The sequence below is a fragment of the Nicotiana sylvestris genome, chromosome 5, assembly GCF_000393655.2.
Source record: "Nicotiana sylvestris chromosome 5, ASM39365v2, whole genome shotgun sequence".
Taxonomy (NCBI): domain Eukaryota; kingdom Viridiplantae; phylum Streptophyta; class Magnoliopsida; order Solanales; family Solanaceae; genus Nicotiana; species Nicotiana sylvestris.
Window position 1 is genome coordinate 156,342,098 of NC_091061.1, and position 72,089 is coordinate 156,414,186.

General features: G+C 35.9%; 4 protein-coding genes across 5 annotated transcripts; all 4 read left to right on the top strand.

Annotated features, from left to right (window-relative positions):
- The first annotated feature begins 7,454 nt into the window (after positions 1-7,454).
- LOC104210402 (phosphoribosylaminoimidazole carboxylase, chloroplastic) lies at positions 7,455-15,181 on the top strand. 2 transcript variants are annotated; one of them, XM_009759299.2, is made up of 16 exons: positions 7,455-7,799; positions 8,269-8,478; positions 8,551-8,662; positions 8,793-8,855; positions 8,953-9,091; positions 9,448-9,503; positions 9,969-10,042; positions 10,163-10,310; positions 10,441-10,614; positions 11,202-11,289; positions 11,398-11,514; positions 12,173-12,270; positions 12,381-12,498; positions 12,945-13,039; positions 13,951-14,057; positions 14,689-15,181. In XM_009759299.2, exons 1-16 carry the CDS (start codon positions 7,585-7,587, stop codon positions 14,780-14,782), a joined length of 1,908 nt encoding a protein of 635 aa, XP_009757601.1. In that variant the 5' UTR covers positions 7,455-7,584; the 3' UTR covers positions 14,783-15,181. The 2 variants fall into 2 exon arrangements, with proteins under 2 accessions (XP_009757601.1, XP_009757602.1); XM_009759300.2 differs by lacking the exons at positions 7,455-7,799; positions 8,269-8,478; positions 8,551-8,662; ... (2 more) ...; positions 9,448-9,503; positions 9,969-10,042 and having other exon boundaries at positions 10,190-10,310; positions 10,431-10,614.
- Positions 15,182-26,854: 11,673 nt separating this feature from the next.
- Positions 26,855-33,792, top strand: LOC104210403 (calcium-dependent protein kinase 1-like). The gene is made up of 8 exons (XM_009759302.2): positions 26,855-27,018; positions 27,419-28,512; positions 29,093-29,236; positions 30,386-30,538; positions 31,352-31,467; positions 31,585-31,752; positions 32,254-32,478; positions 33,494-33,792. Exons 2-8 carry the CDS (start codon positions 27,708-27,710, stop codon positions 33,617-33,619), a joined length of 1,737 nt encoding a protein of 578 aa, XP_009757604.1. The 5' UTR covers positions 26,855-27,018; positions 27,419-27,707; the 3' UTR covers positions 33,620-33,792.
- A 2,061-nt stretch (positions 33,793-35,853) lies between these two features.
- LOC104210406 (nuclear pore complex protein NUP1) lies at positions 35,854-45,949 on the top strand. Its single transcript, XM_009759306.2, has 10 exons — positions 35,854-36,229; positions 37,508-37,554; positions 38,449-38,564; positions 39,290-39,482; positions 39,603-39,905; positions 39,992-40,078; positions 40,212-40,850; positions 41,307-41,668; positions 43,671-43,906; positions 43,994-45,949. The coding sequence occupies exons 1-10, from the start codon at positions 35,956-35,958 to the stop codon at positions 45,568-45,570; spliced, it is 3,834 nt and encodes a 1,277-aa protein (XP_009757608.1). The 5' UTR covers positions 35,854-35,955; the 3' UTR covers positions 45,571-45,949.
- Positions 45,950-46,907: 958 nt separating this feature from the next.
- On the top strand, positions 46,908-54,269 carry LOC104210407 (uncharacterized protein At2g39795, mitochondrial). The gene is made up of 3 exons (XM_009759307.2): positions 46,908-47,188; positions 50,629-50,963; positions 53,779-54,269. The coding sequence occupies exons 1-3, from the start codon at positions 47,021-47,023 to the stop codon at positions 53,960-53,962; spliced, it is 687 nt and encodes a 228-aa protein (XP_009757609.1). The 5' UTR covers positions 46,908-47,020; the 3' UTR covers positions 53,963-54,269.
- Positions 54,270-72,089: the final 17,820 nt, after the last annotated feature.

Here is a 72,089-nt window from a genome sequence, read left to right on the forward strand (position 1 = left end):
CACCCTATCGGGTGCGGAAAAAGGAGGTGTGACAACGATCTTGTGAGTTTACATTGATTAGTTCCTATCTCATTTAACTAGTTTTGGATCGTTCGACTTCAAATTGAGGGTTTGAGCTCGTTCTTGGCATTGGAAGTATACTTTGGAGCAAGGTAAGTCATCTTTCTAACCTTGTAAGAGGGAATTGTCCCCATAGGTGTAATAATTGATTAATTTGCTACTAAATGCGGGGACTACGTACGCACAAGGTGACGAGAGTCCGTACGTAACTACTATTATGTTAATTGTCCGGGTAGCGTAGGACCCACATCATGCTATATTTGTAAATGTCTCTATATTTTCTTGCTAATACGATCACCTAGGATATGCTAGAGGCTTGGAAAGGGATATAAGTGAGCATATATACTTGTTGAACCCTTGTATAAATTTATTTGAATATAAATGCGTCTTCATGTGTTTCCTTGGTATTATTTGATATTTGTAGATCAGGCCGAGCGCCTTGGTATAAATAGATGCATCTATGGTTCGCGCCATTCGACCCTCTGGCAGTGCACAATTTATTTTCTGTTGGATCGAGTCGTCGACCTCGGCATAGTGTGCGCATGATATCTATGTGAAATCTTATCCATGACTTGACCGGCTAAATTTTTGAAATGTAAATGGCTAATTGTAAAACTGTTAAGAACATGACATATTACCTCTTGCTACAAACTGTTGATTATTTGTGATTTCCATGTTTAGTGTAACACTTCATTATATTATTTGACCTTAGTAAGTATCAAGTCGACCTCTCGTCTCTACTTCTTCGAGATTAGACGGGATACTTACGGGGTACATATTTTTTATGTACTCATACTATATTTCTGTACTTAATTGTACAGGATCTGAGGCAGGTATATCTGGCTATCAGACTGGTGTGCGCCCCTGATTCATAAACCGAGACTTCCACGGTGAGCTGCTCCCTTCCGGTGTCGTTCAACAGCTTAATGAGGTGTTTCTTTACTTTTGTTGTCTATTCTATCCCGGATAGTAGGATAGTATTATTCTTTTGTACATTCTACTAGTTGCCCACTACTTTTAACACCAGGTCTTGGCATACACATTAGTAGACAGTTCTTTTGGGTTGTGTAATTATTATTAAATATTGCTTATCATCACCTGTTTTAATTGCAAATTAAGAAATGTTGTAATCGATTTGGGTAAGTAAAATAAGAATTTACTAATACTTCTACGTTGGCTGGCCTGACAACGGTGTTGCGCGCCATCACGACCCTTAGTGAATTTTGGGTCATAACATGGGTGGCCTCACATTAAAATCGTTGTTGGTACACTGCTTCATATTATTGTTAACAATGTCATGCCTCTTGATATGATATTTGCAAGTAATGCATGACATGAAAATATTATTTCGATTCTGCCGGAGGCATCTATAAAGAATAATCACTTTATAGCAGAGTTCACTATTTATAATATAGTCTTGAAAACTTGTCTTGTTTATGATTTAGTTTTGATTGTGCTTCCCCAGACACTTGCATAACATTTTGATTCTTAATAATATACTAACCTTTTTATTTTGTGTTCTAACGCTCTTTTATGGAATAAATTTATGTACCCTAAGATTTTTTTATAACTTGAATAATAATTTTACTCATATGATGAATTTAAAAAATAATTTAATTGGATTCTCTTGCTAAATAATTAATTAAAAGATTTAATTATTTATTTTTAACATGAAAAATAAATTTATTCTATGTTGATTCAAATCTTAATATTAGTTCTATCTCTTGTTTTGATTATTTAATCTTAATTATAATTTTATCCACCATAAAATTTATTTTCAAAGAGTAAAAGATTGATATGACTTTTAGATCTTTATGTTTGTAGAATCATTAGTGGTATTGAGTCTTACCAACTATTTTTTTTTTCTTTCTCACACATTTATATTCTTAAATATTTTTTTTTTGTTGTTTAATAATTGGGTATTTTTCAATATTACACAAAAATTAATAAAAAAATATTATATGAGTAAAAAATAGTTCAAATATATTATCGTGGGGGTATTTGTTTTCTCAATTTCAACCCTTTGTGGAGTCCATTTAATATTGCTTTTTATTTTTTGTAATATTAAATAGTATGGAATGGTAATGTATTGCCAATACGGAGGATTTTTTATGAAATTGATTTTATTAAACCTTCCTACATATTTTTAATAATAATTTAATAGATAAAATTTTATTAATTTTAAAATTTTAAATATTAAAAATTAGCATAGAAGGTATTGTAGTTCAAAAAATAGGTTATTGCAGTTATGTCCTCTTCATATGAGTTCTTCCATTTAATAATTTAGGGCTATTTTGGTATATTAATATTGTATTTATGATTTTTATAATAATAATAATAATAATATAGGCTCTCGTTTTTCTAAATGAATTTTGATAATATAATACATCCTCAAGTTAAATTAGTAATAGGACATTATAGTGCTTTTTCAAATTAAATTAGTAATAGAAATTTTAAGTATATCCTAAAACTAATAGGATTACATGACTAAAGATATTTACTTATTCAATTTTATATGAATTAGACATCTCAGAAGTAATTATACTAATAGGATTCCTAAAGATAATCATGTAGGATTCCTAACATATAGTATTATGTCCTAAAACTAATAGGATTATAAGACTAATATCTAGAATTTCGGTTATGTCATTTTATTATGAGTTATTATGCTTAATATTATAAGGTTATTTTTGTAAACCGATATTTTGTTCGTGCTTTTATAATAACTAGTATCTATAATCGTGTGTTGCACGTTACTAATGGCACATGATGATTAAAATATTTATTTATATGAAGGAATAATAAAATTTAATTAGTGAGAAATTTTTTATATTTAATACAATAAAAATAATCTAAATGCCAAAAAATATTATTACACTAACATATACGCGAATTCAAAATGAAAGGATATCATCAGAACTTACATAAATGATCAATTTTAATCGTGTTAAATCGATAATTATGTATTGTAGTTTAAAAGTATCTAATGTGATGGTATCTTACCGAACACTTATTTATAGACGATATTTTTTTTGTATATGTTTGCTTCTTATGCTTTGGTTACTCTGCCATAATCAGGACTCTTGTTGTTGATATTGATCTCTCTCTTTGAAAGTGCAACATATAGTTGCTCGTGTAAGAAAATATATTGTGGTAAATATAGTTCAATATTTACGATATTTGTCATTGTACTTTATTTATTATAACTACAAAACATAAATATACTAAAAATTATTTTTACACTAATTTAAGAAGATATTCTTTAGTTTCGGAAGATAAAAGTTAAATTCGGGGATAAATATATACTTAGAAGCACATTGACCAGTATCATAAATTCTGCATATATGACGTTATTGTCAAAACTTCTATATATCATATGTGTACTATTACATAAGATATTCAGCGGATCTAAATTTTCAGTAGCATGACGAGCATATTTTTCTTCAAAATAAATCTATATGCAATGGAAGATCAATTTTAACTTAGTCTATTATATATACGGTGACACTAATATACGTAAGAAATGATGAACTTGACAACAATCATGTACAGTAAAAGACCATTTGATATTAAAGTATTTATATTCTTCTTGGTAATTATTGTTGGTATCATCTTCTGCTCAGTCAAAACTGAAAATATTTTGTTTTTACCATGAAACTTAGCAATCACCCTTTTATTTAGTTGATCAACATATTCAATTCTGCTAGCTAAGATAACTCTTTGATTCTATCATGTAATTTGCACAAATTACGTTTTAATCTAATGATGAAAATATTTTCCTTATTAATGCACTACTATTACCATAAGGGTTGATAACCAAGTGTTCTAGAAGAATTAAATCATCTTTTGTTGGATGCTTTTCTTCATTTCCGACACGAAACGAGAAGTCACTAAATAATGGATATTTTCTTAATTTTATATTTCTTGTCATTTGAATATTTTTTTTATTTGAGGTTATAGATATAATTTTGGCAAGCTAGCTTTTACAGTTTCTGCTTTGGTCAACTTTGAAACAATTAATCGTACTTGATAAAAATCGCCCCCAAACTATTATTTTTCCACCAAACGGTTCATCGATATCTAATATATCTCTAAAACTCTAAGCGATTGTTTTGATCGTTTGACGCTTAGCCAAAAACGCTTCATCCCATATTATCACTTTTGTTTCCTTATAAATTTAGCACTATTGCTCTGATTTGATATATTCGTGATTGTTATTTCAGTTATTTGAAGAGGTATATCGGATTTAAAGTGAGTTGTACGACCTTATAATAAAATCGTTGCTGGTACACTATTTATTCTTATTGCTAACAATATCATGCCTCTTGATTTGACATTTGCAAGTGATGCATGACATAGGAATATTATTTCGATTCCGCCGGAGGCATCTATAAAGGATAACCCCGCTATACCAGAGTCATTTTTTTATAATATAGTCTTGAAAGCTTATTCTTGTTTAGGATTTAGCATTGATTGTGCTTTCTCAAACACTTTTATGGCTTTATTAATATTATATACTAATCTTTTTTACTTTGTATTTTTTTTTAAATCTCTAACACTCTTTTTATAAAATAAATTTATGTACCCTAACTTGAAAAATAATTTTACTCATATAAGGAATTTTAAATAATTTAATTGGATTATCTTGCTAAATAATTAATTGAAAGTTTTAATTATTTGGTTTAACATAAAATAAATTTATTTTAGGTCGATTTAGATTCTTAATATTGGTTCATCTCATGATTGAATATTTAACCGTGATTATAATTTTATCCACCAAAAACTATATATTCAAAGAGTAAAAAGATCGATGATATTCCACTTTTAGATCTTTATGTTTACAAAATCATTAGTGGTATTAGCTCTTACCAACCTTTTTCTTTCTTTTCTCACACATTTATATTCTTAATTTTTTTTAATTGTTCTTTAATAATTTGGTATATTTTTCTATATTACACGAAAAATTAATAATAAAAAATATTATTTGATCGTAGCAAAGCTGTTCAGATATAACATAATAATATATTATCGTGAGAATTCTTTTTTATCAATTTCAACGCTTTATTGAGTCCGTTTAGCATTACTTTTATTTTTTTGGTATTGAATAATATAGAGTGGTAATGCATTACCAATATGGAGGATTTTTATGAAATTAATTTTATTAAACCTTCCTATATATTTTTCATAAGAATTCAATAGACAAGATTGTATTAATTTTAAAATCTTAAATATCAAAAAATTAACATAAAAGTTATTGTAGTCCAAAAAAAAGTTATTACAGCTATGTGCTTTCCATATGAGTTCTTTTGTTTAATATTTTAGGGCTATTTTGATATATCAATATTATATTCGTGCTTTTATAATAATATATGCTCTTTTGTTTTTAAATGAATTTGGACAATATAATATGTTTTCAAATTAAATTAGTAATAGAAATTTTTAAGAAGTATATCCTAAAAACAATAGGATTAAAAGGCTAATATTTATGCCCAAAATAATTCTACTAATAGGATTCCTAAAGGAAATCATGTAGGATTCATAACGTGTAGTATTATGTTCCAAAACTAATAGGATTATAAGACTAATGTCTAGAATTCCGATTATATCCTTTTATTGTGAGTTATTATGCTTAATATTAAAAGGTTATTTTTGTAATCCAACATTTTATTCATGCTTTTATAATAATACTAGTATCTATGAACGTGCATTGCATATATATATATATATATATATATATATAGCATGAGAGAGAGAGGGGGAGGGAGGGAGAGATAGATAGATAGATAGAGATATAGTATATAAAATATAGATAGATAGATATAGATATAGATGGATAATAATGAAATAATTTTGCTTGCCCACTCACATTAATAAAACTTCTATTATTTTATTTAGAGAAATTTTCATAAAGCACTATCTTTTAGTGGCAATTAGCTATCTATAGATAACATTTGCTATATTACAGATTGTAGATACGTTTTCTGTTGTTATAAGAAGTATTAGATGTATTTAAGCTACTTTATTCATGAATACAGTAGCAAAAATAGGTGTGAATCAGGGAAGTCCAGCTAATCAGTTGTTGTATTTGAGTGTATTCGACTGTATTCATGGCGTAAAACATGAAATTACAGCTGGACAGATTATTGTATTCGACCGTATTCGACTGTATTCACGGCGTGAAACAGGGGATTACACTGTTGTTTAAATGGAAAGTGAATCAATTAACATAATAGACTCCTAATATAACTCAACAAACTCAATTATAACACACAAAATTTTGTATTTCCAATTATAAAAAAGATTCTCAACCGAAAAGTACCCCAAAAATATAGCATTCTTCAGAGAAATTATATAATACATCTGAATACATAAATTATATTAATTAAAAAACATATGAATACATTAATGGCATATAGCGAGATAGTGAATACAATAAAATACATAGAATACAACGGGATACATTGAAATACAATGGAAAAAAGACAGTGAATACAATGAAATACATGGAATACAACGAGATACATTGAATTACAATGAAAAAAAAGACAATGAAATATATGAAAATACAGCGTGATATGTTGAATATACATTGAAATACATGAAAATGCCGAAGGGGAGATTTTTCTGTGAATTGATAAAACTGTGTCGGTGGAATGGGCGTGAAGGACTAGGGTTTTGTTGACGCCGGAAAATAAACGGATGGAGAATTGTATGTGAGTTGATGGAGGAGAGGAGGAAGGGAGAGTTTTGTCTTTCCGCATCCTGACGGCGGGAGGTACAACGTCGTCGTCGACGACATCGGCATGATCATCAAACTGGCGTTTGAACTGAATGTGATACGTCATTGATAGTTCTACTGTATCATAAGCAGGAAGAGAATGCTTGCCTCATATCTGAAAATGGGAGATATTTATTCTGGGAAAGTTAATGCTTCCCCTTGTAGATTAACCTTTGATCGATTCCTGGTACTCCGAAGGACTTCGTCATTGTTCGGATTCCGGTGATCGACTCGATTTTTCTGTGGGGAAGAGAATGACATGTATTAAAGTAAAGAGAGAAAGAAAATTGTATAATTGAATAGCGTATTTAGTGGCTTAGGGGTAGGAGGTAACCAAAATTAGATATTTTGCTATAAACAATAAAAGGTATCTATAGAATATAATTTTTTTAAATGATATTTATTTAAAATAAATAAGGTGTTAACCTTTGCTATAGGAGGTAAAAATTCCTTTTATTTATATATTTTCCTATATTATTTTTTATTTATTTTATATGAAAAAGGTCATATAATTAAAATATCATTCATCAGATAACGTGCACCAAATTAATTATAACTTTAAAAGCATATGATATGCTATAAATTTTTATCTTCAATTTCTAACATTTTCAAAAGAAAAAACCCACCCCTAAAAGAAACCTAGTTTTAACTTTCGACTGAAAACAGTTGTTTTCTGCTACGGATTCCTTTGCTCTGTGCGCCTATTGTCTTTCTTGCTACCTTATACTTGTCAGTTGGTCGAGGGAATGCTGAGCCTAAGCAACACTCTTCCAACAGTTTCTGGTCCTCAGAGAAGCAGTTTTGCCTCTCCAATTTTAGCTGTCAATCCTCAAAAAAGTATCAGCTTCCTTAAAAATCACAGCTTTGTGTTTTCATCATCTTTAATGAGACAACAGTCTGAACACACCCCAACTATGTTATCTTGCAAAGCTTCTTTGGAAGTTGTAACGGACTCACCCGGGTACTTCACCACCACCCTCTTGATTTTTAAATTTTTTTAATTTGTTTTTAGTATGTAAAGAATAGATCCTTTCTTTCTTAATTTAATATGGGTTTGCTCAAGTCTTTAATATATTAGTGGTTAGTTCTTTGTGCAAATTGCAGATAATCGCTTGCTGCTCATTGGGTTTTATGCGTTTACTTTATGGTGGGGTGGCGTTAATTGAAATTTGGCACTTTTCTTGCTCAGCTTTTCTTGGAAATTTATTGAAATTGATGCGTTTCCTTTTCTTTTTGAGATTTTATACTTCTTGCATTTGGAAGTTTATTTGTTATTGTGCTCTTTATGAACATTAGTAAGAATATTGCTTTAGATAGTTTATACCTTTTTAATGGTTGTTTAAAATTCTGCTGCTAATTTTTAGCTTTCTTTTTTTTCTTTTAATAATGTAAATGATGTTCTAGAATGTGTCAACTGTCAAATAATGCAGCGGTTTAGAAGTCCATGGAATATCGGAAATGGTTGTGGGTGTTTTGGGAGGAGGGCAGCTGGGTCGTATGCTGTGTGAAGCGGCATCCCAGATGGCGATCAAAGTGATTGTCTTGGACCCAATGAATAATTGTCCTGCTAGTGCACTGGCACATCAACATGTGGTAGGAAGCTATGATGACAGTGCCACTGTTGAAGAATTTGGGAAAAGGTTTGGTATTTTCTTATCATATGTTTATGGATTTTGTTTTTCTCTACAAGCTAATTTGGTTTGTGAAAGCAGGTGTGGAGTACTAACCGTTGAGATCGAGCATGTTGATGTTGTCACACTTGAGAAGCTTGAGCAACAAGGTGTGGATTGCCAACCCAAGGCCTCTACTATTCGTATAATCCAGGTTAGTCTTTTAACATGTCTTAATTTGAATGAAAGAGTCATATTTTATATGCAATTATTGAGATTATTTCGTTGGTTACTCATACTAACAACATTTGTTTGCTTGGTTAACTCATTTTCTCTTGTAACAGGATAAATATCTTCAGAAGGTCCACTTTTCTCGTCATGCTATCCCACTTCCTAAGTTTATGCAGGTTGACTTGTGGTGGCAAAGATTGCTTATGTTCATATTTCTTCTTTCATTGATAAAATTTGATGTTTTCACTTATGTGGAAAATATGACTAAAACAGATTGATGATCTTGAAAGTGCTAGACGAGCAGGGGACCTGTTTGGTTATCCTCTTATGATAAAGAGCAGGAGGTTGGCATATGATGGGCGTGGCAACGCTGTCGCTAAAAGCGAGGAGGAGCTCTCCTCTGCTGTTAATGGTAGTATGCCAATCTGTACAAATTTGTGAAGTGTTTGCTGGTGCTTACTTCTTAAAAATATTATCCAATTGCAAAAAATAGGCTTTGGTAGAAGAAATGACCAGATAAATAGCGTCCATGGGGTTTCTAGTTTATTCTGTGTTGTGAAATTGCCATAAGAAGCACATAGAGGTTTAATGTTTTATTTAACACATTTATGGGCTTCATATTGAGATGATACTCTCTCAGGGGAACATCATCTGCTAATAATTTGGAGAGCTTCTTTGGTTAAGAATCAATCTTCCACTTTTAATTTGTTTGTTTAGATTTGAAGCTTAATCAGGCCGTAATAATATGTGGTTCAATTTGATTTTCAGCACTTGGAGGATATGGTCGTGGTTTATATGTTGAGAAATGGGCGCCATTTGTGAAGGTTAGAATTTGCTTCATTGTTAAGAGGGTGTTTATTATGCATTTACCAATAACTTTAAAGGGATAATAAATAAATTTGTCTTTGCTTCATGCAATTGTATAAGGAATATATTCATCTGGTGCTATTTATACCATGAAGTTATGTTAGTCAGATTTCGCTGCCATTACTTGAAGCTCAAAGTCAATGAGACAACCACTCTTTCTGTTATCAGAGGGCATCATTAGCTTTACATAGATATTGAAGCTGGGTTTGCCTAACTCGTAATTCTGGATGGAAAGCGCACCTTCTTGAAATCAGGGGTCTTCAAGGCAAACCGAAAATTCACATCGAATTGACAAACCGACTCAAATAAATGGAAAAATCAACTTACAGCTTGATTTGAATTTGTTTGATATTAGTTGGGTTCGGTATATTTGTATAAAGATTTTGATAGATATGTAAGAACTTCATTTCTTTTTATTTCAGGAGCTCTCTGTGATTGTGGCGAGGGGAAGGGATGGTTCAATTGCATGTTACCCTGCTGTAGAAACTATTCACAGGTTTGATAGTGCTTCTTTGCCAACATATTCGCCGTTTCTGGTATCCTTTGTGTTAGTTTGAACTTTTCCAGAAGTTGACCCTGCCATCTTTCCTGATTACTGGATCTTGTGTGTTAACAGGGATAACATTTGTCATATCGTAAAGTCACCTGCTAATGTATCTTGGAAGAGTATGAAACTTGCAACGGACGTTGCGCACAGAGCTGTTAGTTCATTAGAAGGTGCAGGAGTCTTTGCTGTTGAGTTGTTTTTGACAGAAGATGGTCAGGTTGTCTGGCAATTTCCACACGTATTCAATATATAAGGAACTTAATTAGTAGTATGCATTTACAGATCTCTTCAAAAGTATTTCATTTTTTTTAAAACTTAACCTGTCTGTAATTGTTAGTTTCTTGCAGATTTTACTAAATGAAGTAGCTCCCAGACCTCATAATAGTGGGCATCACACCATTGAGGCTTGCTTCACTTCACAATTCGAGCAACATTTGCGGGCTGTGGTTGGCCTTCCACTTGGTGATCCATCAATGAAAACTCCTGCTGCAGTCATGTATAACATATTGGGGGAAGACGATGTAATCTTCCTTACTAATTTTTCCTCCCCCCCCCCCCCCCCAAATAATTTGATGAGATTCAGTAAATGCTAATTACTGAATTAGTGTTGGAATGCTTTAGGAAAATTTGTACACATGGGCATTCTGTCTTTTTGAATATGCATTTTCACATGAATGTGTGCAGGACTATTGCTTTTCCCATCTGTTCCCCTAATACATTATATTGGCTGGCGTGCAGCGATTGGTTTTTAACTTGTGAGCTGCTTTTAGCTAACCAAATGTATTCAATGGATATCCTCAACCTTCTTTTTATTTCTATCCTTTGTTTTTCACTTCGTGCATATCTTTAGGTTGCTGCTTCTCAACCCTCTCTACCCCCCAAAAAGGATGAAAATAAAATAAAGAACTTTATCACAAAAAAAGAAAAGAACAAAAGGGCCCTAAACTCAAAAGGAACTAGTAAATGCTATCTTCATCCAATAAGATGCTACATCTTCACAAAATCTGTTTCATGCATTTTTGAAGTCTCTATTTGCTGTTTGCATTAGTACTTAATACATAAGCAGCAACTCTCATATGCTTGTCCAACATTGTGTTTTTGCTTCCAGGGCGAACCTGGATTTCTTTTAGCTAATCAACTTATTGAAAAAGCATTGGGAATCCCGGGGGTATCTGTTCATTGGTATGACAAACCAGGTTGGTGGATTTGACCTCATATACCTTAAACGCTATCTTTCCTATTTAAAAACAAGCAAGCAAGTACGCCACCAAAAAGTTGAAACTGTTTGCTTCAATGACTTGTAGAGATGCGAAGGCAACGCAAGATGGGACACATCACAATAGTTGGCCCTTCTATGGGCATTGTGGAAGCTCAGCTAAGGGTGATTCTAAATGAAGAAAGTGTTAATGGCCATCCTGCAGGTTAGTTGTCAAAATGCTTTCATAAACATATTCAAGTTTTATGTGTGCAAATATTACACACTGGTCAGCTGTTCAGGGGTAGTTACAAACTTGCTAAAAATTTCTATTTTTAGAAGTATTATTGAAATTGGTGGTCAAAGGTTCATGTCAGGAGAGGTTACAAACTTTATGTGGATATTGAAGCTTCTTACTAGTATAAATGCTCTTTTGCATGTTAGAGAGACTCGTACATGGATGTCTGATATTAAAATTTCGAACTTTATACTCATGTAACGAGATGTCAGGTTATCAGCTAAATTATTTTCCAGTTTTTCGTTTGTCTCCATCATTAATTTTTTGTATTCCCTGCTTTTTTGGTCTCCCACTTTTTTATTTTCATCTTGTTACTGTCATATTCTCTTCTCTATCCTTCTTTCTGTGCAACGATATTAAGCTGTCTTTCAGCTGCATGATTTCTCCTTAATGTAAATTTGCGTTAACCAATCAATTCTTTTGGGATTTATGCTTTTTCCAACTGCGTGATGTTATAGCGGTACACTGTTGTGTTTTACAGACACCAAATAAACTAAGACAGGTAAAATTAGCTTTTTTCCAGCTGCAGATTATTGTTTGATTATTCACTTGAATATAATGATTTTTGTTTTCGTTCGCTATGCAGTTGCACCACGTGTTGGGATCATAATGGGATCTGATTCAGATCTTCCTGTTATGAAGGATGCTGCCAAGATTTTAAATGAGTTTGATGTGCCTGCTGAAGTATTTACCATTAACTATTGCACCTCGTTTTCCATATCATTCAGCAGCATGCCTAATGTATGTTTGTATCATCACCTCCTAAGTGACCCAAGAATCTTGTAATGATGCAGGTAAAAATAGTTTCAGCCCACCGTACACCTGAGATGATGTTTTCTTATGCTTTGTCTGCACGGGAACGTGGCATCCAAGTAATAATTGCTGGTGCTGGTGGTGCCGCCCACTTACCTGGTCAGTTGTCTTACAGCACAAAGTAACTAACATGTTGTAGGCAGTGTTATCAAAGGCGAAAAGCGCAAAAAAGTTCTAAGATCCGGCGGGGCTTTAAGCGCAAATAAAGCGTGGGCTTTAATGAAGAAAGGCGCAAATGGAGAAAAACTACAAATATATATGTGTAGTCCAAGACTAATATCTATAAGCATGTATACTTGGAGAAAGAAATAGAACAAAATTTATGATAAAGTGAAATATCAATTGTTTAGTGTTGTTTTTCGGGATTACGCTCATTGGCAAGAAAAAGTATGCGTAGAGCCTTGACGACAACACTGAAGCGCCCGCTAAGCGAGGGGAAGCGCTCAACATTTTTTGAGCCTCACTTCAGGGCTTAAGCACGCCTTTATTAACACTGGTTGTAGGTCTTCTAGTATGCACTAAAATGTGGTTTTTACCTTGAGCAGGAATGGTTGCTGCATTGACTCCACTACCTGTTATTGGCGTTCCAGTACGCGCTTCCACATTAGATGGACTTGACTCCCTATTGTCCATTGTTCAGGTACCTTTGGTCTTTACTCTAGAACAACAGTATCCAGTCATGTCAAGCTCGGTACTTATGGGGGTTAATGTCTTTTGTAAGTTCAATGAGATTTGTGGGCCTGCTAGCTGGAAACATATCTGAGATATATTCAATCCCCCCCCCCCCCCCCGTCAGAAGAAAAATTAATAATGACAATTTAGGCTTTTGAGTTAAGTTATAATAATAACAAGAGATAAGAATTGCAAAAAGAATAATGCACGGTACGTTATTTAGAGGTCGAAGTACGTGTCCTCATCATCCAATATCTAGGTAAAAATAGTTGTGTGTGCATTCTTGGTTGAACTAGTACTCAAGTACAATAAGATCAATTACGCCTCAATATCAAGCAGGGGTGGGTGTAGAAGTTATGGGTTCTGGGTTCACCTGAACCCAGTAATTTTGACTTGAAACTTGTATATGCTTAAAAAATTCTGTAAAAAGGTGTAAATAATTGAACTCGAACCCAGAAAGTTCAATTCCTGGATCCGCCTTTGATACCAAGCTAGCTGCATGAATCCTTACTACTGTTTCGCTCCATTTGAAGTCAATTGCCTAGTTTTATTTCTTCGACAGATCTCTATGCTTTACTGTAATATAACACCCTAGACTCTGGGATGGAACCATCTCATTGATTGATTTTGCCTAAATTTCATCTTGTAGTAGCAATGCGCCCTGACCTATTAAAGGCCTATTTTCTTTTTGAAATGCTTCAGAATTCCTCTCTGAAGATGCAACCTTGCTCTTATGGTAGTGGTTGCCTGTCTAATCAGCAGGCTTACTAGTTACAACTTGGTAGTTGGGAATGTTTCTTATCAGTTCTATACATATAGCTTCGAAGATATTTTAGGTGAAAGCAGTTCAAATATCACAGTTTGTTCATTTATATGTAGATGCCAAGAGGGGTCCCAGTTGCAACAGTTGCAATTAACAACGCCACAAATGCTGGTCTACTGGCAGTAAGATTGTTAGGGATCAGCGACATAAAGTTGCAAGCTAGGTATTGAAACCTTCCTCCGCCATCTTTTTTTTTTTTTTTTTTTTTTTAAAATATCTTTTTACCCCCCCCCTTTAACCCCCCCCCCCCCAACAACCCCCCCCCCCCACACACACACGCACACAGGCGATATATTGCACTGTTAGCCTATAAACTTCGGCTAGGCAAGCAATTTAACTATTTCAGGAGTAAAGATGACTTTGAATTGATTTAAACATAATAATCTTAACACTATCTGTTAGATTCCACTATATATTCTGGTAAATTCCATTAAATATGGCGATAAAACTATTATTTTGAACAACATTTTTATAGCCATTAGAAGAAAAAAGATAAGAACTTGCATATTTTTTGGAAAGAGTAAGTTTGAGATTTGTATTTGCAAAATATCCTTGAAACGATAAATAAAATAAAACAGCAAGTATGATATGTCAGTGAATGGAAGTAATGACAGAACTTCAAGATATTTTTCTAATCGAAGTTGACATTATTATGTTCTAAAACTATTAGCTCAGTTACCCCCCCCCCCCTCCACACACACACACACACAAAACCCCTCAAGAAATAAAAAAAGAGATTGCTCGACGCGGTTGAGATTATGAGAATAACTTGGAATTTAATGATCACCTTGTAGGATGGCCCAGTACCAAGAGGACAGAAGAGATGAGGTTTTGGTCAAGGGGGAGAGACTAGAAAAGATTGGCTTTGAAGAATATCTGAACTCTTAAATTATTTCAGCACTAGCTGTTTCTAACATGCACCAAAGTGTACTAGCATGGTGTTGACCTGCTTTGTACAATAGTCAATATTAAAGAGCATAAGCACGAGCACTAGGTTACATTGATGCTGGTCGGGAGCAAATGCATATTGAGACCGATGAATGAAAATCCATCATTCAAGATCACGTCGAACAGCCTTCTGCTTGTAATCTTGAGAAAGATGTGTTGTTCTTTCTTCCCTTATTTTTTTCTTTGATCTGGATTTCAGTGGCGCAAGAGTGTAGTTGTTCAAAATTAAACTACTGGTCTGTTTCTGCGGACCATTTTAATCTGCTTTGTGATTTAAAAGGATGAGAATTGCCAGTTTTGATATATGAGATTAAGGAGGAATATTGAACTTTTGCTGCATTCTTACATGCTTCCTGATGGACACTAATGGACCCGCCAGTTTATTGTTTAAACCATAAGTATGTATGAGAAAGTCCTGACAAATATTTGTAAATATTTAACGGTGAACCTAGTTATTATCATAAATTAACTTTATTTGTTGTAAGAAATTATAAACTTCAAATCTTAGATCTGCCTTAGTAGGGATGGTTTTGCAAGCCTGTGCCCTGTAGCATTAGCTTATTCTACAGAAGCACCACAATGCACGTCCAGAATAAATAACTAATTTTGGTCTCAGAAAAGCAACTTCCATGCAGATGAAGTTGATGGAAAATCAGAGTAAAGAAAGTTCGTGTCCATATTATTAATATAGTTGAGCTGAAAATGACACCACCAGCCTGTTGCCAATTTGCCAATCTTTGTTTTCACATTTGTTGGCTGATATCTATCTGTAAAACGTCTTCAAAATCACGTATCCACCGAGTCTTTTGACTCTTCGCATATGTTTTAATCAATCTAGCCAGCTGGTCTATAAAAAGGGCAGGCCGGTGCTATGTCCGGAGAAGGGTCGGATCATAAGGGTTTATTATACGCAAGCTTACCCTGCATTTCTGCAATAGGCTATTTCTACGGCTCGAATCCGTGACCTCCTGATCACAAGACAACAACTTTATCAGTTACGCCAAAGCTCCCCTTCAGAACGTATATAAAAGAATACGAAAAAATTAACTGATAACATGTCGGCATCCGCGTATTCATCTGAACCTACTACTTTTTATGAGGATTATAGATTTTTATGTAAAAAATTACAAGATTTTCAAATAATATAATTTTAAAAGCACACTGAATTTAGTTGAACAGTATTCGTGATCCGTCTATGTGTAATCTAACTTTTTGAACTACGTCGCGGGTCACTAATGTCTTTAGCTCGAACTACATATATAAAGTTAAATAATTTTTTTAAAAGAACCGAATTATGTTTAGTTCACAATCACGTCACAAAGGAGAGTAACGGGTAGATTGACACTATTTAAAAATTAAAATTATAGTTTCACCCTGCCGGTAAGAGTTACAGTTTCCTAAGGAAATGTATATAGTAATAGTACAAACTATTTTTACACTATGTTCACCGTGTTATTATATTAGACATTTGTTATGACTGTCAATTTTATTTGATGGCGCAAGAAATTTATAAATTATCACTGTGCAGACCTTAAATCTTATTTCTGGGAATTGTTGTTGAGATGAATTTTTATTCTTTTAATTATTCGGTATTTTATACTCACATTGAAATTCCGATTAATTCGAATTCGCAGCACATACTTCATAAGTGGTTGCAATTGACACATGAACAAAGAGTCATTTCACATTCTTTGAGTATTTTATTAGAGCATATAAGCCGCCAAGAATGTGGCGTAGATTGCGGTTGTTTGTACCCCGTGCACAACCCCTGGTAATTTCCTCGTTCTACTATTTCTTCGACTGTCTTTTTCTTTTTCCTCCCACCAATTTAATTTTAATCTAAAACTATTCTCAGTCGACGCACTATTGTTCATTTTTTTTATTTTTTATTTTTTATATTTTAGTTCAGTTCTTTTCCCATTATATATTCTGTTAGGGCTCGTTTGGTACGACAGATAAGAGATAAATAGTCTCATGATTAATTTGAAATGAGTTCATCTCACGTTCAGTTGACATAAAATTACGGTATAATTAATTTCGGGACTAGTTATTCTAGTAATAACTTATTTCACAACCAAACTGTTCGACCAAAAAGTGTTGAGCTTTTTGTTAAACTAATTAATGATAAAGCAGAGGATGAATCTTAGTTAAATATAATAAATTCTAGATCTAATTTTGAAGGATATCAACAGCACGGATAACGCTTCAGGGTAGTGGATATAGATATGAGCTCAATGGTTGTCAATGAATGTTATAATAATAAGAACATGCAGTAAATGTAGGCAATGTCAATACATGTAATAAGAGAGAATTTATCACCCAAATATTATGTGACTTGGATGATTCTTCCACCTGACAACAACGTGGAAAGATGGAAAGTGAAGATGGATAAAGAATCCTTGGATCTAGCAAACAGAGAATGAATAATGTATGTTTAGCCAAGTAGTTAGTGAATAAGACAATATTTGTATATTACTCTTTGTCAACTCTTTACAAAGTCTGCTTATCAAGAAAAGTGAAGATGTCCTTTTGTCCTCTATCTCTACCTATTTATAAGGGATATTCCCAAGAAACCCTAAAAAGTACAATATAAGGAATATCCAAAGGAATATTCCTTGTGTCCATTCCTAAGTTTATCCTACCGTTACTTCTTTACTCCAGTTGCTCGCCCTCGGCAATAATCCTTCTGAGGACGACCCCTCGTTGTAATGCCATGGTCGACCCTGTCCTCGACCTAATTTATCTACAATTATCAAGTCGCCAAATTTAGACTAATACAATTAGTCCCTCCGCTTGTTGAGGTCGTGATCTTGCACGCCCTCGAGAAGCGGACCTGATCTGCGTCTGTTTAGAAGAAATTTGGTTGTGTTGATTAAGTCGAAACGCCCGAGGTCAAAAAAAATAGTGTGGCCAGTGACTGAGTTTGGTGTGGCTAACGTGGGGTGACGTCATAGCCACGCGCATTATCATTACGCGTCTTCCTAAGGCAGTGTCTGTGCTTCTGTCGTTTCGATTCTAGTGCCATTGTCGGTCTGTTACTTCGATTATGATGCCACCCAGCCCTATAAATATATATGGGGCTTCGTTTTTCAAAATTTCTCACCATTTCTCATTTCGTTGGTGCATTGCTCCCCTTTGATCTTCTTCTCCGATCTCCGCTTTCAATTCCTTGCAATCTCTTCAATTTTAATCCCTGACTTCTTACCCAATCAATATCCTCTTCAGATTTCATTGCATACATTCTGCCGCGGAAATATGTCCAACTCTCCTCATATTCACAATGAAGTTTCTGATGCCACTCCATTATCGGTGGCCCTTCCACCCGGCGGTGAGGAATTCATGGCTGAAGAGGAAGAAAGCTTCCCTACCGCGGAAGAGATAGTCCCCAAGAACCCTTTGGTTAGAAATGACTTTCCAAAGGAACCCGCTCCTGCTCCTGCTCAAAAGCTTTCTGAGATGGGACCGCCTCAAATAGCCGACCTCTGGTCTAAATATCGCACTCCTCCTCGTGTATAAATGGACTCAATCCCTTAAGTTGGTTGTCACACCATCTATCGTTGGGAAGAGCCACCCGGTTCATAGAACATTCACCCTTGGAAAGAACCGTGGCATTAAGAAAATCAAAGGCTTATTGTTCACATAAAATATAAAAAAGAAACTACTAAAGGAAACAAGAAGCTATGCTAATAAGGAAAAATAATGAAAGAAGTTATGAAGTAAACTATGGAAATTAAACTGAATATATACAAACTTGAGGTAAAGCGAATATATACATAAATGGAAATGAATATATACATCAAATGATAAAAATATATACATACCAAAAGTGAAAATAACGAATATATACATACCAGCTAAATCCATTAGCTAGGGTTGTGTCTCAACCCTAGTGTGGGTAATTGATGGGTGTTGCCATCTAGTGTGAGATTGACTATGAGTGTTTGCTAATTGGGTTGATTTTATGTGTTAATCTAGAATTGGTGGTTGCAAACACTGATTCAAGCTTTGTGGGTTTAACTCTTCTTGAGAAAGGGAGTCCATGACCCCAAGATTGACCCAACAAGGAATTGAGATGGACTCATGAGAAATAATAGCCCCAATTAACGGGTTAAACCTCGAGAGAGTAATTACCCTACTTGAACCCTAGTTGCTTGGTCTAATTTGCCTACCCATTTGGTCTCGAGATAGTCAATTGGGCAAAATCACTCTCTCTACCGAGAGGTGTGAGAGTGAGTAAAATTATGCAACGGTTATAGCATAAGCCCCAATTATGTCAATCGAACCTTAGTAACATCTACCCGTCAATTAGCCACTTAGATACTGTCACGATCCTAGTGCCCTTCTTCCCATTAGATACAACTAAGCAATATTCTCGTAGCATAATTTAGTGTTAATCAATAGTTTTATAAAAATAGTCATAATTTAAAAACCCAAAAATGTTTGAAGTTACATTAGGAGTACAAACACATCTCTAGGATAGACACACAATCAAACTCCACTACTAGCTCCCTGAGGAAATCGATCCCGACCCTCATATCGGGTAAAAGCTATTGCGACCCGCTCTTCCTACCTTAGTGTAGCGTCGAGTTGGCAGCGATCACTTTTTGGCGCCGTTGTCGGGGAGCTTACGATATTGACTATCTGTTTATTTAGTTTTGTGTTTTGCTTCTCTTTCCTTCTTGTTTACTAATTTTGTTTGAGTCGATCAATCAAGTACAAATGGCTCTTAATGCAAATGACCGTCTCGACAATGTGATAGCGGGGGGGGGGGGGGGAGGTAGAGGATCTAGAACAAGATGAGGTCTTACCTCAAGTTCCACGAAGAGGCCGAAATGACAATGTAAATGCAAATGAGAACAACAATATTCCAGACCCTCCTTCGGCACCGCCGAGAGTGGCTCCCAGAGTTTTACCAAATCAAGGATACGCCAGTGCTATTGTTCCTCCTCGAATCCGGCCGAGGAATTTTCAAATCACAAATGTTATGTTGACCTTGCTCGAGCAAAGAAGGTATTTCACGGGCGCCTCCGATCAAAATGCCTACAAGCACTTGAAGGGGTTCGTGGATATATGCTGGGGTAGCAAACAGACAAACGTGTCCGAGGATGCGTTGAGATTGAGGCTTTTCCCGTTCTCTCTTCGGGGTAAAGCATTGAATTGTTTATTCAGTCATTATACTCACAGCCTCTCGGGCACAATAATATAAGGCAGGGATCTCAGTCCACATTTTTCTCTCATTTAGGATTAGCATTGATAAAATCGGTTCTTATTGTTTAAACAAATAGAAACATGACTGAGAATATGTTTTTTAACAAGTAAAGTGAGGAGAATTAGTCAAAATGCCCCTAAGGGTTCTACAGGTCGGCACAAGGCCCCAAACATGGCATCTAGCCCAAATCATAATGATATTAAATAAATCTCAGTCAAAAGAATGCGGTGAAATCATCAATCGGGACGGACCAAGTCACAATCCCCAGTAGTAATGGACCCCACGTTCATCATACCGCGTGTGTCTCAACTCAATATAGCACTTCGTTGTGCAAATACGGAGTTTCAAACCCTCAGGACATTATTTACAATCATTACTCACCTCGAACCGGCTAATTCTCTAGCTCGCGACTCCTTTGCCCCTTGCTCGAATCACTTTACATTCGACCTCGCTCGAATTACTTTACATTCGACCTCGCTCAAAACACTTCACATTCGACCTCGCTCGAATCACTTCACACTCGACCTCGCTCGAATCACTCACATTCGACCTCGCTTGAATCACTTTAGATTCGACCTCGATCGAATCACTTCACATTCGACCTCGCTCGAATTACTCTACATTCGACTTCGCTTGAATTACTTTACATTTGACTTCGCTTGAATTACTTTACATTCAACTTCACTCGAGTTACTCTATGATCGACTATGCCAAAAACACTACATGCAAGCGGTCAAAAAAGTCAGGGACTTCACCGTATAGCAAACAAAAAAAATAACGAGAATCCGGAAATACATAGCAAAAAGGCAATCATTCCATTTAAACTGTTCAAATTACAACATTTTACAAAGGGGTTCGAGAACGCCCTCACAAAAATAGCAAAGCAAAACAAAAACTAAGTACAACAGTTTCACGCCACATTATCCCCATTGGCGTATTCATCATCGTACCAAGTATCAGAGGCAAGCCTATCCGTGGTGTCATCATCCTCATCTTCGCCAGGCGTACCAGGGTCGTAACCATAAGCTTCACGGGCTGCACGTGCCTTGATACAAATGCCCTCAAGCTCCGCTTCAGAAACCTTACCGGCAGCTTTCAAAGATTTATTCACGTCAAATTGAGCCTCATCACGAACTCACATCTCATACAACTCCCACGGCACACCGGGATTGGCAGAAGTATGAGATATGGACGGTTGTGACTGCCGTCGCGCCTCCTCGGCCTCAAGGCAACGACCTGCTCATTTAACCCAGACAACTCTGCCTCCAAACACTAGATCCGTTCCTCTAACCTCACCACCTTAAGCGCCTCCTCCTCAGTAGCCCGCTCGGACCTACAAATGCGGGGGCATCTTCCAGGGCCGTCGCCTCAGCCATAGCGGCCATTTTGCCTTTCTCAGAATGGCCCAAATCCTCTACCTTAGCACTTAGTTCACCCCGTAGATCGATTGCCCTTGCCTCCCCCTGCCCGAGTTTAGCCGTTAAGGATGTCAACTGCATTTAAAGGTCACCGTTCTCAGCCATCACCCCCTTGCTCACCTCGAGCTCGTCTTCTTTGGCCTTTAGAGCTGCACAAGCTCTCTGCACCTACTGATGGCCCTCATAAGTTCATCATCTCTCTCCCTTATATCTTCACCTTTCTTCGTGAGCTCATCATCTTTATGTTTAATCCCATCACGGAGCGACTGAAAATTGCCATCGTGGCTAAGGAAATCGACCAACATTCGGTTCTTAGTACGGTACTCCTTGTACTTGGAGGTTATCTTCTTGAAAATGGTCGTCCTGCGCTCCTCCTGCCGGTCACTCTCGATCCCCATGATAAGAGTCTGACAAGCAAAAGAGAGGACTCAGTGTGGGCGAATTACGCATACACAACAAATCCTAACACAAAAAATGTAAGCACTTACTTGCAAAGGCATGATGGATATACCCGACCATAGGTCGACATCATTCATTGCCTGTAGCACCGTGTTCTCAGAAGCCGCACAAAGGGGAGCAAAGGCAGGTACCGCCCATTCCGAGTTAGCCAAAAGGTCGTAGTCTACAGGAATGACTATGTTCCGGTTAGGACCCTCCGTCCTTATCTCCACACGGGTGTCCCTCTCCAAGAAGGCTCGTACCTCCTCGGGGTCGATATCCAAGCCTGAGTCGTCATCTCTCACGGGGACAGCCTACTCCCCTCGGCTGTCGATGATGCGCCACTTTCTGCGATCGGTGTAAGCTCTTTGTTACCATGAACCCCCTCAACCTCAGAGGGCCTCCTCTTCATAACGGCACCTGCCGTGGAAACGGTCTCTACGTCTGGTATAAGCACAGATTCTGCCTCCAAAGCGATGAATTTTTCCGGTTCGGCGTCAACAACAACTACCTTCCCGGTTTCCACCCTTCGCCTTTTCCTCAACGGTGACTCCTCATTGTCAGACGGCTCATCTACAAGATGATAGATGGGCTGGGAAGATATCCCATCCTGCACGACAATGGTTTGAGGGGCGGAGTCCCTCATCGGCGGAACTTGAGTCCGACTTCCTCGAGCGGACTCAGCTAGGGCAAATTGCATTCCAGCAGACGCAACAACTTGGCGAAATGCAGGCACCAGAGCCTTCTTCTTGGAAACTCGCTGACCTAGCACCAAAGGGAGGTCTCATCAAAGAGCAATGGTAAACAATAATAAACTGAAGAAATGACACTCACTGGACGGGATCTTGGGTCCAAAACGCTTGTGGAAGGACCCCCAATCACGAATTCCCCAATGTGGGGCAACACGCGAGCCACCCAATCTTCAATATCGAAGACCGGAGAAGGTGCACGCCTCTCAACTGAAAAACAAAGAAGTCGCGAGTGAGCCGAAAATGAGAGGATGAAATAAAAATAACGAGCATACGGTAAGATACTTACAATTATAGTTCCATTGCTCGAGAAACCCAGTCGGGTCTGCCACCAGGTGCTCGGTCTTGATGAAGAAGTACTTCTGCCAATATAGCCTCTTCGTCTTGTCGTCCATCCCGTCCACCAGTCCTCTAGTCCCACGATGTTGTAAGAGTATCAAAGTACCTCTATAAAAGCTAGGCGAAAATAGATACAACAGGTGGTGAAAGTTGACCTCACAGCCAACCAACTCTGCATACTTCGCCAACATCAGGAAAACCTTATACAAATAAGGGGAGAGTTACGCTGGGAAGATATTGTAAAATTGGCAAAACTCCTCCCTCAACGGGAGGAGAGGAAGAGAATAACCAATTAAGAATGAATAGACGTAGAAATCACAATATCCGGGTCGATGAACCTCTACAATGTCGCTTCCAATCGGAACATAAATAAGTTTAGATACAAAACTTGTACTAAATAAAGAATTATTATTTCAACTTAAAATTAGTGTATAAGATTTTCAACGAAATTTTAATTGATTCTTGCTCAAAAAAGGATACCTACCATAACTGAATTATACACAAATTTAATTAAAGATACCTATAGAAAATCTTGTACTACTACTTCGGCCGCGGACGAGAACAATACCAAGGCCCTCCAAAGCCACCCTCCTCCACCCGCATCATCCAAATGATCATCAGCGGAGACGATGAAGCAGCAATCAACCACGTGAAGTTTACCACCACACACAAACTGAAGCGGTCGATTACCCACGAACTGTATGATGATCTCGAAGACAGTATCATCTTCGATAATTCAGATACACACGGTTTGACTTTTCCTCACTTCGACGCTCTCGTCATTACTTTACATATTTCGGATACTGATGTAAAAAGAATAAGTTGGCTCATCCTCGGTCGCTCATTAGCTCCCTCAGGTGCCCTTGGTTTAGCATGTTCACTACCTCTTGCCGTAGGGCTATGCAATCCTCGGTTTTGTGACCTCGCTCCTGGTGAAATTCATAGAGGACATTCGACTTTCGGGTACTTGGGTCGGACTTCATTTTTTGCGGCCACTTCACCTTTGTGCAGAGCTTCTCTAGTGCGTACACTATTTCTGAAGGGGAAACACAAAAATTGTGAGCAGATAAAAGTGGAGGCATACCTCTTTCATTTCGTTGAGTCCCTGTATGTGGCCTGGACGACCCTTACGCATGTCGAGGAGATGGAGGGATGACTGTTCTGACATAGGGTTGATGCATGTCTCGGTTGAGGCGGGGACCTGACTGATCTCTTCGACTGTCATTACGGCGATCTTTCCTCGACTCCATTTGGACCGATGTTAGCCATTGGGTGGGATCGTTAAGGTTGTCCTCGTATGCTCTCACCTCGGCGCAGTGGGCATTGTGAATTTCTTCCCATGTGGTGGGAGGGTATTTCATGAGCCTGCTTAATAACTTTCTAGTCGCTCTCGACCCATTCCTGCTCAACCCATTTTGGAAAGATACCACCGCCATACCTTCTGATACATTTGGTAATCTCATTCTTACTCTATTAAATCGGGCGAGAAAGTCCCTAAGTCCTTCGCCAGGCGATTGCCTAACGGCGAGTATATCATTCACTTTGGCCTCCGCCTTCTTAGCCCCAGCGTGGGTGGTGATGAACTTGTCGGCCATTTCTTCGAACGTTGTTATTGATCGTGTCGGTAATTGTTAATACCAGGTTAAGGATCCCCCCGTTAGGGTCTTGCCGAACTTCTTCAATAATACTAATGGTATCTGTTCCTTCGAAAGGTCGTTTCCTTTTACCGCTGTGATGTAATGAATGATGTGATCTTCAGGGTTTGTGGTGCCGTCGTATATCTTCAAATACGATGGCATTTTGAAGGTCTTGGGTATGGCATGTAGGGTTGCCTTCTCGCTGTATGGTTGTTCGACAAATCGGCCTACATTCCATTTTGGTAATAGTTTGGGGCGCGCGGTATTTTATCGACCCTTTCTTGATGTTCCTTTATCTGGTCGCAAAGTGTTTTGTTCTTGTTTTCTATTTCTTCCATTTTCTTTAGAATGGCTGCAAATGCGTCATTACCTGCATCAACAGTGGTGTAAGTGTTACCTGTTGTGGGAGCGGGTTGTTCGCCGGTGGTCGCTGTGGTATCTACTTGGGCGATGTTTCTATTCGCCCTTTGAACGGGTTTGTCGAGTATGTTATTCAAAGTAATTGTCATCCACTCCTCTAGTAACTTTTTTACTGCTGGTGGTGCTTCCTCGGTAGTGGACGTGGAAGCTCCCCTTTCGCGTGAAGCGATTATACTTCCATGAGGGGGAGGTGAATCACTTCACCTGGGTGTAGCACTTGGCATCACATTCTCGTCGTCTTCTCTGTCATCCTCGTTGATGGTGTTTAATATGTTGGTAGTGACACCTACTATTGCTTTCTGTCTTTCATCTCCTTTTCATGCTATTGTTAGTTCGTGCAAACAAGGAAAAAATTACTGTCCTTTTTAATGATCTAGAAGAAACTAAAATTTTAACTAAAAACTCTCCACAGACGGCGCCTAATTGTTCGACCAAAAAGTATTGAGCTTTTTGTTAAACTAATTAATGATAAAGCAGAGGATGATTATTAGTTAAATATAATAAATTCTAGATCTAATTTTGAAGGATATCAACAACACATATAACGTTTAAGGGTAGTGGATATAGATATGAGCCCAATGATTGCCAATGAATGTTATAATAATAAGAACATGCAAAAAATGTAGACAATGCCAATAAATGTAATAAGAGGGAATTTATCACCCAAATATTATGTTACTTGGATGATTCTTCCACCTGACAGCAACGTGGAAGGATGGGAAGTGAAGATGGATAGGAAATCCTCGGATCTAGCAAACAGAGAATGAATAATATATGTTTAGCCAAGTAGTCAGTGAACAAGACAATATTTATATATTCCTCTTTGTCAACTCTTTACAAAGTATGCTTATCAAGAAAAGTGAAGATGCCTTTTTGTTCTCTATCTCTTCCTATTTATAAGAAATATTCTCAAGAAAACTTAAATAGTACAATATAAGGAATATCCAAACGAATATTCCTTGTGTCAAATCCTAAGCTTATCCTACCGTTACTTCTTTATTCCAGTTGCTCACCCTCGGCAAAATCCTTATGAGGACGACCCCTCGTTGTAATGCCGTGGTCGACCCCGTCCTCGACCTAATTTATCTACAATTATCAAATCGCCAAATTTAGACCAATACACAAACGACCCCTTAGTGTTTTTTTAAAAGGTAAAGAATAAAAGGAAACTACGGGTGTAAGCGTAAGATTTCTTTAATGTATAAGGTGCAAGTATTTGATTTTGAAATATAAGAGGTATATCCGAAACTGAGTCATATAACAATGATATTTAGTGTAATTAACACTTAGATATTTCCTGGTAGTTCAGATGGTCTTTGTTTTTACAGAACCGATGGACATCAATTGCGGTTTAATTAACCAATCTTTAACTCCACTTCAATGGTTTCTAGATATTTTTACCTAACTCAACGACAAGTCAATAGAAACAAAAGCTGCATTACGCTACGTGTGCTACTATGTCATCTACCTCTATCAATTATTTGGAGGTTTTGTTGACAGACAATTAAGGGAGTATTTAATGATTATTCATTAACCTTCAAAATCCCGATTTGTTTGATATGTCGGTTTTGTTTCCATTTATTTAAGATTAACCTTGATAATAGAGGATGCCATTGCCAACATTACACATATTTATTTATTTGTTTGTTTTTGGTTCTCCAAAATCATGAAAACGAGTTTAACCTCTATATGTTGATTGTTATATTATTGGGGTATTTAAAAAAAATTACTACTGTATATAATTAATAACTTCAAATAATACAAGTGGTAACTTACTACTACCACATAGTGGCTAAAATCTTGAATCTGGTGTGAAGGGAGAGTACAACCCTAGGAAAAACCAACCAAAGTTTGACATAAAATGGCAAAAAACCACCCAAATCCCAAAAGGCTTAAAATGACAGTCGTAGGAAAAAGGAAAAACCTTAGGCCTATTTGGACTATCCGACCAAAACGCGTTTTTCTTGTAAGTCTTGTCTGAATTACTACAACTATTTACTGTTACATCAGCATATAGCAACTTCTCTCATATTGATGCTTAAGCTGCATGTAAGTATAGTATGTCAAATGTTAATGCTACAATTTTCCTTAAATAAATGAAAAACCCAATACGAGTTTAAAGACCAATTCTTACTTTCTTGAGCTTAAGTTTTCACTATTTATTCTTCTAATCAAGATCTCATTTTTTTTCTCCTTCTCAGTTCTTTGACCTTCCCATGTCATAGCACAAATTCTCTTTCTAGTAATTTATCTTGTTCTTTGTGATTCATGAAGTTTTATTATCAATTTACTATGTTTGTGGTTTTGATTACTTGGAAACTTTGATTAATCTTTTGGTTAATTTATTCTATTTTGTATATATCAAGGTTAGTTGCAGGGACTTGGATATTGTTTTTCAGCTCTGTTTGAATCTTGATTTGGTGAGCATAGAATTAGTGCTGGATTTCAATTCTTGTTGACTTGTTTGTAGTTAATGAGGGGAAGTTTGACTTTTTTCTTGGTATTGGATTGTTTGGTTGAAGTATCAAGATCTTGTTGATTTCTTGGGACATTATAGAGCTCTATGAAAAGAAAGATCTTAGTGTAGGAAGGAACTACAACAAGGGGTAGTGTGTACGCACACCTTACGAGTTTAGGAAGGAACTATAGGAACAAATGGGGAACACTTGTGTAGGACCAAGCATTTCTAAAAATGGGATCTTTCAATCAGTTTCAGCAGCAATGTGGCGATCCCGGTCGCCCGATGACACTGCTTCCACCACTAATGGTGAAAGTGCTAGAATTGAAACACCAATTTCTGTTAAAGAACCTGATTCACCTTTGCCAGTTCAAGAGCCACCAGAACAAATGACAATGCCTAAGTCAGAAAAGAAAGAAGAAGAAAAAGAACAACCAAAAAAGCCCAAAAAGCCTGCTGAAATGAAGAGGGTGTCAAGTGCTGGCCTTAGGACAGATTCTGTGTTACAAAAGAAAACTGGAAACTTAAAGGAGTTTTTCAGTATAGGAAAGAAATTAGGACAAGGTCAATTTGGAACTACATTTAAATGTGTCGAAAAGGCAACAGGGAAGGAATATGCTTGCAAATCGATTGCTAAGAGGAAGTTGTTAACAGATGATGATGTGGAAGATGTTAGAAGGGAAGTACAGATAATGCACCATTTGGCAGGACATCCTCATGTTATATCGATAAAAGGTGCTTATGAGGATGCTGTAGCTGTTCATGTAGTTATGGAGTTTTGTGCTGGGGGTGAGCTTTTCGATAGGATTATTCAACGGGGGCACTATACAGAAAGAAAAGCAGCTGAGCTTACTAGGACTATTGTTGGAGTTGTAGAAGCTTGTCATTCTCTTGGTGTCATGCATCGTGATCTTAAGCCTGAAAATTTTCTCTTTGTTGATCAGAAGGAGGATTCACTTCTCAAAGCAATTGACTTTGGGTTATCGATATTCTTCAAACCAGGTTGTTTGTATGATATGTACTTTCCTTCTTTGAAACTGATTTGATATGTACTTTCTCAGTTAAGGGGTACAAAATAGGCTCGGAATGTAGTAGAAAGAATATGTTCTTTATGATTTTGCTCAGTATAGCTAAAACAGGAAATAAGATGTGTTTCTTTTTGTGAAGTCCAAAAAGTATCTCCAACCCTTTTCCTTCATTGGAGACATTGAAGGGATAGATTGAAATTGTCTTTCTCTTTAAAGTGACTCTTTTTATTAGTTGAAATTTCCACACTGAACAATTTGAAAATATCAAGTGCTTTTGTTGCGGCGTGTTCAACATGTTGTTTCACTAAAGCTGTCTCAGAATAATATTGGAATTTTAACCAGGCTTATCATACTAGCAGTCTGTTATATTGACTTATATGCATAAACTATCCTTTGATTCACTGTGGTTCGGATTGTATGAACTCTTCAACGTCTTAAAAACTTATTATACAGCCATCTGATTCATTTTAACATTTTTTCTCCTTTATTCTATTTTGGCCGTATTTGTTCTTTCCAAACTGCTTATTAGTCGATATTTTTTTTCTCTTTTCCAGGCGACAGATTTACTGATGTTGTTGGCAGTCCATATTATGTTGCACCAGAAGTTCTCCGAAAACGTTATGGTCCTGAAGCTGATGTTTGGAGTGCTGGTGTAATTATCTACATCTTATTAAGTGGAGTACCTCCTTTCTGGGCTGGTAAGGATTCCCAAGTCACCAAAATTGGCATTTCTTGGAAACTTTTCACTTTATTTTGTAGCTCTCTTATCTGGTTCTCTGAAGTTCTTAGTTTTCTGCTTCAATTTCATTTTCAATAAACCTAGGATGTGCATTTGTTATCCCACTGACTCATTTTAGTACATGGACATTCCAACACCTCTATCAGCTATCTCTTTCACTTGTCCACTACTACCTCTCACTCTAACCCAAGTTATTAGAGAGTGGCAGGAATTGCTGTTCATTCTTTCTGTCGTGATTTGTGTCAAATTCCTGTTGCGCCCCTCGAGAGAAGATTTGGAAATGATTGAGGTTCCCCTTTGTGAGCCTATTCCTCCCGTGCAAGAAGGGCAGTGGTTTTATTTTCACTCACGGATGACTAAATCAGTTTAAATCCAATTAGCATATTCTTTCTTCAGTATTTAATTCATGTGATTATTCTTTGGATTTTTAAATAGGCAAAGTTATTAGTTTGTTTAAGATCTCCCTGCGAACTATTTTGGATTTGGGTTCTGATTGTGTTCTGGTACTTAAAATTACTTAAACAATGTCAAGATTCAAAAAGTGCAAGAATGAATAAAAGAAATGATCCAGAGAGTTTCAGTTTGTTGAAATAAAAGTGCAAGTACGTAGGAACATTGGAAATTTTTACCAGGCTAAGATTGACCGTGTGATGGCCAATGGAGGTTGAAGTGTTCTGTTGGTTTATCCATTGGTAGAGAAGTGGACGGTAATAGAAATTAGAAAGATGACTGATGTAACGGTTGGTTAAGACAAGAACAGATGAAAGGGACCTCCTTTTTTTTTCTTTACTTGAATTTTGGCGTAAGGAGAAATACCGGGTTGTATAGATAGTTGGTCAAACTTGGTAGATAACTATGGACGATTCCGGCTGAGTCATTACACAACCTGTGCATATTCTTTGAGACTGACTTGGTTTTTGTTAATGACATCTGTGTGTGTGTGTATGTTGTCTAGATAGCTGTATATTCAAAGCAAGCCTGTAAACAATTGAACGTATATGCATGGAAGGGAACATTGGAAAGATTTGCTGGAATCAAATACTGCCCTTCAACCACGTATCATCTTTTTTTAATCGTTTTCCTGAACTCATTTTTTTTTATCATACAGAAAATGAGCAAGGAATATTTGAACAAGTCCTGCACGGTGATCTTGACTTCACGTCAGACCCATGGCCAAGTATTTCAGAAGATGCAAAAGACTTGATGAGGAGAATGCTCGTTCGAGATCCGAGAAGACGTTTAACTGCACATGAAGTTTTATGTAAGTAGTTTAACAGCTTGTCTTTTTTCTGATTTTTGGATTTTAACATGTAAAAAACAACTGAGCTAATGTGGGTGAATTCAATAATATTTGGTACTTCAAAATGATTATCAATCTCTAGATTTGTTACAAGAGCTGCTGGCTTAAAGCTTCTCTCTCTCTCTCTCTCTCTCTCTCTCTCTCTCTCTCTCTCTCTCTCTCTCTCTCTTCTTGCCGTGCCTCTCCAAACATAGTATTCTCACTAAGATAGTTTGTTCTGTACTCATTATTCTCTATCAAGCACAATTATGCTACAGATCATTGCCATAAATTAGTCTCCTCAATTTCTTGGGCTTAAGTTTTTGAGGGCCCGGATGATTGACAATGCATGAAATAAAATATAGTTAATCAGATTATCAGCTAATAACAAACTCGCTGCAAGATTGTCAGATCACTATGGTATGCAATGCAAGTACAATGGTTTTCTTTCTTTTGGTTCTTCTTGTTCTGATGTTGCGAGCAGTTAGTGGATGGCTTTTCTTCTTTTTGTCTTATGAAAAGACAATTAAGTTTTTTAAATTGACTTTATTAAGTAGAATCTATACATATTCCTTAAAATTTTTGTTTCTTCTACATGGTATAATCTCTTATGCTTATCATCTTGTGTAATTATCTGTCTTTAGATCATGTACCTGTAAAAAGTGCGCTCTTGCCTATTAATTTTATTCTTTTCTTTTAAAATCCTGTCAATGAACTCAACCCTTCCATTCCGAACCTTTTTCTTTAAATGAGAAATTTGACTAGTCATTGAGGGTGATATTGAAACTTTTGTAGGCCATCCTTGGGTACAAGTTGATGGTGTGGCTCCCGATAAGCCTCTGGATTCTGCAGTTCTGAGTAGAATGAAGCAATTTTCTGCAATGAACAAGCTCAAGAAAATGGCTTTGAGAGTGAGTCTATCAATTTGCAAATACCAATGATGTTGACTCTAATTTATGAACATATTGGAGATAAAATATATTGGTTGAAACTAGTCTGCTAAATATTATACGTTATACGTGTTACAGGTCATTGCTGAAAGCCTATCCGAAGAAGAAATTGCTGGTCTTAAAGAAATGTTCAAGATGATAGACACAGACAATAGCGGTCAAATAACTTTTGAGGAGCTCAAAGATGGGTTAAAACGATTTGGCTCTAATCTGAAGGAGTCCGAGATCTATGATCTTATGCAGGCAGTAAGTCTCTTATTAGTCCTTTATCCAGATTTTCTTGTTCAAAAATCTATATTATAATTCTAGCAGTAAATCCGATATCTATGATCCACTGAGATAGCAGAATGTAGACAATTGTTTCACCTTTTTTCACGAGTTTTTTTTGTTTGTTGAAAGTACTGAAATTGTTTATCTGAAGATATGTAACTTACTGAAAAATAATCTTTTTGCTTGACGCTACCATTGTATTAATCCAATTATAGCATGTTCTTTATGCAATCAAAGTTTCTGTAAGTGGGTGCACTTGTGATCTACTCATTGTTCTGTGGAGGGAAAGAACTAAGAAAAAAATTCATTAACTTTACCCTTTTCATTGTTGTGATACTCTATATTTCAAAATCTGTCGTCGGTTTATAATCAAAGGTTTAGATTGGTTTAGCTTTGTGACATTCTCAAATCTCTTATTCAGCCAACACAAAGATGATGGCATACTTGAGTAACTATTTTAATTGTCTGAATTTGCAGGCTGACGTTGATAACAGTGGAACAATTGATTATGGTGAATTTATAGCTGCAACATTACATATGAACAAAATTGAAAGACAAGATCATCTTTTTGCTGCTTTCTGTTACTTCGATAAAGATGGAAGTGGCTACATCACTGCGGATGAGCTTCAACAAGCTTGTGAAGAATTTGGCATTGGGGATGTCCGCATGGAAGAAATGATCAGAGAAGCTGACCAAGACAATGTAAGTTCCATTTCTCACCACTTGATATTAATTCCTACTCCCTCCGTTTCAATTTGTGTGAACCTATTTCTTTTTTAGTCCGTGAACAAAAGGAATGGTCTCTTTCCCTACTTGAATCAATTTACCTTTATGAAATGATTTATATCTACACAAAATATATATGCCTCATTTTACACCACAAGTTCAAAAGTCTTCTCTTCTTTCTTAAACTTCGTGCCCAGTCAAATAGATTCACATAAATTGAAACGGAGTATTTTAAAGGGGTGTCGGGGAAGGTTTTGATCAGAGAGAAAACATAAGCTGTCATAGTGAAGTCAATGGCCAAGTGGCTGAGGCATGGGAGTAACAACTTGAGATCTTGAGTTCGAAGCCCAGCTACAATACTTTTGTGTGAGTCCATCTTTTCTAGTCTTGGAGGGTAGGATTATCTTCATTAACTTTGCTTGTGGGCCGGACAGGGTGTCTGGTTTACTAGTCAAGTTACGTGCAATCTGGCCCAAACACCACCGATATTAAAAAGATGGTTTAGACCGATATTAAAAAGATGGTTTAGGACTTGGAACTGATTAAAACCACTTTTCTTATCACCAAAATTATCGGGTTCTTGCTGCAATTTAATTTACCAACAAGGAACTTTTGACAGGATTAAAAAGATTTACTTCTTTTTTGCAGAATTTCAAGCAAGTTATTGGTTCCAAAAAGACTAGAGCTTTGTTGCCTTTCTCCTCTTTATATATTCCATTATATTCATACTGGTTTCTTAGCATTCACATCATTAAACCTACTCAGAAGATGTCTAAATCCTAGTAGTAGTCAACATTTTTCAAAGAACTAAAGAACGTCTTCACTCGAAAATGGAAGATATCCAGAAATGACTATGTTATTCCTATACAAATTGGTTTATATTGGCTTAATGGTGAATTTTCCTATTAAGTGTGATGGTGCTACCATGTGCAACATGCGCTGATTGAGTGTGTGGTCTCGTTGATAGCAAATTCTCTTATTATATTTTCAGGACGGGCGCATTGACTACAATGAGTTTGTTGCTATGATGCAAAAGGGAAATCCAGTGCTAGGTGGTGGCAAGAAAGGTCTAGAGCATAGTTTCAGCATTGGATTCAGAGAAGCAGTAAAACTATAGAGAGCCTTGAAGAGGAATTTTTTTCTTCCTTAGTGTTTGTCTATTATTTTCTTGTGGAAATTTTTCTGTTACTAGGAGTGTATAGTAATTAGCTAGTGCTTGCTAAACAGCATCTTTGTTTTCCAGTGCACTTTTCAATTCTTTCCAATTTTGTGCAATTTTTCATTTAATTATCTTTTATCTGGCAGTTATACCCTACTGAGTAACTTGTTTAACATGGTAGTAACAACATTCAACTTCATCCTGTTTATTTGAATCTTCATTTACTCAAGTGGATGTAAACTATCAATATATTCACAAATCTTGCAAGATACAAACTGTTTAGCTAAATTATGGATGATGTTGTTGGCAATATAAGTTTCAAAAGATTTATTGGCCAAGTTGAAGATTTATTACGAGCTGTTTCCCTCTCCACTATGAAGCTTTATCTCCCCTTGTCTCACTAACCGAGCTTGACCCATGTTATTTTGATATCATATTGAGTATTCGATTTGGTATCGTTCTCGCAACCCCTAACCACAACTTATCCACTGATTCTTCAACATCACTTGGTTCGCACCTCCATTGGTTTTACCCTAGCTTCATCCTAGTCATAGATAGATGATACGTACGCGGAAGCAAAATAATAAGAACACAAATAAAATGATAGAAAGATAGAGATTTAGTAGAGAACCAACTAAGGAAATTGAAAGAACACTTGACCTAGAACTATAGGAACAACCCTCAAAGGGAAGCAATCCCCTTGCAAGTTCACCTTAACAAGTAATCAACCAACATAGGAATTCATCCTAAACACTCTCAATGAGTTTTCATTCATAATATCAAAATAAGCTAACTCTCAAATGAAAGCCTTAAGGGCTATTTATACTAGGGAGCTAAATATTACAAATATAGCCACCAAATATAGTATAGTCTTTAATTGTTGGCGAAATTATATATGTAGCCGTCCCATTATGAAATTAGCCTCCAATGCTCGATGACTATCTAGATTGTATCAACAGATCACTTAAGTTCGGGTCTATAAGCATATGACAATTGTCCTGTGAGACCCGCTTTCGCTATAAGCTCCGGTGGGTTCCTTTAGTCAAGTCACTATGATTTACCGGCAGTGGATAATGTATATAACGAATTTCAATGAATTTGATGATTCTTGCAACGTTGATTATTGATTTATTTATTTAAGTAGCATTGGCTATTGATTTAATGGCAACTATATAATGATATATTATTTAAATTCTACATATAATTAGGGAGCCAAATCACTAAATCAAACTGTTCATACGGGAGACACCATTCTTCTTCCTCCACTTTTACAATTGATAAAATTATAAGGAAAAAAAAAACATTCATCCATTCCGTGGCTGGGCATGGATGCGACTCTATAGTCTATAGCACAAAAGAATATTTAGTGCAACGATTGCCTGGAAATGTGCATGCGACCTTAAATGAAGTATAACCGAACATCTTTTCATGTGCCAAATACACCTAACATGTTTGAGAAATACCTAATATAAATTTAGGGGCTGTTTGGTACAATAGTGGATATCCCATGGGATTAGTTATCTCACAAATATTATTATTTTAGTATAAAAGTTATCCCGGTATTAATTAATACCCCAAATCAAATATGGGATAAATTTAATTCCGCGATTATTATTCTTATCACATGTATCAAATGACCTCTTAAGTTAGTGGTAAGAGCTCAACACGTGATGTATGCATGTCATGATTTCAAACCTAAGTTTGATATTCAAATGAATATATAAGGGTAAATAGACGAACACGTTATAATTCAACGAAAATAGAATCATATGCCACTGATCCTCGAGAATTACTGGATTATAAACAAAACATGAAATGAAAACACGATAGAATTCGCAAGAGGACGATGTACTACTGAAGTAAAGAGTAAAACGGTAGTGACACCACCACAAATATTTGTAACTTTTTAGTAGTTGCATCAGTACAGGCAATACTAAAATTACAGTCACAGGCGCCAAAATTTGGTCACCCACTGGCCCGCCCACTTTTCTCAATTTAACAACATTCAAATTATACAGATCCTCACGCTCCTCAGATCTTTTTTTTTTTTAAAAAAAAATTAACTCCACACATTTTTTATAAAATACTACAGTAGTGGAGTTTTTTTTTCTTTTTCTTTTTCGCTTAATGCTTATTCCATTAAATTAAAAAATAATAATAACGGGCATCGCTTTCTGCGTCTGTCCAACGAAAATAAAACCCTAATTTTCCCCTCTCTCTCCATTTCTTTCTCTCTCCAATTTTGGTACTCGGTGCGGTGTTCTCTCTCTCTCTCTCTCTTCTCTTTCAGTAAAATGGCAACGGCGGGCGAAGGCACGGCAGCGGCGGCGGCGGCATACGAAGGAGGAGGAGCCGGAGGAAAGTTTAGGAAAAGGCCGTTACGTCGGAACCAGAATAATACTCCGTACGATCGTCCACCGACGGCACTTCGAAACTCTAGTTGGCTTACTAAGCTCGTGGTGGACCCCGCATCAAAGCTCATAACTTCTGGCGCTCAACGCTTCTTTTCCTCCATATTCCAAAAGCGCCTCCCCCCTTCCCCCACGCCATTACCTCCACCTCCTCCAGGTTTTTACTCCCCGTGTAATTTTTTTAAAAACATTTTGTACTGTATATTGATTTATGTAATTGCGTGATTTATCAATTAATGTGATTATTGGTCTCATTTAGTGGAAAATATTGTGTTGTTTGGAGGATTTTCAAGAGTTATTTTGCTAGGCGGTAGTTATAGTACAATTGGTCTCATGTAGCGGGAAAGATTGGATATTTATGAGGGTTTTGAAGAGTTCGTTTGATTTTTGTTGGAGGAAGAAAGGATGGGGGGTTTTTCATGATGATTGGATCTGAGTGTATGTTGGTTGTTCAATGATAAATTGATGTTTGAAAATATTGTCTTTCGTTGTCTGTGATTTCTAGCTGCAAATTTTGGGTTCTTTAGGGATATAGTTAGAGATTTAGAGCTTCCAATTGGTAGTATTGCTTTGTCTAACTACGAAACTTGAGAAACTGATAGTTGTGTTCATTGGGGTGTGCAGCAGAACAGTTGATTACTGATTTGTGCTGCTGCTTGAGCTTGTATAGTTAAGTGGATGGAGTTTTTACCATGTTTGATATCGTTATGAGGTTCGACTTTTATATATGATTGTTTCTGCTTGCTACTCGAGCTTATATAGTTGCGAGGATGGAGTGTTTATTTTACCTTGTTTGATTACTGATTTGTGCTGCTGCTTGAGCTTGTATAGTTAAGTGAGTTTTTACCATGTTTGATATCGTTATGAGGTTGATTTTTATTTTACCTTGTTTGTAATTGTTATGGGGTTCTAATGAAATAGACAAGTTTTAGGTCTTTCTACTTGAGCTTATATAGTCACTGAGACCGAGGATAGAGTTCTTACCATGTTCGAGATCGTTATGGGGTTTGACTTTAGTATGAATTCTTTTGATTTTTCACTACTTTTAAGTTTTTATAGGATTAGTTGAGAAAGCACTGGAAGGGACGTTGAGCTGTACATTTTTACAGATGTGGATTGAACTATTTTCATGGAATTGGCTGCTTGTGACTGAACTAGAGAATCTTTTTGACCTTGTTGAGTCAACTTAGATGTTCCTTTCTCCTTCCATCTGATCATTGTTGTCAGCTGAGAAACCCACTGGCTATTCAGCTATTTGGTTGGAAGTGGCGATGGTTTCTGTTGGGATGATACCTTTGTTTGAGACCAACTAGATTGGAATTAAGATGTAGTTTATGGATTGATATTATTAAACTGAAGTAATCTTTGAATGGTGTACTAGTAGCATTCTCTTAGCATTCTGCTTTCAACAATGACTTCATTTTGATATAAACAGGACCAAGCCAAGAATCAAAGGATCTGCATCAGGAGTCAAGTCCCAATGTAAGTTTATTATTCTTGAATTTTGTTCTCAAAGCTATGGTGCCTTTATAATTGATTATGTGATTATATGTCTTCCAAGGCATTGCAGCTTGTGTATTCTTTTTTTTTCCTGCTATAATCATAATCTATTAAGAAATGTATGTTTCACTCAAAATTTATGATGAAAGCTGATAACACCCCCATGCTATTCTTGTGGGAGCATTGTGCTGATGTACTAATTTTTGATTATGTGGATCATCTGTTTCCTAATTGGCAACTTTTGTATTCCTTCCGTGCTGACTGTCATCCTTTCTTTTAGTGACCATGTGTCCAAAAGAGCTCAATAATTTGTCAAGTAGTTTTATTGAAGTCATCGCTTTCTTGCTCAAAAAGCAAGGAGTTATTGCTTCCAGGTTGAAGTCACGCCCCTTGGAGAAATCTGTGCTCCAAACAATGATGTGCAAAGTGATAAAACGAAAAATGTGGATGGATCTCAATCTGGAGGAGTTGGAACAATATCAGAATTACTGTATATCTGATGCTGAAATTAGCTATTTTAGTTACAATTTGAGTAATATAGTACCTTTTTTTTTGATAAGGTAAATTGTATTAATCAAAAGGGAGAAAACTCCCGTATACAAGAAGTATACCAAAAAGTAGAGAATTTACATCAGAACATAATTAATATAGTACTAAATTCATATATGTTTGGTATTATTAATTTTTCGTATATTATGCGCTTCACTTCTGACTTTTCACCTCAAGCCCCATGAACTTTGTCACACCTCTGGGCGCTTTGCTTTTGAGAACACTGCTATTAAGAAATGTTTGCTGATTTGCTCTACCTTAGATGTATATATGGTCAATGCTAATAAAAGTGTCCCCTCTGGGAAACATTTCTTCCTCTCTGTGAAGGAGTATTCTGGAGCACTAGTGGTGGCAGGACAAGGAGATGACCATGCTGCATGCAGCTCGGGGGACGGCACATTCTCAGAGCTTGAGCAGCTGTTGAAACAGAAGACATTTACAAGGTAAGATTTGTGATAATTAACTGGGTCACCTAAAGAAGAACTTTACGATAACCCTTTCCGGAAATTCTGGTAACTAGTCGTTGTAGAAGCATCTGTTTCTCTTTTGATGAGGTAACGTAAAATCTTCTTCTTCCAGCCTCTAGTGGTGCTGGGCCTCTGCATTACAAAATAACAAAAAATCAGTATTACTGCACATTTATTGAACTAATAAATTCTATCATTTGATCTGTCTCGCGTACATCTGCCTCATTTTGCATTGCTTCACTGCTTTGACCGACAAAATGATGGATTTAAAAACACTGCTAAGTACCGATTTACCTCCCAATCACAAGTATCGTCTTTCCAATTTGCCAACTTCCTTTCACATTTACGTATAATTCTTTCAGCTTTGAAGCTAGTGGCATGCCCAGGTATTATTCCTACCTTGCATCCTGATATATCTTCCAGTCTTACTATGTTGTATGCTTCATTGACCAGTAATCGGTGACTTTTTGATAAGTTTATGTAAAGGCTAGTTATCCCTTAAAAAACCAGCAGAATTAATCTAAAAAAAGGTTTTCCTTTTCTTTCTGCTTGACACAAGAGGGTGTCGTCTGCATATAAATTCTGACGTATGTACAATTCTCCTTGCCGTATAATTACTGGCATTAGATAGTGTTTAGTGGAATTTTCTATTACTCGATTTCAATGTAGATATTTACTAACATGAAGTGTTGTGTGCGCAGAACTGAGATTAATCGCTTGACAGAACTTTTGCGCTCAAAAGCTGCAGACGTGCCTATGGGAGATGAGGAGAAAAGAGCCGAGGCCGTTCTATCTAGACGTGCATTGGATTCTTCGAGCAGCTTGATGGAAGGAAATAGGTCTGTGAAGGTTACATCTGGTGGAGTTGTCGCAACTCCTGTAACGAATTCCAGGGTTAGATCCTATTCTCTAGTGTTCTTTTCTGGCTATTTTCTCTGGATACTCAATCTGTTGACTTTGCCAGAATCGAATAGATTCTTGGTAGCCTGACATATTTATGGTTCATGTTTCCAGATTCTTGAAGATGATATTGCATCCCCTGCTGAGCTTGCAAAAGCTTACATGGGGAGTAGGTCATCAAAGGTGTCGCCGTCAATGCTGAGCACGCGTAGTCAAGCTGTGAGAGAAGATACACCTCTGCTAAGAAATGTACAGTATGTCCAAAAATCACCTCTTCCATCAGCAACAACTAGGACTGCTGGTCTTCTTGGGGTTCGAGAAAATGGGTTTACCACTCCAAGATCTCATGGCAGATCTGCTATATACAGCATGGCTCGTACGCCATACTCTAGAGTTCGTCAAACTGAGGTTCAGAAGGTTTGTTTGTTTTCTGCTTACTTCTATCTTGGAAATCATTTTATGTGTGACTGAACTTTTTTGTTTTAAAATTGGTCTACTACCAGGCTACCAGCTTGACAAATTATGTCAATGGTGGGTGTTCATCATCTAGGTCAGTGTCGGAGCACGATGTACTTTTTGGTTCTAAACAGGTATTTATTTACATATTACTATGTTGTTCTGAACTCCTTTGCGTTGTGTACCTGTGTTATCATCAAATGAGCTTAGTCTTTTCACTTCTTTTCCTTATTTGCTTATTTAGTTTGTAATTTTTCACTCTTTCAGGCCCTTAAACGAAGAAGCTATGTTCTGGATGATGATCTTGGATCTGTTGGTCCCATGCGTAGGATTAGGCAGAAACCTAATCTTCTATCTTTTGGAGTTTCACGTCCCAGTGCTGGAGTTGCTTCAGCCAGCAACCTGCATCCGGAGGTATCAAAAGTTGTTGGAGATGTCCAAGATAATAAAACCACGCCTACAAGGCATATTGCCGTTCCTCCAAAGTCCAGTGAGACTGCTGCAAAGATATTGGAGCATCTCGAAAAGATGACCCCAAAGGGAAAATCATCAGAATCCAAATTAGCTGCAGGGAAAGAGAATAAACTGACACCGAACATGCTTCATGGACGAGCTCTTAGAAGCTTGGAGGATTTAGATTCACCCAAGCTGCTGCAGAGCGCACACGATAGCTATAAGCTGGAGAACTGGTCTAAAATATTTCCTCCCAATCCCCGTGAACCGAAGCAAGGGGAAATTGAACAAAATGGGCGTAGTTCTGCTAGCGAGTCAGCTGCTAAAGGAAAAAACGACACAATCTTTTCATTTAAAGATACTCAACCCACTGTTGAAACCAATTCCACAGTAAACAAGTCTGCAACTCAACCTCCTCCCAAGAAACGAGCTTTTAAGATGAGTGCACACGAGGTGCGCATCTTTTTTCTCTCTGCATGTAGATTCTTTGACTTTAACAAGTTTTAAATTGACACTGGATAGTGCTATTTTCGTGGATACTGCTGACAACTTCATATTGTACTTATTTTTGGAAAATAATCTTCTGTGTATGAATGGTTATTTTTCTATAGATAAAGTTCCCTTCCCATGTGATCATTTTGTTAGTTATTTAATTCTGCTCTATAATCATTACCACCACTATTCTGGTATTAGCATTTATATAGGTGGGAAATATTATTTGCTTGTTTCTTTTGTGTGACTTTAGCTGCTTCACTGGCCATTATGAATTCAATTTGCGGACTGCTTTGCTATTTTGTTCTTATCCGTTTATGCCTTTACGGTTCTTTTGATGTTCAGGTCTTCATTGGCCATTGCCATTTAGATGGTAGACATTCCTTTTTATCGTGTCTGTTGTGGTGCATTCTACAGGATTCTTTTGAGCTAGAAGAGGACATAAACTCTAATGGGCCTTCATCTCAATTAGCTGAAGAGAGAGGGAAGCTGGAAATATCTGCTGCTGACCAGAAGCCATTATGTGCTGCTGAACCCACGAGCAAACCTGCTGCTTTGCTGGAAGTAAGGACACCTTCTGGTGTTTTAGGCAAAAAATCTGATACAGAGACTCCTGATAGTGGTGCCACTGCTGTCAAGAACACCATTTTCCTGCCTAGTGCAGGTTCCCAATCACGAGCAACGGCGTCTAACAAGGAGACAAATGTTGACAAGGTTCCACCATTTGTATTTTCGTCATCAACCCAAGTCACTGGGTCAAAGCCAGGAAGCTCGAGCCGGTTAGTTCCTGCTATAATATACTCCTAAAATGATCAACAATATTCTAACCATTTTATCATCTGATGCTTTTATTTATTTGTTCTGATAATAGTGTTTGTAGCTATCTGTTCCCTTCTGTTGCAAATATCTTGCTGCGACAACCTTATTTCTAGTGATATCCTAGTTGTACTTCTCAATATATATGTGTCTGGAACACTTTGTTTTTTGAGATGCATTTCCTAGCTGTTGTTTGCACTTGATTCAGAACCCGTTCGGCCAAGCTGTCAAAAACTACTTATTTTGAAAAGTACTTTTGTTTAAAAGTACTTCTCGAAAAAGTACTTTTGAAGATTAGTAGTTTGTGTTTGGTCAATTCGTTTGAGAAGTACCTTTTGCGATATTTGGCAAATATTGCATGGGCAATCTTTCCAAAAAGTACTTTTGAGTGCCAAATTACTATAAAATATCGTAAAAGTTTAATTTACAATTAGCATTATATAATAAAGAATTTTTTAATATTTATTATAAAAGAATTTAATTAATTTATTTTTATTTTTATGCAATTATAGTAAAAACAAAGTAATAATATATTAAAGATTTTAATCAATATAAAATATAAGTATATAAAACCAATAATATTTGTAGGAACATATGTGCTTACAAGTTACATGTTTGAAAAACACTGTCGGTTCTTGGCAAAATAACAAACTAGGTAGTATTGCATGATGTTAACTATATTACCATGCACGCCAAAACAAATTTAAATAAAGCTACAAACTGGAGATCCTATAATATAGGTACACTATGAAAGAAAAAAAGAAATCATACCTAATGACGAAAGTGCTTGAATTTGGTGATTAACCTTGTTATTTCATAGAGTAATAGTATACGAATGAAAGAAGAAACACGGAAGAGAAAAGAAGAGATCTATTTATAGTAAAGAGATTATTCCAAATAGGAATAAGAGAAGAAGAATAAAAATATGGTAAAAATAAAAAAGAGAAAAAAAGGGATGGTAAAGATAAAAAAGTAAAAAGTTAAATTAATAAGGGATAAATTTAGAAAATATAATTTTATGGTAAGGGTATTTTTGTCTTGAAAAAATTAATTTGTACTTCCACTTCTTGGAAGCTAGAATTTGTAGCTTCTTCCCAAAGCAGAAAACCTGTTTTTGATGCTGCTCAAAAGTACTTCTCTGTTTTGGCCAACTACCTCATATTTGCAAATTAAGTACTTTTGGCAAACAAGCACTTTTGACCTCCCAGAAGCTTGGCCAAACAGGCTCGGGGAACTAATGTTGGTTCTTTTCCCCTTTTTAAATTTAATTTAAATCTGCAAAGTGCAAACTATTTTATCTGAAATAGATGTGGTATGCGAATTAATTTCTCAATATAACTCTGAAATGTAATGGTTGACAAAGGTCAGTAGTCAACCAAAAAGATGAGCAATTAAATGTTGAATTGTAAGGTTCTGAAGAATTCTAAGGTGGATGAGAGCTTGTATTTTTTTTTTCCAAATTTATTACAAAAGTGATGAAGCATGCTTAGTTCTAAGTTTGTGTTATGATTTCGGTGTCATTTCAAGCTTCTTGAACCCTGAATTTGTAGTGCACAAAGACGAAAGAAGAGAAATTATTGCCGAGTATCATGCTGACATTTACAATTTGTTCACTGCCACTACCTGATGTCTCATGTGTCTTAAGTATCTAATATTCTTCTTATTATCACTCATCCACTATCAATCCATGTAAGAGTATTAGTTTTGTTTTTCAATGTAGTCGATGAGTAAACCCAGGAGGAAATTGTTTCTCGTGATTAGCAAAAAAATAAGAACTTTTGCATCCAAGAGTGTGGTCTAGCAGTTGCTGAAGTTTGTGTGGAGAGAAGATGATGACAAGTTTCAGAATGTTTTACTAGTTAGCTGTTAGGGAGTAGTTGGAAAAACAGTCCATTCTTGTGTGTTTTGTGCACCCTTGTTTATACTACCTGAAAGTGCATCTGAAATTTGTTGAAATGCCTGCAGCGTATCCAATCTAGCGTCCAGCCCAACTGATGCTCGGCCTAATCCTTTTCAGCTGGATAACTCACAGAAGGCTGTGGACAGCAATGGCAAATTAGAAGCATTATCATCTGGTCCATCAAGTTCAATATCAACAAGTGGGATTTTCTCATTAGGTGCTCCATCCAGCACTTCAGGTTTAAGTAATGGACTATTTGCTCCTAGTCCTGCTATCTCAACCACCTCTGCCTTGTTGTCAGGTAATTTTACAAATGGTATTTCTACTAGTAGCTCAAATATATTTGCCCCTTTGACGAGCATTGTGAGTATGATTGGTGCCACAACAGGCAGCTCTACCACTTCCGCGAGCAGTCTCTTTGGTTCCAGTGCAGCATCCTCAGTTTCCAAGGAACCTCCTATCAAATTTGGTTTCTTTGGAGTTCCCTCAGAAACAGTTTCAGCACCATCAACAACTTCCGCCGCAGAAACTACAGACGTGAAAGCCAAATCCGAGACTGGAACTACTTTTGGCAACTTGAAGAGTTCACCTTTTGTGGTTGCGTCTTTTGCAGCTACAGGCTCTGGAAATAGTATCTCTGGTTTTAGTTCATCAGTAATATCAGCGGTTACTACAGGTAGTACACAGTCTCAGGGTTCTGGTTTTAGTACAGGAGGTGAATCACTTATTAGTGCACAGACTTCTGTTGCTGGATCTGGCACTTCTGTCGTCTCTGGGAGCATGCCTGCTCATTTCGGTTCATCTGCTTCATCACCATCCATAGCAAACTTTCCCGTGTTTGGTTCTGCGCCTGGTACTACTGGCCAAGTTTCTGCTTCTCCTTCGAAAAATGACCTAGTTGGCACCAGCAATGCTGCTTCTGGAATATTTAATTTTGGTGCTAGTTCGTCAGCTTCCAGTGCAGCAGGCAGGTTAACTGGGTCTATAAATGGCACGGCCCCGTTGGCATTTGCTTTTAGTGCCAGTTCTGCAGCTCCTGCTTCGGAAACCAGTGTACCTGCCACCTCCAGCAGCGCTACTCCTGGGACATTCAATTTTGGTGGTAGTTCCTCAGCTTCCTCGACAAATGCTGTTAACATCTCCAGCAGTACTACCCCCAATATATTTAATTTTGGTGGTAGTTCTTCAACTTCCCCTACAAATGCTGTCAACAGCTCCACTAGTGCTACTCCTGGCATCTTCAATTTTGGTGCTAATTCTTCATCTTCCTTGACAAATGCCGGTAGCACAGTCAATGCTAGCCCATTCACCTTCGGTGCCACTTCGGCCTCTTCACAAGCCTCTAGCACTGCTGGAAATTTTGGATCCAGTTTGCAGCCCCAAAAATCTCCTGGCTTCACTTCCCCATTTAGTTCTTCTGCCCTCTCTGGGTTTACATTTGGAGCATCTTCATCTTCTTTTGCTACTCCAAGCACTTCTCCGGTGGTCTTTGGAGCAACACCCAGCGCCGCAAGTGGTTCTGCTTTTCTATTTGGTTCAGCTTCTTCTACAAATTCATCTTCTCAGCCCATGTTTGGGAATTCTGCTTCAGCTTTTGCTGCGTCCCCTGGAAACAATGATAACATGGAAGACAGCATGGCTGAGGATCTTATGCAGGCTCCTGCACCGGCAGCTTCCTTTGGTCAACCTTCTGTCTCGCCCTCTCCAGGTGGCTTTGCATTTGGTTCAACACCTAATCCATTCCAGTTTGGAGGCCAACAGAGTCAGACTGCACCTCAGAATTCTTTTCCATTTGCAGCATCAAGCAGTCTAGTTCAGGCTGCTGCTCAGAATTCTTCTCCATTTGCAGCATCAAGCAGTCAAGAATTTGGTGGTGGAGGGAGCTTCTCGTTGGGTAGCAGTGGCCCTGACAAATCAGGCCGGAAGTTTGTGAAAATTAATAAAAACAAACACAGAAGGAAATGAGAACCACAAGCAAAGATAATTGATTCGTTGGTAGATATCGAGTGGCAGGAGACAGACTAATCATTTGATTACAGCACAGCAATCAAATGTAACAATTTTGTTTACAGTTTTTAAAAGTCAAGAATGATTGTATTTGTATGAGTAGGGGGGGCCATGAAGGGTCTTGGTTCGCCAAATTGTTTAGTCAACTTTGCTTTGTGTACTTTTACATGTATAATAGGAGGGAAGTGGTAGTGCTTCTAAATATATCTTTCCATGGATCTGCTGGTAAATTGATCAACAGAAACTTCCCTCTTCTGTCTTTAAGAGTATAGGAAACTTCTCTGCCAATGGCTGTATCCTGTAGCTGCGCGAAGTCAGTAGCATCTGTTTTAGCTCATGATGTTGTGTGTATATCTATTAACTACCAGACGACAGATAGTATTATACAGAAAGATGTAGAGGTATTTTATACGTCGGAAATTGTTTTCTATAATGAAGTATTTCTAGTGTTTGCTTACATTAAGATCTGGATAATTTTTCACCAAGTATATGTTTTCCACCAACTGGATGAAAGTGATTTCCCATAATCTATGAATTGTAGTCATTTTCATTACAGTTTCCAGCTCTTTTCCGTATCATTTGCTTCAATTAACATTTAAATAGTACTGTCAACCTAAATTGCTGAAGTACTACCAAAATACGATCGTACACTTTGTACAGTTATAACACTTCATCTGCTTTTATACTCAACTAAACACTAGAATATAATCCAAAATTGATATTGCAAAAATAAACTATTTTCCACAGAATCCATCGTTATGGAAATCGATTTCCTCCAACCATTAATTATCATTAAGTGATAAATTTAAATGTAAAAGATCTACTATTATTTGTGTGCTAACATCCTGTACTGGAGAGTTGTCTTTGTCAAAACCATCCTCAAAAAGTCAAAATCATCATCAATTCAAATAAGATTGAAAGGATTTTTTGGCAACAAACACTACGTGATACCTATGCTGTTGGAAGGCAGCGAGTACTTAATGAGAATTTAAACTCTATGATTACCTTTAAGATTTTTAGCATTAAATTCATTATTCTTTTAAAATTATGAGTTCATATATACTATTTATAGCATTTTTGTGAATTTTACATATAAATACATACTCCTTATTGAAAGAATTAGATTTAGATAAATCCGATGCCCCTAAATTGCATACGCCCTTGAGTCGAGGTGCGCATAATCTTCCCAACCCCAAAAGAAATTTTGTAAGGTGGTAGCTTCTAAAATAGATATGTTGTACTAAAGTTTTTTCACCAAGTATGGTTTTAAAGTAATAGACCTATAACTGAACTTTCAACAAGGGCTAGAAGAGAAATATCGGCACTCGCCACTATTCTGTCCCCAACTCCAAGGCCTAAAGCACTAAAAACAGAGTTAACAAAAGCTTCGAAGGAAAAAAAAAAAAAAATGTTGCGGAAGGCTCTAACATGCGCCGGAAGCGCACTGCAACAACAACAGCCATGGCGCACAATAGCATGGCGGCGGTCGTCGAGTGTTTCCTCAGCCGTCAACAGTATAATTCTCCGGTCCCTTAAAGACCACTATCTTGAAGTCTCCAAAATGACCCCTCCTCCGGTAATCTACCACCCTGAAGTTCATATGTGTGTGTTCATTTAACTGAATAATGTCTGCTCTTTAAGTTAGAATTTGATAATTTTTTTCCAAGTTTAAATCTTATGTGTATGGGGGTCAGTGCTGCGATTTTTTGTTTGTGCGCGCGCGGGTGTGTGTTATTTTTTTTGTGTGTGTGCATATGGAGACTGTATTGAAGGATTGGGGTTAATTTGTTAAATTTATGATAAGAGAAGGTGATTGATCCTCTTTGCATAAAGTGGGCAGCAGTGGAATATAAGCTAGTCCATCCGTCCCCTAATTTATGTGTGTGTCTGAGTGAGCATGTAGTTTAAGAAAGAAAGAAAAGACTTTTGAAACTTGTAGTTAAACAAGTCATAGATAATGTTGTGGCTATAGCCTATAAATTATCTCATTAATTGTAAAATGGAAAATTTAAAGTTAAATTATGTCTAAATATAAAAATGTGTCATTCTTTGTTGGCCAAAGGGAGTATGAGTTAAAAAGTGGTTATGATAAAGGAAGTGAGAATGGTGGTTAAGAACTTAAGAGAGAGAGAGAGAGTTGAGGATGATGGCTCAAAGGAGAGTAAACATTTTTGCTTTTAGTTTTTGTTGGGTGGGTTCTCTAGATACTTGAGTAATTCTTGAGTGAGTGAAGAAGGTATCAAGCACAACGTTAAGGGTTTAGGGTACACTGAACTATGGACAACTCATTCAGTTACAATGAAAGTATGTAATTGCCCTAGTGAGCTAACATGATATGCATGCAAGGTGAATGCAGTTTGGCAATAGTGTTCTCCTGGTAGCAGCTAGTGTGTATACACCCAAGTACAACATCTATAGGTAATACAGTCAACTGTTTTGAATTGTAAGAACACGAGGTTGAATTCTCTCTCGGTGCAGTGAATATCAAGCTAAGCAGCTAAGAGCGATCTGTGATAAAAAGCATTTAGCATCTTGCCTCAAGCTACATAGCCACTGCCACATAAGCTTGATGGTTACTTGCAGGGTCAATTTTGTTCCATTTTGACACTGCATGACAGTCACACGACAATGACTCAACCCTCTTCCTTTTCCCCTCACGTTTTGGTTTGATACTTAGAATGTAAAAAGCAACAAAAATTAGACAAGGCACATGAATTTCTTACCAACTTTGTATTAAACTCGTGCTACAAAGAACCACATACAAAAGCCTTACAAAAAGAAACCAAAGACAACCAACACTCTGCCTTCACAAGTTTACCTAGTCTAAGCATATATAAGCAAACGTTTTTGGCACACAGCCTTATCCTAACCTAGCAGTTGACATCCCCAACAACAAAGGAATTCAAATTTCGAATTTCAAAACAGACAACTGCCCATAGCCCCACATAACCACTCATGCTGAAAAACAGGAAACTGCCCAACTTCCTTGCATGTGTGTTACATGGGCGCAACCTTTGAATTTTGATGCCAACAGGCCATCTCTTATCATGTTTTCGTGCGATGCCCTCGTGCAGCATGCCTTGCGTGCATGTTTGCCACTGTCGCATGCCCAGCTCGCGCATGACACTGCCTTGCCCGCGCCCATCTGCCTTGCCACGCCCTGCCTTAGTTTGCCTTAGTTTTTCCGGCCCTTGCTATGTTTTTGCTGTCCGTTGTCTTTGCCTTGCCATGGCCGTGCCAATGCCATGGTCTTATCATGCCTTGGCACCTAAGCCACATGCCGTCGTGCCACAGTCCATGCCCATCAACACCTGCCCATGTCGGATAGCCTTGTCAACATGATGCCACCGTCATCATAGGGCCGTGCCGAGGTGCATCATGTAAATCCCTCGTCACGCCCATGCCATGTTCAATCAATCAAGCCGAGGGACTAACAGTTACACAAGCCTACATGCTTTTGAGCAATGATATTGGATTATTTGTAAGTTGTGTTAGATATGAGTTCTTTTGATTTCTGTTGATGTGATAGTGAATATTGGTCAAGATGGCGTTGAAATAAGAAGCATGGCTGTTTGCATTAGGTTTAGGGAGCACAGAACATCAGTTGTTCATTTTTAGACCTTTATGCTGGTCTCTAGGAGCCAGATGTTTGAGCACTTCTATAAGACTAGCTTTAAGGCGTCTACTTCCTAGACTTACTGCGAGGAGGGAGTTCTTATGCAAGTCGCTTTCGTAGACTTGGATTGTCAGTGGTGTTAAGTTATGGACCATAAAGATGATTCGAAGCCATGTGTCCATAATGCAGAAATTCCATCATTATGGCACAAATTTTCAATCTATTGTGAAGCTTGTGTCTCAGGTATACTAGTAAGGGACTAGTGTTGTACAGTTAGGGATTACAGTTTTTTTGTGTTTACACACTTTCTCCTACTCACATATGTATTCCTTCGAGATTAGCAGTAACTGTGTAGGATAGTCTTATAAATTTATAATAGTTCTTCTCTTAGGAAATATGGGGTGGGATGGCAATACGATGTAATAAGTTGCCATGATGCTGGGGGCAATTTTGTTCTTCTGGGATCTGTTAGAGCTTGTGAGTGAAATAGATAATTATGGGGGATTGTTGTGGGAAGAAAATTTTCAATGGAAAAGTGTAAACCATGTCTTTGTTTTAGTGTACGGTTCTTCTTGTACCTAGAAAAATATCATCTAAGATTTATTATCAAAACACCCAAAAAAGAAAAACAAAAAGGAACGATCAATGAAATTTGAATATATTCTTTAATTGATTTTAATTGAATATATTCATCGTGTTGATGCTGAAATACTGACTGCTGTTTGGCAACAGGTGAATTTCTGGTCACTTATATCTTTTTCTCTATCCTTTGCCTTGCTTGTCTTCGGGTACAAATATTAACATACGAGTACATCATTATATATGAATGCTGATTATAACCTTTAGTCTGCAAAGCTGATGCCTCAAGTAGAAAGCTCAGTGTAAACAGACACCAAAATCCCATCAGTAGTTTCATTGTTCTTGTACTTAATTAATTGACAAAATCTTGACTATTCTTGAAATTTGGAAGAGCTACTCTCTGATGTTACCATTGTTTGCTACTTGGCTGCTTTATCTTATCTCCATTGTTCCTTGAGCCGAGGGTCTATCGGAAACAACCTCTCTACCTTTATGAGATAGGGGTAAGGTCTGCGTACACACTACCCTCCCCAGACCCCATTTTTGGAATTACACAGGGTTTGTTGTTGTTGTTGTTGTTGTCTTTAATTGATTTTGTTACTGTTTTTAGTGATAGCCTCATAGATGATGACACCCATACCTAACACTTGTAATGAAGGTCGTGATGCTTAAATCTGAAGCAATATCTTGTCATTGAGTATGGAATTTACAAACTTCAGTTTTAAATTTTATTTAAGCTTCAAATGATTTGCTGCTATTTGTGACAACTCCTGTTAATGTGATTTTTGATTTCCTTTTTGCATCTTTCGGGTGATTGACAGAAAGTTAGCCCTCCTACTCCATTCACTGTGGTCAAGGGGGCACTTGATCAAGGTGGTCCCGTTCTAAGACGAACACATGGAAATGAGGAAATCAGTATCTCTGTCATGCGGTTGGCGAACATTATTCCTGGAGGTGGTGGAGATGAGGAGGAGGATGGTATCAATCAGCTTTTTCTACATGTTGATATTTCAAAGCCAGGACAGAAGGAATCTCTGCATTTTCTTTGCGGGCTATATCCAGATGCTCTGGGAATACACTCGGTTTCATTGAGGCCAAAGGCTGAGTCTACTGGGTTTCTTGCTGTTCCAACCAATTACAGTGGCCCAGTTTTTCAGTAAGTCTTTTTCCGATGCTTCTTATGCTGTTGGGTTTGGCTGTCTGCTATATTTTTACCCATTCAGACATCATGACCTAGTTGTCTTGTCTGTCCATTCTTCTGTATATACGACGATTATATTTGGATGTTTAGCTGTCCGTCTGTTTCTACTGATTCAGACACCATCACCTAGTTGTTTATTCATTTGTTCTATATAAAGGCGATTGGATTTGGATGGATGGAAGTCAAAATTCAAGCTCCTTACTTTAGTGAGACACCAATTGATACAAAAGTGAATTTTTTCTTTTTGAGTCCCATATTTGATAGTATAATCAAAATTCTTAAGCACACAATAAAAAATAATGGCACATTTTATTTGGTGGGCAGTGCTTTTGACTTGCTATGCAACTGGAGTACACTATACAATAGATAGCTGCTGATTTATGTTTGCTTGTCATGTTTCCGCAGTTTCTCGTCGATAGAAATCTTATTTCACCCATGTATTCATTCATTTAGGTAAATAGTTTCTTTTTCCTTTAAAATATCCTGAACCTGAACTAAACATAGCCTGAACCTGAAACCTTACAATTCCATATCTTTCCATCAGGATAGTTAGAAAATTATGGATAACATGTATCTTGTAGAGATAAGTGATGCAAACACACCATATATCTTCCTAGCATTCAGATCAAGAAAGTAAAATTGAATTCTTTTTCGTCTGGGCACCAAAGCCAGCCACCTGGGAGTTTAAATGCCTAGATTACTTATTCTTCTTTATCTAGGTCAGAGTTTTGTAAGAGGAATGATTTAGGGTAAACTATCATAACCTATTACAACACGCTGTAGGATATTTTTAAATTTATTTTGCAAGGAGAATTTCAAGTTTCTTTCAACTGAATCTACATGAGTATTATCACTATTCGTGAATATGCATTAAGCATTTTTGCATGATAACAGTGTAGAATCAGAGTAGGGGTATCAAGAGAGTCAAGATTCAACACATTAATCAAGACTCAAGAGAAGGAGATGGACACTTGTACTAAATGAATAAATGATGTTCCAACTAAAACAACACAAGGTTATATAACAATCAATCACAAGCTATCCATCAGGAGTTGATTGGATTAGAATGGAAAGGAAATGAAGTAGAATGACCAGAATGAGAACAATGAGTAAGATATACTAATAGAAAAAGAGTAATGAGTAAGATTACATAGATTGACTTGAAAATGCACCATTCTTTCTTATCCATTCTTCCCTTCCATTCCCATTTCTTAAATCAATCTGTTCCTTAATCTAACTTTTCGACCTGGTTCTTATATGGTTTTTTTTCTCTTTTGATTTCTCGTTGGGTAATTGGGTTCACCCAGGTAACGATGTGATGCCTCAATGGTCTTCCAGTTACACTTCATAACCCTACATTTGATTTGAAAATTATTTGGGTGTTTGCTTCTGTTAATTCGGTTCTTCCACACAATTTGAGAATGCAATTCATTGACCACCACATCTTTGCTTTTCAACTTCCCAAAACTTTGATGGATGAGAGTCAATAATGGAAATGGTAGCTAAAGGGGTACTTGGCCTTGAAAAATATCTATGAGGCAGAAGCGTGAGCACCGGAGCCTTAATATATGGGTAATATCAAAGTAGATGGCCGAAAGACTATTCTTGGCCAAGTAGTATCTGTCTTAGTCAAGATTTAAAACAAAAGTAGTATTTGTTTTAGTGCTGGTGCAGTATGAATTTGTCTTGAGTTGATTGGATGTGAACAACTCTGAACTCTGATGCAGCCACCTAGGAATTTGACCCGAGCAAATAGTGAAGCTTTTTGATGATCTGAAAATTTATTCTAGTAGCTTATGAGCTATTCTCGGTCACCCAGTTTGCAAAAGTTTACTAGATGAACCGGAAGAAACAAGGTTTTTATGGCCAGTGTTGAAACAAATGTTACTATTGTTGTTTAAGGGATCTGTTCCTCTTGGCTGTCATGGGGGTTTATCTAGGGTGTTTGCCGACCTTCATGGAGACACATGTTCAGAAACGTAGACTTGTTAAATCGGTTGTGATAATTAGAATAATCAAAGTTATAAACAGTGCATGGTGCTGGTACCTGATCATTTTGAGTAGAGTTAAAGAAAGAGAATATGTAGGAGTAAAAGAGTTAACTGGGTAGGAAAAGTGAGATATCTGTCAGCCTAGGATGAATCCGGAATTTGGTCATTCTTTGTTTCATGTGTTTTGGGGTGGGTTCACACAATTCTGTTAAATCAATTATTTACTTTTCTAGAGGTTCTTTGTTGAGCAATGAAATCAACAGTTTGTGAACATGGATCATAGACACCTGCTGAAGCTGCTTACAAGGCGAAGTTTTCTTAGTTGAAGATGTTGTTTGCTAAAACCCATTCTCTTCGATCTGTGCATTTGTATGTTGTCAATGAAAGGATAACTGGTTTTTCTCAACTCTTTTAACTGAGCTGTTTAGATGTTTAGATCAACCGGAGTGGAATTTTAATTATCTTGCTGTTTTAATGCTTACTTCCAGTTTTTAATGTCTGATATTATTCCAGTTTCTGATTAATCAAAAGGATATTGTTGTTCCAGTTTCACAAGGGCTTGTTCTCTTTTGGATGTTGTGTGCGATTGAGTTTTGTTTCTATATTTTTTCTTTGTTCTCAAACAAGATGACTCTGCTCTGATGTATTTATGCATTATTCATGCACAAAAAAGGTCAAGTGGTGGAGGGCCTTTTGTTGTTAAACAGTGGGTCTAATGTGCAACTGAGACTTGGAAACTTTGTGAAGTGGAAGATCTGATTTATTTTATGCAAATGCAGAGATATTGATGAGGCAATGAGAGATGCGCTGCATAGGTTCATTGAAGAGCGAGGAATTAATGAAAGCCTCTTTCCATTTCTACAAGCTTGGCTCTATGTGAAGGACCATCGGAATCTTATGCGCTGGTTTAAAACAGTTGGTTCACTCGTTAATGACAGCAAACAAGGATCTTCTCATGCCTAATCTTCATTTTGATGGTTCTTTGAAGTGGTTTGTGTACCATAGAAAAGTGCAAGACTTCTAAAAATTGTCTAAGCGTATTGGAGAGTCAGAGAGTTAATGGAAGGTAAAACGGAAACTATCTCCTAAATGAGTTATATGCCCCCTTGAAGGTCTTAGTGAATGTATAGTTTGCTTGTGACAACTTTCAATGTCTTGATCGTGGAATATCATTGACACATTGGGATCGTTTTGATGTTTTGAGAGAACAAGGCCATGTGCTTTGTTTTCTATATCTGATCCAAGCTATGCTTTCTACTTTTTCAGTTCACGGATTTTGTTTTTCATCTTTCTGACGGTTACCTAGCCTAGCGTCTTCAGTAATTTATAGGATTTGCGAGGTACAATTACCTTAGATTTTTATCAAAGGCATGATATTGAGGTATCTATCATTGCTATTCCTTTGTCCTATTTTAAGTGGCCTAGTTTTGCATTGGTTGTCATTCAAAAAATTGATACATCTCAGGGAATGATATAGTACAGTTTACCTATAAAACTTATACACTGTTAAGTTTGATAACTTATTTTTTTTGTTCACCCTATTTTTGATGCTTAAAGTTTTAAGTATGGTAAAGAGAGTTTTGATTTCATGTCTTTTTATCATTTGAAGGGTGCGAAATATTTTACTTAAATCTTTCTTTTATACCAGATTTGTAGCATAAAGCAACCGGAAGGAAGATTTGTATTGCAAAAACATAGGATCAAATGATACCTCAAACCAACTGTCAGCCGGGGAGGTGGTGTGGTGGGTGGGGAGGTTTGGATGTTAGCTCAACTACTATCAGCTTTTATGTCATTAGGGGTGGCAAATGGACGAGGAGTCAGATATGGGCGGGTTGAAAATGGGTATTATAAAAATGTATAATTATTCGACCTGACTCATATTTAATATAGAAAGAAAATGGTTAACCTGTGGATAATATTGATATCCGTATTATCAATAGCTTCTTGAATAATATCACTGGTGGGAGAATTTTTAGTCTTCTGTACTTGAGAAATCTCCAATTTGAGTCTTTACAAATATAAAAGTAAATTCAATGGTTATTTATTTTTAAGTAGATAATATGGATTTTATCCATATTTGATCCATTTTAAAAAAAAGTTCATTATTGTACCCTATTTGATCCATTTTAAAAAAAAAGTTCATTATCGTACCCATTTTTTAATGGATAATATGGGTGAATAACTATTATTTTATCCATTTTGCCACCACTATATAATAGATAGTATGGGTGAATAACTATTATTTTATCCATTTTGCCACCACTATATAATAGATAGTATGGGTGAATAACTATTATTTTATCCATTTTGCCATAACTATTATTTTATCTATTTTGCCACCACTATATAATAGATATTATGGGTGAGTAACTATTATTTTATCCATTTTGCCACCACTATATGTCATACTGAAATGGTTCCTTAGCCAAGGGACATGATTGGGATTGTTGCAACCTCAACCATAGGCTATGGATCTCGGATTTGAGCTTTGAGAATAATGTCAAGAGCTGTATACTTTGGGTTAGTATTGTGTTGGGCTCTACATGGATCATTTAGGCCTTTAGTTTGTTAAAATAGCACGGTCTAGCCAGTTTTCGGACTGGTCATTAAAAAATAACCAGCGTTTACCAAGTCAATGAAAAATAACCGCTATTTTGTTGCAACAGAGACCAGTCCAACATAATATATTGGAGTTCGGTGCACCTGTATATGAACTTCCAGCATAATATGCTGGACCGGTATATTTTGTTGTCTCTAGTATAATATACTGGAGACTGGAGCACCGGTGCTCCAAACTCCAGTATATTATGCTAGACCGGTATATTATACTGGAGTTTGCCGGGTTTGGTTGCTTGCCCGAAGGAAGGGCTATCTGATCCGATCAACTACGTAAGTTGTAGCGCGCTAGCGCACGTACTCTTCCTCTATGAGCGAGACTCTATCCAGATCTATAGATCTCATCTCCCCAGCATCAAAGCGAGACTCCATCCAAATCTGCCACTCCTTGGGCGAGGTCTGACAGACATTCAAGTCTATCTTATAGTTTATATTGATGATCTCATTGTTTCCACGAGCGCATCCTTCATTTCCAAGCTTTATTTCTATCGTAATTTTTCCATCTGGGCGCCTCGCCTATTCATTCTTTTTTGGGGTGTATAAAGCCGCGGAGCGATTCAGGCATCTATCTTATTGTATTGACGCAATTGGAAGATCAGGATTTCTCCCTGTCGCTCAAGCGGGATCAGATCGGGCTTTAGCGAGAACAACTATAATTGAATCTGGAACTCCAGTATATTATGCTGCAGTATTTTTCTGGATTTTGAACAGTATTTTCGTTCAGATTTATCTTTACATAAAAAATGACTAAATTTCGATTACTTTTGAAACTGTGGCTATTTTTGAATGACCACTTGTAAATCTGACTATTTTTGAATTTCTCCCCTTTAGTTTCTGGGTTGGATGATTTTGTATTGGGCTCAATATGGGTTGGTGATTTTGGGGTACACTTAGGTCTATGTATAAACCTACAGTCATCATACTGTAAGCAATTTGAAAGCGAACAGTACAAGAAAAAAATAGATATTCATGGTCCAATTTTTTGTAACAGTCGAACAAATTTTTCCTTGACTAAAGTTCCTTCAAATATTTTATAAGTATCTTCAATTATGAAAGTTTGAAAGGACTTTTTATATGGTTTATGGTATTTCTTTATGTAGTTTTTAAATAAATATTTTTTTTATAAAAAAAATCATAAAATATTTGAATCATATGCAAAAATTTAGGTAATCCAATCTTTATATTTCGAATTCTGTTGTTCTTTTTCAGCATCAGCAGGATAATGATTAATGAGTATTAGGCATGAAGTCAACCATATAATTTCTAAGTTAGAGTACAAAATTTTCAATCCAGCAAAGTAATGGGGAGCAATGGGCCATCAAATGTTCCCACTCTTGACTTCTAGCTTTTAAAACAACTTTTTTGCCCTTCTCTCATGGATACATTTTCTTTGCCCTCACCTAGCCACCACCCCCTCGAAAGGAAAGATATAGAATAGAAAAAAAATAAATAAAAAAAATACTAGATGAATCGAGAATCATGAGATCTTAGGTTCAAATTTTAGCGGAAGTAATAACACTTTATGATTTCTTCCGTTTATCCAAATTTTGGTGGACAAAATTATCTAGTACTTATATTGGTGAATAATAGCAGGTATTCTATGAAATTAGTCGAGATACATTCAAGTTGATCGGGCATCAAAATCATCAACAAAAAGTCATTAGTTTGATATCAACCCCACATAGTGGTGTGATGAAAAGAGAAGTTATTGTAAAGGAAAAGGGTGATGTGTTATATGAATTGGTCAATTGTTGTCTCTCACAAGCTATGCTAGTTCATTAATAGACTCTGATAAGTTATACTATCAAAATGGACCCTATTATGTGATGTGGCTTTGACTCACTCCAATTTTTGTCATAATTAAAGGAAAAGTGTTTTTTTTTTTTGTAAAGTCAAGGACTCAGGAATTGAGAGGATTTTAACAGGAAACCTAGTGTAATATCAGTGAGAACAATCAAATGTTTTATTTCGCTGGTGGTTCTTGAAATCAAGCAAGTAAAATATTTTGTTTGACTTTTTTGCTTAGGCTTCTGTTTTTATATCTTTTTTAACCTATAAATGTATAGGACGGCTAGAAGAAATAATAATGACAAAGAGGACTTGAATTAGATACATGAACATTAGATTGTACGTTGTAATGAAATTTTTTGCAGATTGAAACTATCTAAATGAAAGTATAAATTGGAAAAAAAATTGTGAAAAAATCTTTGTTGATAAGTGATTGTGTGACTCGAGTTAAAGGTCTCATTTTTTCACAAATAATCAGTCGAATTTACTGTTTACTTTTCCTATTCGATATACATATATTATACATGGTTGTACATATGAATTATACATATATTATACATCTGCAACTCTTTTTAATTTAAGCAATTGGGTTGTCTATTTAGGTTAATTCTTCATCTTATTAATATCATGCTAAAGTATGTGAATTGATTTTAAAAGTTTAAGATATTAGAGATGTGATATTATCATTTATTAAGATAATTCAGAATTCCATTTTACTATTTACTAACACAAGTAAATAGTACCACGACCTCCAAATTAAAACATATAGGAACACTTAGGTCACCACCAATAATATGGTCTACAGTTCGGAATTTTGAACATATTACAAGAATTAATGAGGCAAAATTGGCATGATTTTCATTATTTCTTATTTGAAATTTGTCAGCAAAAAAAAAAACATGATGATAAATGCTAGTAATCTTGTCTTAAATTGGTTGCGTTGAGAAGGAAACAGCATAATCCATGTGTTTGTCATATGTTGTAACTTTAATTATGTTCATGCTTCTTTGACTTTCGACAAAATTATTTTGTAACACATAATATTGCATTGTTCCCCTCTTTCCCCCACTCCCTTCCTCCACGCACACATAATTGTTGTTTCTTTTTTCTCTTTTAAAAAAAAAGTATATAGACGTAGAAGTCAAGAGGATTCAACGAGTTCATTACTCAAATGATCACTCACTATCCCAAATTATCTCTTAAAGTCACTTTTCTTTCGTTTGTAACAACAAAGTCACTGAACTATGCCTATTGCACTCAGAAGGTCACTCAACTAGATTTTTTAAATTTTGGATTGCCAAATACCTATTTTACCCTGTAAATTATAAACATTTATCTTCTTTTTATTTTTTTAAATTTTTAATATTATGATTTTCCCTTTTTAATTTACATTATGGACTTACCTATAGAATAAATAAATATTACTTATAAATTAAAAAAAGTATTTAAGCATATATAATGCTGGAATAACAAAATAATGAGCATAGTAGAAAAAATTAATTAGAATAATTTGTTAGTAATAATAATTTTAGTATTAACAACAAAAATTCAAAAATTTATTTACATAATTCAGAATGAAAGAAAATAAAGGTTGTAAAATATATATTACATGCACGTAATATAAATAATTATTTAAATAAAGATATTTTTATAATATACATTATATATTTTTGAAAATTATTCTCAATTATATTATATATTCCATGCAAGACTTAACATAGTATATTTTACCCATACAAATAGTTCCCTGCTTTCCGGTGACATAACTTTATATCGTTGGAAAGTTGGTAGAAGCATGATAATATATTTGAGCATAATTTTCAAGAATATATAATATATATTATAAAAATATCTTTATTTAAATAATTTTTTTATAAACGTGCATGGAATATATATTTTACAAACCTTTATTTTCTTTCATTCTAAATTATGTAAATAAATTTTTGAATTTTTGTTGTTAATATTAAAAAAAATTTTAAAAAATAAAAAGAAGATAAATGTTTAATTTAGAGGGTAAAATAGGTATTTGGCAATTCAAAATTTGAAAAATCTAGTTGAGTGACATTCTGAGTGCAATAGACATAGTTCAGTGACTTTGTTGTTACAAATGAAAGAAAAGTGACTTTAGGAGATAATTTGGGATAGTTGAGTGACCATTTGAGTAATTGACTCAGGATTCAACATGTAGTATATACATAAAAGAATCACTTATCTAAACAGTGTAATTTTTCGCAAAAATGTACCATGACACCCCTTGAAAATATGTAGTCCCGCCTCCGGACACAATTAAACTCTCTATATCTCCAAAAGAAGACTAATAGCCCGTTTGACCAAGCTTCTAAAATCAACTTATTTTGAGAAGTGTTTTTTTCAAAAGTACTTTTTAAAAAAGTGCTTTTGGTGAGAAGTAGCTTGTGTTTGGCTAATTAATTTGAAAAGCACTTTTGAGCAGTAATTAGTGTTTGGCCAAGTTTTTGAAAACTGCTTCTAAGTGTATTTTTCTCAAAAGTGCTTCTCAGAAAAGCACTTTTGGAGAGAAGCTACTTTTTTCTGTTTCTCCAAAACTGCTCCTGCTTCTCCTCAGAAGCATTTTTTTCCTTCCAAAAGCATTTCTCAAAAACTTGGCCAAACAGGCTATAAGTTCCAAAGCAAAAAAAAATCTGTGGATCAGAATTGAGCTCCGATAGCTTACTTTTTTGCCCAGATATAAACAGTGTAAACTGGTGCAATTTTCTTCCCTATTTAGAAAGACAAGGCACTCATGCCCTAAAAATAGTAACATGATTCGGAGTGGAAATAACAATTCAAAATTAAATTTGAACTCGGCCGAGTGGGTGTCTTTTTAAGAAATTTTTACCTCCTATAGCAAAGGTTAACATCTTATTTATTTTAAATAAATACCATTTAAAAAAATTATATTCTATAGATACCTTTTAATGTTTAAAGCAAAATATCTAATTTTGGTTACCTCCTACCCCTAAGCCACTAAATACGCTATTCAGGTACACTATTTTCTTTCTCTCTCTACTTTGATACATGCTATTCTCTTCCCCATTTCCTGGAAACACGATGCTCAATCTCAAAATTCCTCTCACCCACATCACCTACGTTCTCTCCGATTCCAATTTCTCCAATTCCATCGGACGTTGCTTTGGCTCTTCTTCGCTATTGTAATTGACATGACTAAAGCTAACGAAGATTAGGGTTTGTTCTGCCACCATTGCCACCATTCTGACTAAAGCTAACAATGATTGGCTCTTCTGACTAAAGCTAACGAAGATTGGTTTGTTCTGACTAAAGCTAACGAAGATTGGCTCTTCTTCACCTTATTCTGCCACCATTGCTCGACGACGAATTTGTCGGAAATTAGAGTTTGTTCTTGAAAAGACGACGGAGTTTGGGGCTGAGCAACTTGATTTTCTGTTAATATATTTCAATGTCTTTTCAATGTATCACGCTGTTTTTTCATGTATTTCATTGTATTCATTGTCTTTTTTTCATTGTAATTCAATGTATCTCGCTGTATTCCATGTATTTCATTGTATTCACTGTCTTTTTTTTATTGTATTTCAATGTATCCCGCTGTATTCTATGTATTCATTGTATTCACCGTCTCGCTATATGCCATGAATGTATTCATATATTTTTTTAATTAATATAATTTATGTATTAAGATGTATTATATAATTTCTCTGCAGATTGCTATGTTTTGGGGTATTTTTCGGTTGAGAATCTTTTTTATAAATGGAAATACAAAATTTGTATGTTATAATTGAGTTTGTTGAGTTATATTAGGAGTCTATTATGTTAATTGATTCACTTTCCGTTTAAAAACAGTGTAATCCCCTGTTTCACGCCGTGAATACAGTCAAATACAGCCGAATACATTCACGCCATGAATACTGGCGACTACAACAACTGATTAGCTTGACTTCCCTGATTCACGCCTATTTTTGGTACTGTATTCATGAATACAGTAACTTAAATACATCTAATACATCTTATAACAACAAAAAACGTATCTACAATCCGTAATATAGCAAATGGTATCTATAGATAGCTAATTACCACTAAAAGATAGTGCTTTATGAAAATTTCTCTTTTTTAAAAAAATAAATATGTTTGGGGTTTCTTTTAAGTTATTGGGTTGGTTTGGATCGGTTAGTGGGCTAATTTAGATGAATAGGGTAAAGAAATTAGGGATTTTTTTTTATTCCTATATAATATTTGAAACTTATTTACCAAAATTATTCTAGATTTGCATATTACCCGCCCTAACTGAAGTTTGCTTACAAGGTATATACAATCCATCATTAGTGTCTTAAATTAAGGGATTTAGTTACACTATATTTCTTTTTTTTTCCTCTCCGCTTTTCCTTTTTTTGCCGTCTACTCAGTTACATCTTCCCGGCTCTAGATATTACAGCGTAATTTACTTTTTCGATCAATTTGTTATTTCTGTATTGTGACTGCACTGCTATCTTCCCCAGTAATAACGAAAGAAAAAAAGGGAACTTTGCATTTGAGGAGACATGAGTTGATTATCCAAAGGCTCTCTGCCTTTTTCAATCAATCCTTTTTCCGTATTTGTGAGTTCTCTTCTTGAAACAGAGACAACAAATCACCGTTGGCTACTTTGACAGAACGCCTTTGTGGCATCTTCCTTCGCCTATTTCTTCCACTTTTCAACACAAATACCTCATCAAATATTTTCTGTGTAATGTAATTTAGATATTGAAAATCCTGACCAACAGTAAGGCAAAATGGAAAAAATCATCTTCTTTATACTTAAATTTTAAAACGAGTAAAGTGGAAATAACAGTGGTTATAATAGACTTAAAAGTATTTTCATCAAACTTTACTACTGTATATTTTTTACACAGATAAATACAACTATAATATCATACAACTTAAGTACAAATTTTATACAATATGTCTTATGTGTATTTTGTATTTGATTTATACATAGTAAGAATAAATTTCATACAACTTATCTACAACTTTCATACATTATTTTTACATAGTTAAATATAACTACAATATCATACAACTTAAATATAATTTTTATACAAATTTTATACAATATGTCTTTTGTATATTTTGTATCTGATTTATACATAGTAAAAATAAATTTCATACAACTAATTATATATTATACAACTTATCTACAACTTATCTACGACTTTCATAAATTATTTCTACCCAGTTATATACAACTACAATATAATACCACGTAAATACAATATTGTTCAACTTTCATACAATATTTAAATAAAAAAAAAATATATAAACAATAGAATACAATTTATCTAAAATTTTACTACAACTTTACTACAATTTTGTAAGTATAATGTATGTCATGTCTTCGTCTTTTTCGAGTTTCAATATGAAATTCAGCCAAAAAAGCTTTTTAATGGCTGTCAATGATGGAATTGCTGCTTTCTTTTCCTTTACTCTACATTGCTGGAATTAGGGATTGAGAGAGAGAGAGAGAGCACAAGAGGGAGAGAGAATAAGGATGAGAAATAATTGATTCCTAATATAAAGGGATACTCATTTAATTCCTAAAGTGTATATGATTGGTAAATTTGTATATAGGATGTAATTAAATTGAAACTTTAGTAGAGTAATAAAGTTTCAAATAGTGTATAGGAATGCAAAAATTTTAAGAACAAAGGGGAGTGAGTAATTTTGTTGTGACATGTGGAGGGCCGTTCAAATGAGGGACCTTTACAAATAATAGTATAATGATAGGGATTGAGGTGGCCAAATAGTACAATTGGAAATATTTTAAAACCATTTTCAGACCCTTTTTCGTTATTTTAATGACTCTAATTTTCACTGACCTATCAATTAATCACTGGAAACATGTATCATACGGTAGTTGAAATTGAAGAACTGATTTAAAGCGTCACATGGTACTTTTATTTATTTTATTGAATCTGAATAATTTGGAAGAGAATGTTTGGGAGTCCTATTTATTTATTTAATTAATGCATTATAAGGTACTTTTGTTTATTTAATTAAAAATAAAGAGTTTGATAGGTCACGTGTTCGAACCGTGAAAGTATACACAAATGCTTGCACTAGAATAAACTATTTTTATCACACTTATTAGAGGTGCCACTCTTCTTCCAAGCATGCATGAGTACAAAATATTTTGTACACTAGAGAGTTTGCAAGAGAATTGATTTTAATGCGTCTTATGGTACTTTTATTTATTTTATATTATAGATTTCCGAAAGAATGTGTGTGGATAAAAGGTCGGTTATATTTTAGAATATATTTCTGGTGTGTGCACCAAAAAAAAATAAAATATTTCTGGTGTGACATTTTTCAATTTAGAAAAGAATGGTTTTAGATGGTCGTTACCTGCTCTCGTCTTTAATGCTCAGGACAGATAGAGCCTAATGTGAACAAATACAGAATTACCAATTATGGTAATTAGGTGACAATAATAGAGAAAAGAGTTGTATTGTGATGAGAGCAAAAAGTCACAAAGGGGTAACAAATTAATTTATGTAATTTATTTATTTTCCACTTTTTTGTTTTTTGGAAAATTCATAGGAAAACTCGCAGCCACTACTCTTCGGGTGCACACTGAGTAACTTGCTCACTATGCTTTAGCTCGCAAACTACACAACAAATGTAAACTATAAAAAAGAATATTCATTATTTTATGTTAAAGAAAAGGGTTAACCATTTATGATACAAATTATTGTAACGCTAAAAAGAATGAAAAAATTACTAGACTTGGAAAACAAATTATTTTTCTTTTTGCCAAATGATGCATGTGAATGCAATATAACAGAAATAGACACAAGAAACCATTTCTTTGGAATGTGGAAAGCAAGTCATTTTCGTGTGGGATTTCTTTTGTCCAAACAAGTGTTAAAAAAGTAAAAAGAAAAAAGAAAAAAAGAAAACAAAATTACTACAAACAGAAAACAACAGTTTTACACACAATTTGAAAAAGATAGTCAAGTTTATGCTCTAAATTAAATAGAAACCAACTTGGAATGAGAAACATTACAAAATCAAATATGAACAAAGATACCATACTATAATAAAACCAACGAGAAAGGGGTTATCTGTGCTAATAAAGAACTCAGAGACAACAACAACAATAATAAACGCGATACAGTCCTACAAGTTTAGAGAGGTAGTGTGTACGCAGTCTTATTCCTACCTAGTGAAGATAAAAATATCGTTTCCGATAGATCCTCGGCTCAGGAGAAGCATAGTCACATCATTTATTGAAAAGAAAATAATAGTGTATAAACCATGAAAAGGAAACAACATCACGAAACATTACTATATATGGAAACAACATCAAAATAACAAGAAAACTAAAGCCAAAGAAGTAACTAGTAACAATATAGGTCTAAGTATATGAAGATATGAGAATACTATTGATCCTTCAGGTAAGAAAAGGATATAGTCGCCATTGCCTATTAGCCTTCTACCCTAATTTTTGATTTCCACGCCTTTCTATCAAGGGCCACAAAAGTACTTAGGGATTGATATAGAATTTTTATTTCATGAGTTTAATCTTTAAGTTTTTACCACTAAACTCAATACATTTTATATATCTTGGGTTAAAAATACATATACAATATTATTTAAATTTTCTTTAGTGATTTTCACATATACATTTTTACTTTGTATGGAAAATATTAAATTCAATTGAACCCGGTAATTAAATACTCAATCCCCCAACGAAAGTACCTGAAAATGAAGTGTTGAATATCTCCCACACGGGAACTCTTGTTGACGAACGTGTTTGTCAACACATGGATCGGCACTTTAGGAATAAATTTCATTTAACCCTCTTAACCTTTAGTGGCTGGGAAAGAGTAAATAATACCCCTTTCATGTTTTGAATGAGGAAGATAACCCCCGTATATAACATTTTTCGGTGAACCTAAGAATTCAAGAAAAAAAAGTATTATTTGTACTTTTTTTTCTTTCTCTTTTTCTTAAAGGTTCAACAAACAAGCATAAACGCTTCCCAAATGCAGAAAAGATGCAAACTCAAGTTGTAACGATGCGACCGGTCGTTTTGAGCTCTAGTGCATTGTTCGGCGGTTCGAGGCCTTGAGTAGCTTCACTTCATGTTTTATGACTTGTACGCATAGTCGGAATAGAATTACGAGAAGTTCAGAGTTAATTCAGATGGAAAATTCTCAATTCAAAAGCTTTAAGTTGGAAGAATTGACTAAGTTCTGACTTTTGAGTAAACGACCTCGGAATCGGAATTTGAAGATTCCAATAGATTCGTATGATGATTTCGGACTTGGGCATGTATTCGGGTTGAGTATCGGGTGGCCCGGGAGCATTTCAACGCTTATTATGGAAAGTTGGCATTTTGAAAGTTTGAGAATTCCTTAAGTTTGGTTTGAAGTGGACTTTAGTGTTATCGATGTCCGTTTGGGGTTCCGAGCCTTGGAATATGTTTCTATCGTGATTTGTAACTTGTATGTAAAATTTGGCGTCATTCCGGAATGTTTAAGTATGAATCGGACGCGTTCGTCGAAGTTTGAATGTTTGAAAGTTAAAAGGAGGATTTGATCTTCGATTCATGGTTTTGATATTGTTTGATGTGATTTAAGATCTCGAGTAGGTTCGTATTATATTTTGGGACTGATTTGTGTAATTGGACGGGGTCCCGGGGGCCTCGGGTGTGTTTCAGATGTGTTTGGGTTGTATCACGCTCTTATTTGATGTTTCAACATCGTTTCTTTGGACATAAAGGGTACCATATTGAGAAAACGACCTTTGATTTGTGATTGGATTGAACCATTAGATCCGTATCGTAATTACGGAACCGTAACAACAAGAATTGTCGAATTCCGAGGTCATACGAGAGAGTTATGACTATTTTCGTGTCAGGAAAAATTATTGATTTCTGGTGCGAACTTTGTACTTTGCGAACCCGAGGGAGGTCCCGCAAACGCGAAGAAGGAAATTTGGGTTGACCGGTCAACGCGAAAATTTGTTCTTCGCGAACGCAAAGAACAAAAATTGCCTGGACAGTATTTAAATAGAAAAACCGAGCATTTTAGTATTTTGAGCATATCTTGAGTTGTAGAGCTCCGTTTGAGGTGATCTCTACGGCGTTGTTGTCGTTTCAACAGGGGGGGGGGGGTAAGTATCTGACCTTTATTTTGATATTTTCCATGATTATTTTCGTTAGTTATCATTTTTATCCGTATTTGGATTGTAAACATTGGGGTTTTGAGCCCCAAAGTTATGAAATGGTAAATCTTTAATTTGAGGGTCGATTCATGGACAAAGTTGGATGATTTTCGGAATATAAACTATATAAGTTATAGGTAATAATTACTTTCAATGATTTTTGGAATCCGGACACGTGGGCCCGAGGGTTGACTTGGCTAACTTTTCGAGCGGAGTTGAGAATCATTATAAATTATTGAATTATACGCATCGTAGTATATTTTGATTGATTTGCACCTTGTTTGAATAGTTTCGTATCGATGGGCATTGGTTTGAGGTGTTAGAGAGACGTTGGAGCCGGTTATAGAATTTCAGAGTGAGGTAAGTCTCCTGTCTAATCTTGTGAGAGGGAAACTACTCCCTAGGTGATGTAATTGTTATGTGCTACTAGTTATGGGTGCTACATACACACGAGATTACGAGAGTCCAGACGTAGCCAAAACATATTTATGTCCTAGTAAACTTAGGACTTTATCATGTAATATTTAAATTGTTTGGACTCATTTTGCTAGCTTAACTAATTGAAATTGATTTAGAAACATATATATACTAGGCCGAGCTTTATCACTTTGAGTTGTTGCCAAGATATTTGATAAACGTAAAGGGGGATATTCATTATTATGCACCTGTATCTGTGTTGTAAGCACGTGACTCGTAATTCGATAAGTTTCTTCTTTTCTTGTGGAGCGGGCCGAACGCCTCGGTAGTATAATAGATGCATCTATGGTTCGTGCAGCTCGACCCTCGGCAGTGTACACATTATTTGGAATTGGGCCGTACGACCTCGGCATAATCGTGCGTTATATCGCTAGCAGTTCGAATATTCACGAGATTATACTTCCACTGATGCCTGGCATTTTATATGGTATTCCTCATTCTGTTGATATTGTCACTTGATATTTTCCGAGCTGTTGAGATAGGATACGGGATTGAGAAGTATATATCGTTCAAAGAATTTTGAAAGAATATGTTGGTTATCGTTTTATCTCATTATTGCTATTGTGCTTCATATCTGCTTACGATTTATCATATTGATTTATTGAACCTCTAGTAAGTGTTGATGTCGACCCCTTATCACTACTTCTTCGGGGTTAGGCTAGATACTTACTGGGTACGCGTTGATTTACGTACTCATGCTGCACTTTTGCACTAAATGTGCTGGATCTGACAGGTTCATTTGGTGGTCATCTTGGCGCGTAGGCGCGGGCGCTGAGGAGACTTTATAGTGAGCTGGATTTCAGGCTACGTATCGCAACCCACAGAGTCTCCATCGTACTATTTACTTTATCCTGTCTTATTTACATTCCAGACAAATATTGTATTATGATTGTACTTCTTATTAGATGCTCATGCACTTGTGACACCGATTTTGGGATACTCTAGTGGTTATTTATGGTTCGACTTGATATTTCTTCTTTTATTTTATATCCTACTAATATTTTAAGTATTCATAATTTCTAAGCGCATTCATGTCTCCGCCTAACAATATTCACGATTTCAAAAGTAATAAAAATAAATAATTAAATTGATAGTTCACCGTTGACTTACCTAACGGCGATGTTGGGCACCATCACGACCTACAGTAGAAAATTGGGTCGTGACACAATTTGTCAAGTTCAAAGGCTTATTCTGCTAAATGAGTCTTTAATTGTAGCTTGCTTTCAAGCTTTCCTCTTCCTCAATTTTCCAGTTAGAGAATTATTTAAGTTCAGGCAAATGAAACTGCTCCAGGCACACACACTCTTCTCTCCATTTCAGTGGCTAAAGCTTGAAATTGAGTCCTTCTATTTCCCCTTCATTACCTCAACATCTCCGGCTTAAACTTGTCATTCCTTCCATACCATAGGATCTTCCTGGTGTTAACAACATTGTATGTATTGATTCAACATATCCTCTCACGGTACATTAATCTTCATGTGAGTAATGAGGCGATAAAGGTATATTGGAGGGTCTAATCTCAGTATCTCAGTAATAATGCAATGAAAATATGGAAACTTGATTAGATCAGTTTATGCAATGCATCTGAATGAGCTAAAAGAAGCCACATTGCCATGGGATGGTAATTAGTTGGAGCTATGTTCCCGCAAAAAATTGACTTGCAACATAATAAATATAGCCATTATCCGAGTTTAAAAGAAGCTATCTTTAAGTTTAACAAACACAATCCATATTTTATAGAAATAATACTACTATTTAGTTTTACGTTGTATCTCGAAAATAGAGAGAAACTTGTGATATTACTGAGGACAAATAATTTAAAACTAGTTCCATACCTCCTCGACCTCCTAGCAACTGTGAACCAATGGTCTATGCTTTGTTTATTGAAAGCAAAAATAAAACAAAATTACAACATTACTTTTTTTTTTCTTTAATTAAAATTCTAAAACTCGTCCGAAAATGTTGTTCAAAGGGGATTGTTCCTCCCATTCAAAAGGTGAAGGGGCTTTGTTTCCCAACCATTAAAAGTTAAGGGGATTAAGTGAAATTTACTCGCACTTTAGGGGTCAGATTTTATATATGAATTTGATTATGTGATATATATATATATATATATATATATATACTGTAGTAAAGCTTTGGAAATCTCTTCAATAATTTGTAGAAAAGCAATTAGGTTTCCATACCCATGATTGACCTCAATGACGTGATTTATTTTCCTTCGTCCAAAGTTATCGATAAACATTACTGACTCCATTTACTTCAATTATTATGACTATATATAATGTTAGAGTTTAATTTTTATATACTGACGATTAATTTTTTTTATATATTAAATTATGTATAAGATTACCTAGTTAAAAGGTACTTAATTAATTTGCTATCATATGTTAATAAAATTATTGTTAGCGTTAAAAGATCATTAATTTACATATCAATTATATAACTTAAATCTATAATATTAAAGTGTAATAAGAGATACATCTACGAAACCGTCTTAGACATTTAAGACAAGAAGAAAGATAAATTTCTCTTTCCATTTCGGATAAACACCATTAAAAGAAGATAATACAAGTAGTGTAGTATTTTAGGTTCAACTTTTTAATGTTATTTAGGGTTGTGCATGAATTCAGTCAAGTTGATCAATAAGATTATCGAGATTTAAATCTAGTTTATATTTTTCTTAATTTATATTTTAGGAACAGGGGTCTAATGAGCTCCAATCGAGATGATCATTGATCAAAATTGGATTGAAATATCTAGTTTGGTCTTTTTGTATTGATAAATCAATTTGCTTATAAATTCGTAAGCTAATTGAATCGAACTGTGCCAATGAACCAAAATAAGAATTATTTTAGCTCGTTTGATACTGATTAATATAATATAGTATAGAACAAGAAAGCTTTACAAAATTTATCTCGAATTAAGAACAGAATATTCGGATTCACAATACTGGGGTCATTTGCATCTATACCCGCTTTTTGTGTCACGTTTTAACTTGTGCCCGCTTTGCAAAAAAAATTGCAAGCATACCCGTTTTTTCGCATAACTTCAGCATACGGGGCTGAAGTAGCAAAGGCAATCACGCAAAACTTCAGCATTCTAGTAGCTGGGCCTGAAGTTCAGCTCTAGAGCTGAAGTTTTTGTTTTGTAACTGTCGAACTTCAGCTCTAGAGCTGAAGTTTTTGTTTGTAACTGGCGAACTTCAGCTCTAGAGCTGATGTTTTTGTTTTGTAACTGGCGAATTTCAGCTCTAGAACTGAAGTTTTTGTTTGTAACTAGCGAACTTCAGCTCTTGAGCTGAAGTTTTTGTTTTTAAGCTTCATCTCTAGAGCTGAAGTTTTTGTTTTGTAACTGTCGAACTTCAGCTCTAGAGCTGAAGTTTTTGTTTGTAACTGACAAGTTTTTATTTGTAAGTTTTAGCTCTAGAGCTAAAGTTTTTGTTTTGTAACTGTCGAACTTAAGCTCTAGAGCTGAAGTTTTTGTTTGTAAGCTTCAGCTCTAGAGCTGAAATTTTTGTTTTGTAACTGGGAAACTTCAGCTCTCTAGCTGAAGTTTCCGTCTTTGTAACTGGGAAACTTCAGTTATAGAGCTGAAGTTTTTGTTTGTTTATAATTTTTTTGCCACACCATCTTGACCAAAATGAAAGAAAATTAATTAGAGGCAGCAGGAGAACACTGCACCACAAACTTGCAAACTATGTTAGATTCTTTACTTTGCATAGGATCCACGAAACATTGTAAATATCCTCAAAGAAATTAGAGAGGCAGATTCAATCCATTCATTCACTTTTTTGTCCTTATACAGAACTGTACGATTATTTGCCTGAGTAGTTTCATGACTTTTACTGCTGCTACTTACCAGATTAGGTAATTACGAGTAGTAATTAATCAAACAAATCACCAAGTCAGTTATATATATATATATGCATGTCACGTGATAGGAAGTGACGAAGAGAGCAAATTGGTTGTTTCAGATGTATAGTGATAACGCCCAGCTATGCCTTTTAAAGGACAAAGCGGTCGCTGCAAATATAATCCGGTTTTTAAGTCCGGAATCGAATTCTCAGGGAACTAACCTATCTATTACCCTCTTCGGCAATGTTATTATCAACTCAATCAATCTCTAGATGCAAGATTTTTGATCAATAACGATTGAGTTTTTGTTTATCTACTTCGACTACTATTAAAAACAACGGTAAGCTAAAACAAAGATAATTCAATAGTAAAAAGGTCTAGGGCAGTGATTTTCCCAATTGCTAGTTTAGGTCCTGACTCTTCCGCTATAGTCTCGCCATAATACTCTATGAGGATTAAGAGCTATGGGTTATCGTAATTATCTCTCGATCAACTACAATAATTTACTAGAGTATTCTCTCGAACTACTCTAGCTGACAATAGTTATGCAACTCTAAAGTATCTCACCAAAGTTTTGTTATCTCTAAACCCACTTTTAAGTTCAAGTAATGAATCTCTTCAATTACCCAAAAGTGGTGTTGTTCAACCGCTGTCTAACCTAATACTCTTTCTCAAGCAATATAAGGTAATTAGACACGATTAATCAAGGGCCTATTCAATTAATCACCATACAAAACGTAGTTGAACAATCATATCATAAATCCGGCTCGATTATAACAACTTGAGTCAAAACTTCAACCAACAATTGGTTCCATCAACCCTAGATATGTATTTAGCTACTCATAACAAAACAAAAGAAAACTACTAAATTGTTCATAATGTAAAATTGCAAGAATTAAAAGGAGATAGAAAAACTCTTGCAATTGGGCGAGTTTCTAAAGCTTATAAAGGTTTTACAAAAGTTTCCCCGAAATTACACTTTGGTCCTCAAACTTCTAGTTGTGTGAATAGTGCACCGCGGTCGCGGCCAACCGCGGTGAAAGCTGACCTTTCTGCCTCACTTCAGTAACCTGCCGCAGTTCACCGCGGTCGCAGTGACCTTCTTGCCCAGGCCATTTATGCTTCTTTGTGTTCGGGTACTTCTCGAGTGG

Bases quoted from the DNA above. Each gene is read 5' to 3' on its own strand.
- LOC104210402 (XM_009759299.2), top strand. From the start codon at position 7,585: ATGCTGAGCCTAAGCAACACTCTTCCAACAGTTTCTGGTCCTCAGAGA. The intron at 8,856-8,952 runs GTTGACTTGTGG...TGACTAAAACAG, and splicing joins CACTTCCTAAGTTTATGCAG to ATTGATGATCTTGAAAGTGC. The intron at 11,290-11,397 runs GTTGGTGGATTT...AATGACTTGTAG, and splicing joins TCATTGGTATGACAAACCAG to AGATGCGAAGGCAACGCAAG.
- LOC104210406 (XM_009759306.2), top strand. From the start codon at position 35,956: ATGGCAACGGCGGGCGAAGGCACGGCAGCGGCGGCGGCGGCATACGAA. The intron at 36,230-37,507 runs GTTTTTACTCCC...TGATATAAACAG, and splicing joins ATTACCTCCACCTCCTCCAG to GACCAAGCCAAGAATCAAAG. The intron at 37,555-38,448 runs GTAAGTTTATTA...CTCTCTGTGAAG, and splicing joins ATCAGGAGTCAAGTCCCAAT to GAGTATTCTGGAGCACTAGT.
- LOC104210407 (XM_009759307.2), top strand. From the start codon at position 47,021: ATGTTGCGGAAGGCTCTAACATGCGCCGGAAGCGCACTGCAACAACAA. The intron at 47,189-50,628 runs GTAATCTACCAC...GGTGATTGACAG, and splicing joins CCAAAATGACCCCTCCTCCG to AAAGTTAGCCCTCCTACTCC. The intron at 50,964-53,778 runs GTAAGTCTTTTT...ATGCAAATGCAG, and splicing joins TACAGTGGCCCAGTTTTTCA to AGATATTGATGAGGCAATGA.
- LOC104210403 (XM_009759302.2), top strand. From the start codon at position 27,708: ATGGGGAACACTTGTGTAGGACCAAGCATTTCTAAAAATGGGATCTTT. The intron at 28,513-29,092 runs GTTGTTTGTATG...TCTCTTTTCCAG, and splicing joins ATCGATATTCTTCAAACCAG to GCGACAGATTTACTGATGTT. The intron at 31,468-31,584 runs GTGAGTCTATCA...TACGTGTTACAG, and splicing joins TCAAGAAAATGGCTTTGAGA to GTCATTGCTGAAAGCCTATC.